The sequence below is a fragment of the Eulemur rufifrons genome, chromosome 18 (genome assembly GCF_041146395.1).
Source record: "Eulemur rufifrons isolate Redbay chromosome 18, OSU_ERuf_1, whole genome shotgun sequence".
Classification (NCBI taxonomy): domain Eukaryota; kingdom Metazoa; phylum Chordata; class Mammalia; order Primates; family Lemuridae; genus Eulemur; species Eulemur rufifrons.
The window spans coordinates 41,441,214-41,513,302 of record NC_091000.1 but is presented as its reverse complement, the minus strand read 5'-3'; the positions used below and the strand labels follow the sequence as shown (position 1 = coordinate 41,513,302).

Sequence of the window (72,089 nt, the reverse complement as noted above, 5' to 3'; positions counted from 1 at the left end):
CAGTATCTTTTAAGTGATACAGTAGTCATTGTCATTAACCTTTTTGGTCATATTATAAGGAGGAAAAAAAACCTTTATTTTTGATCATTGTTCTATCATAAGAAGCACAGCCTGAGTTTTAGTAAAGTGAAAAATATAGGTTTTTGTTTTCATTTTAAAGACTGATTTTTTTTTTCTCTTTGGTTTCAAGAACCCTCTTTGTTTATAGCATGGAAACTTTTATGCTATCAGCATCCTTTGGTTTGCAATTAGACTACTTTGTTGTTTCTGTTTATGGAATAGAATAAAATACAGATAGTTGCGTGGGCTCAAAGGAGACAGTTAAAAAGTAACACATGATTTGTCCTAGCACAATCAGTTTAGGACTGCGAGGGACAAACCTGTAGACCAACTAAGTCAGGGTTTATTGACTTATCACAACGTGGACTGCACATCACAGGAACTGTGGGGTGTTTCATAACACAAAGGAAAAGATAAATACAGGATTTTGAGAACAAGTGGAGTTTAGGTGCAATGTAAATGAAGTAGTGTTTTGATAGGCTCAAAGCAAAGTATTTCTGTTTGTAAAGGGGGTCAACCTCAGTTCTGGACTGTGAAATGGACTTATGGTCCTGTTTCCTTGGAAATGATGTCAAGATAAGATGTTAAATGTTGTGTTCTGAGACCCATTCCTGGGGCTCTGCACAGAAATTGTAAAGCAAGGCTGCTTCACTGGGTCACAGTGACTTACCTTCTCCAAGCAAGAGTGGAATGTTTCATTCTTAATGCAGTAATTTCAAAGAGCAGTGTTTCTGATAGCCTATGATTTCAGAGAATAAAATTTCTCAGTAAGTAAGCAGCAGTCACTCCAAGAATTGGGTTGTTAGGGCATTTTATGGATGCAGTATACATTTGGGAGAAATACTGTTTTCTAATAAATTTCTACCTAGCTTTGTCTGTGGTGCTGATTATTCTGGACTGATGGATAGCCGGGAAATTTTTTTACTTTCTTATTCCAAGTCATTTTTTACTTTCTCAGACTCTATTTCTATAACTTACTATAGTTCAGAATGTTGATGCGTAAGTCACTGTCCCTTCCTGGGTAATTTAAGTCAAGACACATAAATAGTTTGTATTTCGTATTTTTAATTTGTAATATCAGGAGGTTGGACAAAGTCCTCCCCAGCGTACATATGTAAAAGTAGACCACTTTGATTTTTAATGACTGAATTACAGTGCCTCCTGCAGCGTGTTTACCGGACCTCAGTGTCCCACAGTTAGGCTTCGCCAGTTTCCAAAGAGAGGACTCGCAGGTGTTCACACTCCCATGTGACATCTTCACGGCTTTTCTTTCTTGTTCCAGATTGCCTTGGCTGACAAGTACTAGCATCCAAGTTGTCTGGAGAAGACCTCCTGTCGCTGTGACTGGTGGGGCTCGTGGCGGGAGCACCATACTCGTGGGTGTGTCCATAGCTGCAGCTCCCCAAGGAGCAGGGCATAGTTGGATTCTGTAAGAACCTCAGAGGACGTCTCTCCTCACTATGGTGTCGTGGGCCTTGAAGCAGTTCTACTCATGCTCTGTTTTTCAGTAAAGCCCTTCTGCATGACTTCCATGCCTTGTATCCTGCAAGCAATGCTCAAAATTTAAAACAAACAAACAAACAAAATAAATAAAAAGCAAAAGGAAAAAAATTAAAACAATCAAATAATTTTTTTTTTTTTTTTGAGACAGAGTCTCACTGTGTTGCCCAGGCTAGAGTGAGTGCCGTGGCGTCAGCCTAGCTCACAGCAACCTCAAACTCCTGAGCTCAAGCGATCCTCCTGTCTCAGCCTCCCGAGTAGCTGGGACTACAGGCATGCACCACCATGCCCCGCTAATTTTTTCTATATATATTTTTAGCTGTCCATATAATTTCTTTCTATTTTTAGTAGAGATGGGGTCTCGCTCTTGCTCAGGCTGGTCTCGAACTCCTGAGCTCAAACGATCCGCCCACCTCGGCCTCCCAGAGAACAATCAAATAATTTTAAAAAATGAAAAAAGAAATGAAGTCCACAGTCTCAGAGTTCTAGCTCTGATTCTACCTTACACAATGATCAAACCATAACACTTAACGTCAGCCTACAGGTCATTGCAATTTTGTCAAAAACCAAGGACTTGCCTTAAGTTTGTACAGTTAAAGGCTCATCTGTTGAGTTTCTCAAAAAAAAAAAAAAAAAGATTGAGGAAAAAAAGAGGCGGAAGAACCTGTCCAGGTAATTTAAAGTCTCCATCTTTAAAGGTTAAAAAATGATCATATGGTCATAGTATCACATTTAAATAAGGGTTTCTACTTGATTTTATTCATGAAAAAATTTAAAACTCTTGAGTCTAATCTTAGATAGGACATCCTATGGTACAAGTAATCTTGAAAATGTCCTCCAATGAACACGCATAGCCTCTCCTACCTTGCTTGTTAGCAAGGCCATGTGACTGTCTTCAGTGGTGTGCCCGAGTCAGAGTATTCACAGGGTGAGAGGCAGCATGTTATCTGTCATAGAAGGAAGAGGAGAAAGGTCATGAGGGTGCTGAGGATTGTTGATGAGATCCAGCAAGGGCCCTAAGAGAGGTGGAGGAGGAGTAAGTGAGGAAAGAAAGGTACTGATGGTAAAGATTTCTAAAGAAAGCCTTCTTGATGGTGTAGAATAACACTAACCCTAATTAATAATTATTGAGCATTTACTAGGGGCAGGCACTGCAAGAAGACTCTCATCTGCATTATCTTGTGCAATCTTTAGAACAACTTGGTGAGTTACATGCTATTAATTATTTCCATTTTATGGACGAGGATACTGAGGCTGAAAGAGTAACTTGCTCAGATCCATGTGGCTAATAAGTAGTGCTAGCCCTTAAACCAAAATCTCTCTGATTTCAGTGCTTGTGTTATTAATTCTTAATGTACTTTTCTAAATATTGTGAAATATGTGCCTTATTCTGACCTCTTTAAATAAATTTGAAGTGCACATGCAAGTAAAGCTCTGAAGCAGGTAAAAAACTGTAACATGTCTATGTGTCTTTACGTGCCTGTTCAAAAATTCTCTAAGCCTGTTTCATCTAGTGCCAATCAACTATACCTTGACATTTTTGTTTCCGATTTCTGAGTGCCCCCATGTTCACTCTGTTCCCACCATCTTCGACTTTTCAGGTGGCTGTCCCATTTTCAAACTTAACATCCTGATTTCTCCCTTTAAGATCTCACATGGATATTATTCAATTTCATGAACCGAAGTCACCAATAAGAGACAGATGAGTTGCCAAATAATTGCAAGAAAAAGACCCAATATACTTAAAAAAATCAGTTACAAGCTATGAATATGATATGGGAAGTTTATCAGTGAAAACACAATAAAAATTTGACACACATGAGGGTCAAAAATTTAACACAGGCAACAAATCCAATATAAGATAAAATGTAGTTCCTTTAGTATTGTCATAATTGATTTGTTCTTTCTCTATACCTATTGGTAAGAAGAAAAAACATTAACTTAGATTTGAAGCTTATTCTAATCTGTTAATTTAAGCAGAAGCTTTATCTAATACTAATTCTGCCTCAGCAAAAATAAAAACAACACAAACGGTGCTCAGTTCATCAAACAGGCTTCAATCGCCCAAATATCTCCTCCAGGTGGTGTCCCTGAGTATGGGGGAAGGGATGTGGCTTACAGGACGTTATGAACACAGATGAGTCAGCATCCTAAGATGCTAGATAGTGTGTCCTACGAATCCTCTAGTTCTCAGGACAATGTACCATCTAATTTCTGTCTTTCCTGTTGGCATTGATGGCTAATGTGTAACTCTTGCCTTTTGCTCCCATTACTTCGTGGAAACTGTCAAAATCACCATTGACAGCTGTGTTGCTAAATCCAATGGCTAATTCTCTGTCATTACTTATGTGACCCTTCAGCAGCATCTGTCACAGTTGATTTCTCCCTTCCCTTTGAAGTTTTATGCATGGCTTCCAGAACACCACATTATCCTGGGTTTTTTGCTCTACTGTGAAAGCTCCTTGGATGGTTCCTCCTTTTATTCCTAACATCTTAATTTTGGAATTCCCAGAGCGCTCTTCTGAAATCCAGTCCCACATTCCTAATACCTTATCTGATATCTCCCCTTGGACATCTGAGAGAGAACTCAAATTTACCCCAAACTTGCCCTACACATACTCTTCCCCTTCTTGGTTAACGGCAGCTGCATTATTCCAGATGCTCAGACCAAAAATCTTGGGGTCCTGAGGCTCTGCTAGTCCATAGCCTTGTCTCTTGCCCAGTAGGGGAGAAACATAGATCAGGAATTTTTGCTCCTAAGATCTTGTCTCTGTGATTCAAAACCCTTTCTCTTAATGCACAGTGTCCACTCTACCATAGTGCATCATTATTTTATTTTAAAGTGTGCAAAACTGTTTTGAAAACTGCAGACCTAGCTAACCTTGTGGCTAAAACTATATATAGAATTTGAAGCTTATAATCTCAGATAACCTGTTTCATTAAAATTAATTAAATGCATAAATTGTCTCTTGTAGACTTGAGCAATAATTTCAACTGGCCACATGTCCTTGGCCTCCTTTTAACCCTCCATGGGGTCTCAAATTGAGCATGTTTAAAACACCATCCTCCTATAAGGGACTCCTACAGCTATGTTTGCCCTTCTGAGAAAAGGACCGCTATTCTTCTTGGCCTTGTTTCTCTCCCTGCTCTTTGTGGCTTCCTTGAGCCTTGCCATTTTCTTACCTGAGCCCACCCCACTGACCCCATTTGATTGGTTCAGGGATGTCAGCCTGGCCCAAGCTAAGCCAATTGTAGTATTTTAAACCTAGTTACAACTAAGTGATCCATTATGTGACGGAAGGTGGGTCAATTACAATCCTTCCTTAGAATATTTGAACTTGGTAGCACGAGACTAGAAGGCAGTTCCTCTTTAGAGATAAATCCTATCAGACGTAAAAGTAGGGAGCTGTTTGTAGCCACATTTCCAACTATGTGAAGGAAACAGTCTGCAGTGAGAGAGAATGAGCCCAACACACAGAGAAGTACAGATGAAAGGTAGAGGATGAGACTCTGGCCATGTTCCAGTCCCTGGATCTAGTTTTTCCTGGGGTCCAGGTGGCCAGCCTTTCAGTAGGTGTCAATGAAGAATCTCGTACTTTATGTTATGGAGACCTATTGCTAACTAGCCTAAAGGGGGAAAAATTAATTTATTTTCTTATATGGTCAGGAGGGATATCAAAGTTGCTAACATAATCAAAGAAATAGCTATTTCTTTGTAACCAGGCCTCCATTTATATCTGTAACATTTCAGAACTGCTAGTTTTCTCTTTTTATTCACCTCCCACTTCTGCTTGTCTTAGCTTTTGAATTAGTCTGAACTGGACTTCATGCATTTAGGCTTTTTCTAGGGTGTTTTGGGAGAGAGCTCCAAGCTGCTCTAGTCTTTCATCCTTCCTAAATGATGACCCCAAGGCTCTAGGGGGAAAGTCCCTCCTAGCTTTAATGGAAAAGTCTAATGAACACCTCTGAACCAACCACTCTGGCCCAAAGCATGGGCTAAGTGTGGCCAGACCCAGCTGAGATGCCACTTCTACGTCCACGGGTAGCTTAGGCAGAGCTGTACTGAAAATGCAAGAAGTGGAGGGTGCTGTTAAGACAGAGGATATTACAATACATTCTGAGGAGACATTATACTAACCAGTATCCACTATACCATTTTTTGTTGTTGTTGGTTTAATCCTTTCTTGTATTCCATGCAGCAATAAAAATATTTCTTGCCTAAGCCAGTTGAGTTGTTTTCTCTCATTTGCAATAAAGATTCTTGATGAATACACACTTTCCCATCTCTCCTCTTCTTCTTAGATTCTTATCTCCCTGAATGACACTGTTTACTGAATCACCCGAGTTGGAAACGTGGTAATCCTCCTCAATTTCTCCCTACCTCTCCCTTTCCATATTCTCAATTTCTGCCTGCTTCCTCCTCTCCATGTCCAATCAGATATCCTGCAATGTCAGTCCCAACTCTGACATAGCTCTACAGCCATCCCTATTGTCACAGCCATCAACCACGTCCTCATTATCTTTTGCCCCATATGCATCCTTAATTACTTTTCTTACTTTCAGTCTTGCTTCTTTTCAATCTATCTTCCACCCTACAGTAAAAGTAAAATCGTCATGTCATTTCCTTGAATAATATTTCCTCCTGGCACCCATTGCCTTTAGAATAAAGTTAGAATTTCCTGGTGATGTGTGCAGGACCCCGGGGGAGCTTTTGCTAAGGACGCCTAGCTTGTGTCTTGGTGTTTAGGTCTCAGCATCAGTTCTCCTCCATGATCCTGTTTACTTCACTGCTGTGTCATCTTTGTCCTATTGCTTCAATCACTGCTGTTCTCACCCTAAACTCTAATCATAATTAGGTGTCCTTTATTTGCTCTGGGGACTCCTTGATATCTTGATTTCTTCTGCTTTTAGTATTTACCAGATTCCCAAACCTTGTGTTATCTATAAATCATTTATGGAGCTTTTAAGAAGCACACATTTCCTGGACCCGACCCAGACACACTACATTAGAAACATTTTTTTAAATTGCCTCCCAGAGGTTCAGAAACACATGATTTGAGGAAGTAGTCACTTGGCAAACACTGTGCCTGATTGTCTCTCCCACTGTCTGATATTGGTGCTCTCTGATGTTTCTTCTCTTTACTGTTGGATTCCTTCTTCTACCCACCCCTGAGACTTCTGATTGGCTGACCTGACTTGGAAGTGTCTCAGATTTACATCCTAGTCATCTCTGCTCTAAACCCTTGTGCCATCAACCCAGAATCAGCTATTTCAACCATTTCACTCCCCTATAGTTATGCAGCCCCTGTGTTATTCTAGCTCTTTGAATTTATTCTATTTTTGCTTTATCTTCTACAATTCAATCTCTAGTTCAAGCCTAAATTATTTTTCCCAGCTACTTTGGTTATAGCTCCAACTATAAATTCTCCTCCTCACTCAGAAGCCCTGAACCACCATTGCTGGATGTTCACTGGTGCTTTCAAATTACCGTAGGGCTCCTGTCGGTGGCATGCTACAGCTGCGCACAGACTGTGTGCATCTCTTCCAAAGTCCACATGCAATAAAATCGCGTTGGTTGTGTGAAATGGCTATGGTATGAATATTTACACCACAGAAATCAGCAAATGCTATTTTTTTCCTGGAGGACTGGTTGCTAAGCATTTACCAGCATGTCACTGGCACCAGTGGAAGACCAAGCAGTGGGAGCCCTGGAGCCAGCCTGGAGTTCCTGATATGACCCCTGCAGGTAAGAAGTGCACACCATGGACTGATACTAGCTGACAGCAAAGGTGGACTGAGGGTAGTTAGTGGTCTCTAGACCTTAAAAATCCCGAAACTAAGCTACTATGTCTGCTCCAAATCTGCTCTACTCCTGCACTGGTCCATCTCAGTTAATGGCAATGAACTTCACTGAGAACTTGCACGAGTCATTTAGGCAATCTGTGCATCAAGTCCCTCATCTGTAAAATGGGCATGCTAATAGCATCTATCTCACCAGATTGTTTGAGGATTCAATGAGTTGTGATTGGTGAAGTGCTTAGAATAATAAATGGCACAATAATGATTTCCTGAAATACTGCATGTTTAAATAGTTGCTCAGGCCAAAGCACTTCGGGTCAGCCTTGCCTCCATCCTTTCTCTCATACCCCCTATCCAATCTGTCGGGAAATCCTCTTCCCTTCGACGTCAAAATATATACGTGGAGCTGCCCTCATTTTACTACTTCCACTGTGACTACCTGGACCAAGCCTCCACCGTGTCATTCTGAATTATTTTAACGGTTTTCCTGCTTTCATTCTTGCCCCCTCTGCAGTCTGTTCCTAACATAACAGCCAGAATGATCCTTTTTGATCATTCTTAGCCCATCTCCTTTCCTGAGCTGAAACCCCTCCAATGGCTCCCTATTTCCCTAAAATAAAAGCCAAAGTCCTTATGACAGCTTATAAGGCCTTGGTCCAGCTCTGAGCTCTCCTCTGACATCATCTACGACACTTCCCCACTCAATTCTGCCTGGTTCTCCTAGCCATTCTGTAAGGGAGTGTGTGAAGGGAGTGTAGTAGGATTGTCAAAGCAGGACTGGGTGAGAAAGCAGGAATGGGCCTACTGAGGGCAATGTGGGCGGGGGTAGAGGGTACGGCTTACGAGGTACAGATCAAAAAGTCAGGCTCAGTTGGAGTAGGAGCAGTTCAGGAATTTTGTCCAAAACAAAACAGGTACGAACAAGATCTGTACCCAGCTACTTGGAAATTGGCCTAGTATGAAGAAGGAAAGAAAACAGCTCCAACAAGTGCCCTGCAAAGAACCTGGCAACCTCAAATACCCCTGAGTCATAAAAATGGGCCTGGCTTTGTGGTCTGGCTTTGTTATAGAGTTATTCGGTGTTAGGCAGCCTGTGCATGCTTTGACAGAAAAAATAATATTTCCAAACCTAGTGGTATGTCGAACCAACTCCATTAACAATATTGACCTGCTTTTTTCCTAGAAAAATGATGGGATGGCTTGCTATAACTGAAAGTTCCTTGGGAACAGCTGGGATGTGGGTATGATGAGGGCCAGGGTTAATGCAGCAAAGAACAAAACAGAAGCCAGGGCACTTGGGAGAATCAGCATTGATCTAACTCATGGATAGTCTTCCTTTTTATTCAGAGACAGAGAGGGCATAGACCAAGAGCAGACATACTGAGTTTCATCTTTAGAATATAGTCTTGACAGGCCAGGATTATAAACCAAAGAAGCAGATAGCAAACTATAAAGCAAAACCCAAACTAGCCTTTTGTTTGCCCAGTTTAAAACATTACACTAAGAAAAAGACCCTGCAGCACAGCAAAAGCTACGGGGTAGGATCCTGACTGTTGTCTTATAACCTAGCCTCAGCTTTTGCCTCTTCCCTATTGCTGATACTGATCTCAGTTTATTGACCCTGTTCCAGTGTGTACACGTACCTTTCTGGCTTTGTTTCCCATGTATTAGCTCATTGTTATTTGCCTGTTCCTAAGATTCAATACAGCTTTTATGATTTCTTGGCTGTGGCTCTTCTACTCATTTATACCTGCTGTGCTTAGGAGAGGTATGTGTTGGTACAGTTCATCCCAGTATTATTAATATAATCTTCCGCCATCCCCACTCCCTGGTCCCTTTGTCACCTGTTGTCTGTCCTATCGTGGCTTCTTCCCAATCGTGTCCTTGGGTTAATCCAGCTCACCCTCAGAGATACAGGCTACTCTGTGCAAACATCTCATGACATGATAGAAACTTCCATCATTGCACATTCAGCCACCAAACAAAATATCCTAGCATGCTGACAAGGTCAAAGTTTGGTCTTACCCTATGAAAATTTGTTCTAGGTGAGAGTTTAGGACCTGTTCAATGATGAGACCCTCCTGTGAATCGCTTTGGTAAAGGCCCAAAGAGGGCGATAAAAAATTTGGTGATGAAGCATTTGCACCCGTATGTAGTTGACGCTGTTGGCTTCCCACAGCTCCCCACATAGCCAGTGTCCTCTTCCCCCAGCTGCTGAGAGTGCAGACGCTAAGGCTTAGACCAGCAACTTTCTCCAAAGAATCTCCCTTTGCTGACAAGAGCTGCCTTATCCAGAGATGCTTGAGAAGTTACTCTCTCCTCCCATCGTTTTATGGATTAGATTTCAAATCCAGTTTTTGTGCAGGGTGGGGTTGGGGGAAAGGAGGCTTCTTCTCATTTAGTCACCATACATGGTTCTCTGAGAAAGGCTACTCATCTGTGACTTTGTGCTGTGTGAGTGGTGCCAATTAAAATTATCCTCCCTCTCATCTTTAAATAAAATCTACCTTGTGACTTCACATTTTTAGCCAATTCAAGCATTAAAACCTTTCTCCTGCACTGATTAGGGCATTATTTCCAGCGGAAAGCTCTGATACATCTTTTTGGACAAGCTGTCAAACCCATGCTTCATCAAATATGCCTTGCCCCAGTAATGACTTGCATCTTTTTCAGGCAATAGATCTTCAGACTTATAAAATACAGGTACGAGGTAGTATGTTAGTCCCTCTCATCAAATTGCATTGATGTGAGGCTCCAGAAAGAGGCAGTGGATTCTGTTTCCATGGCAACTGCTTCACTGCTCAAGGGGAAAACAGGACAGCAATTGAAGTCTGTGTTAATGGCAGCTCTAAAAATAATCGGCAATGTGTTGAAATCAAGTGAAAGACCCAGGAAGCGATAGATAAAAATTATAGCCATGCCGAGTGGGATTGAAAAATAAGGTACTGTGGAAATATTATTACAGCTATAATGTGATTTAAGAATCACAAAAATGGTTGATGACAAATATATTTTTGGGGAGAATCAATTATTCTTTTGTTTATTCATTTAGGTGATTATTGAATACCGATTATATACCAGCCGTGGGGCAGGATCTAAAGATGTAGAGATGAGTCAGTAGTGTCTCTATCATCTTTGATATCATGGTTTTATGACAAGAAAATTCACCATGATTGTAATGGACATTTTGTTTACCTACCCAACATTCATTCTAACCATTTCCCACTGTGTAGCAGCCAGGAGAATAAGGAATTGTGTGGTCTTGATTCCACAGCAAGGTCCAGAGACAATTCAAAATCATTTACTACAGTTATTGGTTCAGCAGTGAGCATGTGACCAAAGTACAAACTTATATCACACTTCACCTCTAGTGAGTGGCTTCTGCACAAAGCTCAGAAGTGTTTGGTGAGGCCAGGTGTGGTAGTTTACACCTATAATCCCAGCTCTTTGGGAGGCTGAGGTGGGAGCATTGTTTGACCCCAGGAGTTCGAGACCAGCCTGAACAAAAGTGAGATGCCTATAATCCCAGCTACTGGAGAGGCTGAGGCAGGAGGATAACTTGAGCCTGGGAGTTTGAGGCTGCAGTGAGCTGTGATGATGCCACTGCATTCTAGCTTGGGCAACAGAATGAGAGCCTACCTCAAAACAAACAAACAAAGAAGTGTCTGGTGGTTGTGGAAATGCTTATAATCTTTTTCACCTGGACATGAAAGAAGCATGCAGAGTCTGTTGCTTCAGGCAGCTATGTTGTGATCAGGAGGAAAGTCAGCCTGACAATGAAACCAGCCCTTGGGCAAGGGCAAAGCCAAGGGAATAACAGAGAAATATACCAGACCTGACTGAACTGCACTGAAGCCTACTCTACCTCTGGATGTTCTACTGGTACTAATCAACCACATTTCTTTTTGTGGAACCTTGAGTTGGGTTTTCATGTTTTCTGTTGACTGAAACAAACAAAAAGCATCGAACTAATAACAGATGTCAATGCCATGGAATAAGCGAAATACTGCAAATAAGCAGGGGTAATTATTACATGTGAAAGAATAAATCAGAGGGAGACAGAGGAGCTAACAAGTAACTCAATCTTGAAGAAAGGAGAGCAGGAAAGATCAAGGAGCTCCCTTGATGTTGTGAGGAAGACATCAGCTTTGCTGGCAGCATAGCTCCTCCTGGCCCAACTATCTAGCATTGCTGGTTACTGGCAAAATAGGCCTCTCTTAACCCACTGCTGTGTGCAGAGGCAGATGTATCATGAACCTAAAGAAGCTTAAGCTGCACATTAGCAACTGGGCTGCCCCAGCTCAAAGGTCACTCCCTAAGGCCTGGGGGTGTTTCTGGGTTGCCGGTGGAGTGAGAGTGGGCTATCAGCACCATCCCTACATTCTCCTGGCCTCCAGTAATAACCACTTGTGGACCCAATCAAGTTTCTGGACCTTATCTTTAAACCACAATGAGAATGATATGAACTACTCTTTGAAATATATATATATATATATATATGTGCGTGTGTGCACATATATATATATTTTTTCCATCTCTGCCTGGGAACTAAGAATTAGGCTTCACAGCTATCTAACATTGCAAATCTCAAACATGAAGGGGTGAAGAAATAAGTAAGACCCGGATGAGGTAGACCACCCACTGCAGGAGGGGTGTGTGTGTGTTGGGGCCAGGCACACTCAGCTATATCAAAGGGTTGGAATTCTGAGGACTTGCTCCCAGGCAAAAAGCCATCTAAGCAAGAAACAGAAATTTAGAAGCGGCAAAATCCAATGACTAAGGTGTGAAATGGAAGGAAATTTTCTAAACTTTAAATAATAAAAAATAAATCGCAAAAAACTATATTAAAGACTATTTTTCTATTGTCTCTAGGCAAGTATTAAAAAATTATTGCCACATAAAGAACTTATTGAGGAGTAGCCAGCCAAAGAGGGAAGGATAAATATTATAGAGCTGTATCAGGAGTTAATTGAAAAATACTAATAGTAATCTGTTAAATTTTTGAATTTGTGATGTTTATGGTATTTGCCAACTTTTAAAAATTTATAACTTGTTTTTATGTTTTTTTCTGAGTAAATATTCACTTGAATGTCTAATTTTGTATTCATTTACTTAAAGAGGGTCCTCCAAACTGTATACATTGTCAGACCTACAATACCTGAATCTGTCACTTGTCTGTATGACCAGGCTATTCTCAGCCCTCCTCAGATGAGTGGGTTCGAACTAGAGCTTATTTCTCTCTAGCATCTTCCTGCAGTCTATTAGAAGTAGGAACATGATCAAGTTCCTGCCTATTCTTCTGTTTGCTAAAATCTCAGGCTTGGTAGGCACGTTGTCTGAATCCTAACATGCCACAGGCAGTGGTTTAACTGCCTTGTTAGTGCACGTATCAGTTTCCTGGAGCTGCCGTAACAAATTACCACGAGGGGAGTGGCTTAAAACAACAGAGATGTATTGTGTCACAGTTCTGGAGCCTAAAAGTCTGAAATCAAGGTGCCAGTGGGGCTATGTTGTTGGCGAAGGCTCTAAGGAAGAATCCTTCCTCAGTTCTTCCTAGCTTCTGGTGGCTCCTGCAATTACTGGCATTCCTTGATTTATAGCTACATCACTCCAGTCTCTGCCTCCGCATTCACATGGCCTTCCCCCTCGTGTCTCTGTGTGTCCTCTCCTCTTCTTATAAGGATGCCAGCCATTCACTGAATTTAGGACCCACTCTGCTCCAGTATAACCTCATCCTAACTTAATTACATCTGAAAAGGCCCTGTTTCCAATTAAGGTCACATTCTGAAGTTCCAGGTGGACATGATTTCTTAGGGGGCATTATGCAAAATATTATTCTATCCAACATAAGAGGGATATTATATTCCCAGATGGGGAAGGGGTGATTCTTTTTGTCCCCATCTCATCCTGATTCAGCCAGTTCCACATTTTAGGATCTATAATTGATGCTCCTCGACTTATGGTGGGCTACATCCCAACAAACCCATCATAAGTAGAAAATATAAGTTTAAAATGCAATCAATACACCTAACCTACTGAACATCATAGCTTAGCCTAGCCCACCTTAAATGTGCTCAGAACACTTACATTAGCCTACAGTTGGACAAAATCATCTAACACAAAATCTATTTTATTATAAAGTGTTGAATATCTCATGTAATGTATTGACAACGACGAACACAGTAGAGTACAGTACTGGTTGTTTACCTTCCTGATCAAGTGGTCGGCTGGAGCTGTGGCTCGCTGCCACTGCCCAGAATCTCGAGAGAGTGTCGTACTGTGTCTCGCTAGCCTGAGAAAAGATCAAAACTCAAAGTATGGTTTCTACTGAATGTGTATAGTTTTTGTACCATCATAAAGTTGAAAAGTTTTAAGTCATAGCATTGTAAGTGGTTGACGATTGTAAAAATGTCTGCATCATTCAAAAATATTTGAATGACAAGTGATTGAAACTATTTGAGTTTGTTAGGCAAAAGGGTAAATTTATTGGCTCACATTAATTATGGAAAGGGCAGAGAAGATGGAACATGGAACTAGGTGCTTTAACCTATGTCATTCTCTTTCTTCTTCTCCCGTGCTTCCTTCTGAATACTGGCCTCATTTTCTCAAGCTGGGTGAATTGATGGCCACTATCAGTTTCTGGGATCATAAACTCACGATTTCAGGATTAGAGAATAAACATTCTTAATTTAAATGTCCTGGAATGTCTAATATTCCAAGCTTGAGTAAAGTGACCAACCCTAGAGTAAATGCTGTCTAAACAGCGAGATCTATTATATTTGCCATAGCTCAGCCATGTATTCGTCCTCACATACAGGAGTGTGATGGGGTCTGTTTCTAGAATAAAGAAGGAAAGGTGTGAGGTAGACATCTACAATCAATAAATTATAGTTCTTTTCTCCATTCTTTCCTGTATTCTCTCCCCTTTCACAGAGCACAAAGATGTAGATTAGTAAATGCATGAATCACAAAGCAAATCATTGCTAAGACTAATGATGAAGGTGAAAGAACAGTGATTTTGTGGTCTTAGTTGCAGTGCTCAAGTGCCATTTTTTAAAAATTGGATTTAAAAAACACTCTGTACTTGAAAAGCTCAGTGACTTATCTCTGTTCTACCTCTAATATCATATGATCTTGAAAAAGTGACTGACCTAACATTATTCTTTCTCACTGTTAGTATGTTTGGCAATATGAAAGTCAGCAAGAAACATTTAAAAAATCATTTAGGAAAATCCATCTTTAAAATGATTGATTTATACATACGATAATGCTGCTGACATTATAAAATTAAATGAGAGAGAAAGTCCTGTAGAATGACAATATCACTTAATTAGAATTAGAGAGTTCAAATTCTGTCTGTGCCTTGTCTGATTTTTCTTAGGTTGTTAATATTTACTTGTACAACACTCAAGCTGCTTCCTTTATAAAATCAGTGGGTTGTGTTTAGTTTATCGCTCAGATCTCTTCCAGTTCTAAGATTCCATATAAAATAAACTGCACCTCAGTATCTAAATTTTATGTCATTTCCTTTTTATAAAATAGAACTGTGTTTATCCTTCTTGGAGTTTGTAGCATTTCTTGAATCTGAAAGATTCTTGGCCTTTTTCTCTTCAAATATTGTTTTCGTCTCATTTTTTCTCTCCTTTCTGTTCCTCAGATAAACCTTTTCACCATGTCCGATAAGTCTCTCACGCTCTTTTCTGTATACTTCATCCTCTTAACTGTCTGTGTGTCAGTTTGGATATTTTCTTCTGACCTACCTTTCAGTTTATAAATTCTCTTTTCAGCTATATATATTTTGGTTTTTAGTAAGTGAACTTTGAGGTATTTATTGGTAGTTTTCTTTGTACATATCTTGTATTGAGTTTGATAATTTTCTTTAATATTTATATTGATGTCCTTTATCAATTTGAAAATTTTCTGTCATTGTCTTTATAAATATTGTTTCTACCACATTGTATTTGTCTTTTCTTCTGGACATCCAATTACACATGTTTGATTTTTAACTGTGTTCAATGCATATCTTAAATTCTCCATTTTGATTTTTTCCCATTTATTTTTCTCTCTGATAGTTGGTTTTTATATTTTCTCGGAACTTGTTTTTGATTTCACAAACCTTGTATTCTGTTTTGTCCTATCTGCCTTTAAACTCAAACAAACAATTTTTTTTTTAACAAACAATTTTTAATTACAGATTTTTTAAGTTTTTCAGATTAAGAATGTCTATTTAATTTTTTAATAGGTTCCAATTTTCTGTTGAAATTTTCCCTCTCCTCACCTTTTCTGTTCATCTTTTGCTTTATTTTCTTTGATATATTAATCCTAGTACTTTAAAGTCTGAGTCACCTGTGGATGTCTCTCTCTCTCTCTTTCTCTCTCCCTTCCTTTAAATCATTATTTCTATTTTATAGGTAGGAAAACTAAAAAATGTCATGAAAAATGAAATTCATTGTACAATGCATAATATATAGTCAAAGATCTTGAAAGAGAATTGGTATCTTAACTAGCATTTCTCATCTTTAAATCAATAAACATTAGCCCTCTTTAGAAGAGGTAAAAAAAAATCACCCATTTTAAATACACTGAAAATAAATATCACTAAACACCATTAAATGATGAATAGCTCTAAAATCTCTCTAACCTCTTTGCATTTGTTAACTAGCACTTTAGAGTAAAAATAATTATGGCTTTTGTTATGGCTCCATATTTCTTTAAAATGTTGAGTATTCTGCAATTACACAGGCCATTAAAAAGTAGTGACTAAAATAGATTCCCAATTCTGGGAATAGATAAGAACTAATTCCATTTGGTTTTAAACAGAATTTTATTGTAATCATCAAGCTAAAGGCATAGCAAAAAATGCCATCACTAGAAGATTGCCTCAGTCCACCTACTGTTCACCATTTAATCAGACACTATTTAATCCCAGTAGAAAGTCTAAGGAGTTCATGGATCCACCTCCTAAGCATATCAGGAAGTGCTATACACTGGATAGTTAGAGAAATGGCAGTAGAGCATCTTATTTAAACTTTTGGGATAACAAAACAATACTTCTTTTTTTTTCTTGTTTTGGTAACAAGATCTTTAATATTTGTGGCATACTATAATATTCAAAGATTAAAATAAGCAAGAGAACACCACAATACACTTGAAATAAGACTGTGCTATAACTTTCACAGGCAGTTTCAAGCAGGACTAGAACAACCCTCATTGTTCATTAGGACAACTTCATATAAATCAGTTTAGAAATAAGCTGCACTTTTACAAACGGGTCTTACCTTCCTTACAACAAACATTTTATTCTTTCAATAGTCATGTGGATACTATAAAAATACCAATTATTCATCCCTACTGAATGAAATGTCTTGCCCTCCTTCATGATTTCTTCAATGTTTTTTTTTTTTAAGCGGACAAACGACATTCTAAAAAGTCTGAACCTTCTAAGTACGGCTAATCTGGTAAAAATTAGAGTGGTCCTTCAGTTAATAATGTGATTGGAAGCCATCCTTCTCTCCCTCTGAATGAATTAATAAGATTCAAACAAAATATGTGTAAGTCAGAGAGCAGGGCAAAGTTTTCGTATTTCATGGAACTTTAAATAAGTTTATGTCATAGAATGGTGGGGGTGCCAGCCAAATATCTCCAGATAGCAAACCATCAATTGCCTTCATGGAGAGAGGACCACTGGCAGCCCCCCCGACCTGGGCCATGTTCGGGGGAGCATGCAGGCAGGCGGGGCCTGCTCATGCAGCCCGTGCAAAAGTCCTTTTGGTAGAGGCGGCCTCCGGGCCATGAACATGACGCAGGGACTCTTGAAGCACGGGGCCTGGAGGGCCGTGTGCAGCTGGGGTGTGCGCGCAGCACAGGAAGTAACGCAGAGCTCATGCTCCAGGCTCGGGCTCCCACTGCCGTAGGAGCAGCAGCACCTAATGTTCCCACGAAAAGTGTTGCTTCGTGTACCCGTTATAAAGCATGTCAGTGAATTACCTTGATCCAGTGAAGACTTAGTTTTAAGCTTTGTTATGCCTGACCTATTTCAATTTTGTTACTTGTAGGATGTAATCATTAATCTTAGGGAGTTCCTTTTCCCAAATCCTGGGCCTGGGTTTAGCAAGTCCCTTCTACCTTGAATTCTTATAACTCCCCAGTGCCATTCAGCTGCTGAAATCTCTGCTCAGCATTTGAGCTGTTTGCTGTTTTCTGCTACATTTCCTGAAGGCTCACCTTGTACAGGTGTAACAGAGATAAAGGTCTGGAAAGGGGGAAAATGTATTTACAAATTGTCTCTTTAAAATCCCTCACTCTTTTTTGGGAATTGAAACTTGCATTCCTACCCCAGGCCAGTAATCAAAGGGGCAGAAAAATGTTCTTTGTTTTCTAGTATCTTAAACCACAGGAGATGGCTCAACAATTATCCGGACAAAGGTCACGAACATCTTCTCTGGACATAAGGTCCACCAAAACCACCAGCTGAAGTTAAACAACAATAGCCTGAAGCCATGTCCAACTGCCAAAAACCCCCTTTAAAAACCCTAGACTTCTGCTTAAAGGTGGGATCATGGTTCTTTAAGACAAGAGTCTGTCATCCTCCTCATTTGCCAGCAAATTAATAAACTTCTCTTTCTTTTTTCTCAAACCATTTGTCCTTGTTCTTCCTTGTCACTGATTTAGCCTCAGGGACAAGTGTGAACTTGTGGTAACACATGGATAGCTCAGAAGGTAACCAACAATTTGAGGGAAATATGGATGCAGATTTTTGGGCACTCTCTCAGGTTCCTTTCTCTTTAATGGTTTGCTCTTCAAATGCCAGCTCCTCTGGCATCTCTAAACTCTGTCTTTGTTCCCTAGGACCTATGAGACTCCTGATTTCTTTCTGGAGTTCTTTCACCTTACCACAATTTGGAAACTGCTTTCAAAATTCTGAGGTTAATGTGAAATATATCTTTTGTGCTTCCCTTTCTCAAGGATTTCAGCTGCTCAGTGTTACTTGTGAAGGCTCTCCAATGCCTTCAGAAGATTATTTATATGTTCTTTTCCCAACTTTTAAAGTAATTTTTGGTAGAAGATTTAGTTCAATATAATGTTGTTGAATCTAGGGCCTAACATTTTATCCACTGAATTTTAATTTGAACAATTTTATCATTTCTAAATGTTATTTTTCATTTCTTTTAAAAATGTACCCAATCATTTTTAATTCTTTCTTTTTGCATATTCACTTTGTCTTCCTTTAAACAGTTGTATATATACATATTTATTTTGGATTCTGATAATTCTAAAGGTTATTGCTCTCTCTCTCTCTCTCTCTCTGTTTTTTTTTCTTCATATGCTTTTGATTTCTTATATTCACCTCATATAACCTGATTTCAATTTGTGGAAGTTTTAAATTTGGGAATTTTCATTTTTAGGAAACTTGTAAACAATAGATTATGTAAATTTTTCCTTGTTTATTCTGGGTCTAGGTTCAGAGTAAGAGAGTCTTTGAGTGTTTCTATCCTGACATACTGCTTGAAGCAGAAAGTTATATATTTTAATTTTGAATTGTGTTCCCTGGAAAACTTCAAAAGTAATAAAAATGTTTAGTGATGAACTTAGATTCATTCACCAAGCTTCTCAGACACAAGTTTTAGCTGCAGAAATTCCAAGCTTATCTTATTAAACTTTTTTTTATTTATTTAAAAAAATTATATTTTAGAGGGAAAGCTATCCACCTGTTCGCTGAAATTCAATTAATTGTAAAGGATCTTATTTTTCTTACTTAAGGAGGAGAATGTCTTTTTTTTCAGGATTCAATAAATGAATAAGTAAAAATAAGCTTTTGGTTCAGTTTGAAACTTGTGACAGATTGGCAGCTAAATTATTTATCAAGTACAATCAATTATCTATAAAACTACCCACATCAATCCAGTTCTATTACTTGGCAGATGACAAATTTCGCATAATTAGAATTGACATATTTGAGGTTGTATGTAGGCATGATATACTTAATTATAGTGAGACAAGATACAATGGGAAGACTTGAGATCTGAAACTAGACATTTCTGTTAGGCGTCGGCAGGTTCTAAGGATGGTCAATGGGGACAAATGTGGTTAATAGGATAGACTATGTTTTATTTAAAAAGGAGACCAGTCTAGAAGGTGGGATCCTATAAGTCCCTTGATTACTAGGCCACTGTATATCATTTCCACTGCTAACTCCAAAGTGACCTGACAGTGCCAATCACATAGTAGTTGCTCCAAAAATATTTTAAACGAAAGCAATAAAAGAATAATAGTGGAGTCTAAAGATACTACAACAAATACCTTAGTCCCTGATAAGCCATTACAAGTTTCTGCATAATAAGGAGATACTCCCAGGAGAACTGCCTGCTAAATGGATCCAATAATTGAGTGACCTGTCTCTTGATCAATGTATAAATGAGTATGACCAACTCTGAATCTCTTTTTGGCCACAATAAATGAACATTTCTAAGGTCTATTTTTCACTATCATAGTACCCTAATAATGACAAAGCTAACATTCTCTTTTGTTGTTGTTATGGTAAGGGCTTTCATGTATTAATTCACGTAATCCTCATGCCAACCCTAGGAGATAGGTACTATTATAAAGAATACTATTCAACTATTATACTACTATTGTCACCAATCATTATTTTTCTGGTAATATTTCCAGAGGCCTAACCAGCCTGGAGGTATCGAATCACCCGAAACAAAATTCTTAAAGTGTGATTCACACTTTATACCTTTTATGACAAATGCCCCTAATTTTCAATTACATTGCCAAGGACCCACCTTATTATTAATACATAGCCTTGCATAGGTTACCATAGACTAGTTCTCAATTTCAAAGGCAAAAATGACCAAAGATTTGAATACAAAGTAGGATGTAGAATATATTCCTAATTATCTTTTAAGTCCCTTGTTAAGTATAGAAGGAGATAATGAAGCAAATTCTGGATAATTTGCTGCATTAGTAACTTGGTAAGACTGACAACTATTTCTTGAACCTGAAATCTTATGTTGATCAGTGAGTTTTACCATCAGCATCTTCTTATGGTCTCTTTATAGAGTGATTAGCCCTTAGTACCATCCTTGCAAGAAAAGCAGAGCAAGCGAGAGAGCAATTACTCCTCATAGTACGTCAAGCACTGTTTTAAATGCTTTATATATAATGTGTAATTTAATTACTAGAACCACCCTGTGAACTAGATATAACAATCCCAATTTTACAGATGGGGAAACTGAGCAAAATTAAATATCTTGTCAAAACACCTAGCTAAGAATTCTTTGTTTAGAAATTTCTAAACTCAATTAAATGCAGATTTGTTGTCATAAATTATAGTGTTTTGCTGTTTCTATGTTGCAAGCAATTGGTGCGAAGATAAAACAAGGAGTTGCCTCTGAGCTGCTGATTATCTCAGTCAAGGATGGCTTCATTCCCCAAAGAACTGCAGTATAATATGTATTCTTAACAAAAACATTGGTCAGTTCCTGTTTAAAAATAATTGGAGTGTGTTTTATTTAGAGAAATGGCATGTTCATGCTTATAAAAATATTTAATTTTCTTCTCTGTGTTATACTCCTTTGTATCTTTCCATCTTTTTTATTTCAAAACCCATTCCAGGCTTCTAACCAAAAGCTTTTAGGCTTATAATTTTTGGCTATGCTACACATTACATGACCATGGGAACCTGATGACTGCCTTTAGGAAAACAGTGTGATTTTACTATAAAAGGCGTCTTTATGGATGCATGACTGGTCATGGCCTGTAGGGGACTGATTTCTTCTGGCAATTTTCCGAAGACAGTCCTTCCACACCCAGCCATGAGTGTGTTTGGTTTTCATTCCATGGGCTGTCAATTGTAGCCTCTCTCAAATTCCTTCTTTTCCCAGTATCTACGTGCTGTGAACTGGCTTTGAGAAAAGGGGACTCGCCTTTCTCTGGGGTGCTGGGTAGGTGAGGGTGGGTGGCTGGCAGGGTATGTGATAAGAACACATTCTGTCTTTTCCAATCCAATGGATACAATGTCAGGAAAGAAATGGAACTCTCATAAAGAGGGAAAGAAAGGTAGAGAACAACCTTAGATAAATTGCACATGTTGCTTCGAGTCTTTTCACAACTGTTTACTTTCCCATCCTTCCTCATTTGGCATCTTCCTGTCTTTCTCCTGACCTGCCCTATTCTTCCGGGGGTTTCTCATCTAGGGCAACGCTTCTCAAACTTTTGATTGCCCAGAGGGCTTGTTACAATACAGGCTGCAGAGCTTCTCCTCTGGAGTTTCTAATTTGGCAGGTCTGGGATGGGTTAGGAGGATTTCCATTTCTAACAAGTTCCCCGGTGCAGCTGATGCTGCTGATCCAGGGCCACCCTTTGAGAACCACCGGTTTAGGGAATGTGCTTTATCATCTTAATATTTTCATTCATGCATTCATTCATTCAATCAATCAGTATTTATTGAGACATTACTGAGCCAGGCAGTGCTGTACACAACACATACTCCCCACAGAGCCCAGCTTTAGTGACTGGCGCTTAGTAGGTCTTTAATAAATTTTAAACTGCTCTGCAACCTACATTTCCCCAAGTCTCACCAGCCCATGGGTACTAAGCATTGTTTGGTGGGAATGACTCAAACTGCATTGACTTTTTCCCTCTCCCGCATAAATCAAGACCTCTAACGCCTTTCCAAAAAGCACTCAGTTGTGTCTCCGGGATGCCTGGGCTAGTCATTCATATGCTTATAGTGCAGTCAATTCTAGTTACCACATGCAAGCCTCTCTCAGGGATGTTTTCTCTCTGAGCAGCTACTTAAGGGCAATTCACTGCTGCATCTGCTGCTGTTGCTGCCTCCTAGGGGAACTATGAGGCCCACACCCGGGGAGATGCCCACCAGTGCTCCAGAAGTTGCCAATACCTGAGGGGTGATGGAGAGAACGCGATGCTCCCTGACCCTGCATCACATTTCCTCGCCTGGCAAGTGAAAGGCTGCTGATACCTTGGTAATTTATAGAATAATATATGAAAATACCTGCATCAGTGCTGTCTTGTAGTTCTTCTTTCCTGGTGCCTGAATCTATGGGGCTGGAGAGATGGGTGCAGGTGGATGGGCAGCGTAGGTGATATTAACACATTCTGTCTTTTCCAATCCAGTTTCTCTATCAATTCATAAAATACATGTGAGTAGTTACACACCCCAACAACTTATCAGATATGGCACACATGTCTGAATTACAGTGGGTGACACAACTCAGTCTCAAAACTTTCAGCTGTAAATGAAGAAAGGATTCCAAATTTCTCTCTACCTTCTTCTCCTGCACTTTTAAAAGTGTTTATTTGTAATCCCAATGCATTTCTAACGTTCTAAATTTAATCTAGTGCAGCCGGGGGGCCTACTTTCCTTTAAATGTACTCTGCAGCTTATTGTCTTTCACATAAACTATACCTTAGGTGAGGAGAGAAGAGATAATTTGTAGCTCTGCACTAGTTTCCTGCAAGGACCCCAAGGACTGAGGTAGCTTTATCCAATATTTGCTCCTCTATAAAGGCAGAAAACTGCTGCCTGGCTTGTTCTACCTAAGCTAAGAATGACCTAGGGCCAGCATGTCTGTACCGGTCTCTCCTCTAAGTGTGTGGCCTGGGGGGAGGGGCGGGGGACAGAGTATTGACGCTTTCAGTGCCCACTTCTGACATAGAGCAGCTTAGTTGTCTAGATTGTCAGGGGGCTTTTTGAAGAAACTCAGGGTAGCCTCTAATTTACCTACTTCTTTTTTTTTTTTTATTTTTTTTTTATTTTTTTTTTTTTGTTGAGACAGAGTCTCACTTTGTTGCCCAGGCTAGAGTGAGTGCCGTGGCGTCAGCTTAGCTCACAGCAACCTCAAACTCCTGGGCTTAAGCGATCCTACTGCCTCAGCCTCCCGAGTAGCTGGGACTACAGGCATGCGCCACTATGCCCGGCTAATTTTTTCTATATAGATTTTTTTAGGTGTCCATATAATGTCTTTCTATTTTTAGTAGAGACGGGGTCTCGCTCAGGCTGGTCTCGAACTCCTGACCTTGAGCAATCCACCCGCCTCGGCCTCCCAGAGTGCTAGGATTACAGGCGTGAGCCACCGCGCCCGGCCTACCTACTTCTTTTACTCCATGAATTACTGGGTTTTTGAACTATAAAACAAATGTTAATTATTCTAACATGCATAAATCATCTAATTATTAAGCAATGGAATAGCAACCTTATGAATATTTATCATTGCAAACATGTCAAATTGGCTATCATATATTTTATCTGTTTACAATATTATGGTCTGTTCAGGCAAACATTGCTCAGTTTCTGGTGATGTGGCAGAACCAGCCCAACACAAACACAACTTTAAAAAATGGAACAAACATTCTTACGGAAATGAAGCAAAATGGATTATTGTTGGAGATTTACATACTAGGAAAATACAGGGGTGCTCATGTTGCTTTTAACTAGGTATTATAGTAGATACAGGAGAGAACAGGCATTTCATCTCCTGGAAATAGGACTATTTGGGGCTCTCTTGGCCATACACAAGAGGGTAAGCTGTGTCACTCACTGTTACTTCATAAATTTGTAAGACTGGCTGAAGAGACAGGTGATTTTTTCCAAAAGAGCTTCTTCTGCAAATAGATGTAGTGCATAGGTCAACAGGAAAGATGCTCTTAGGGGTGAGCAGTCAAGTGTCAGATAAAAGTGCATATATTTCTATAAAACATAACACAGTAAATGTATTAGTAACTTCTTTCGCATACAGTTTAAAAGACAGATAAAACATAGAGCACTAGTTAAAGAACTATAAACTCCTTGCTGCCAAATAAACACTTTTATGAAAAATTTTTTTGGTAGCAGGACAGGACAGCTTGGCACTGTCCAGGCCTGGTGTTAAAATGGACAACAAAAGTATTAGCAAATTCCATGATAAGGAAGATAGAGGTTGTACCCAAGAATCTAAGCTAAAGCCAGGATTCCAGTTCTAGAAGGGCTATGGGTCCTAGAGGTCAGGAGGGCAGGGAGCAAGGGACAAAGGAGTGGAAGGGTCTGGGCAGCACAGAGCAGGAGCAAGGTGTCCATCTGTAGGTCTGCAATCTGTGCAACAAGCATGGGTCAACAACAGCAAGGAAAAGCCTAATACTTAGTTTTTCAGAGGCTGGATCCTTATATAACATATTTTTCCCTTTCCAAAGGGCTCCTAGGAGTTGGGCGAGCTGCTACATAGTCACAGCAAGTGACACACTTGAGTGGGGTACATGACAGTGCTGTGGGTGGGAAATTCGGGGCCCTATTCTCTGTCTAATCTGGTCCTGGAGCTGTCCCAGGCTGAAGGCAAAACAGCCTTTACCACGCTGGGACCTTACAGTGGGAAGCCTCGAAGGATTTGCAGATTATTTCACTGTCAGCAAAACCTAAGACTTATCATTTAACTGTTAAAAGGTGTTAATTTGCTTCTAGAACTAGCCATTTAACTCCTACAACAGTGAATCATAACCCTCCACGTTAGAAGTTTCTAAAACTCTGCATCCCCAGGCTCCATGCCAGATCAATTAAATTAGGATGTCTGGGAAGGTGGATGGGGCCCCGGCATTCACAGAGCTTTAAAATGTTTGGTGATTTTGTTGTTCTTTAATTTTTAAATTTAATTTTTAATGGACTAAAGTAATACGAATTCTTCATTGTAAATAAAAACAGATGTAAAGAAATCATTACTGTCCTACTCTTCTTCTATATAGATTTATGACATATGCAGGTGTAAAGAATATAAAATGAATACCTGTTTACCCACCACCTTTTTAAATTTCCTTGAAGGATAAGATATATATAATATGGAAAAGTACACGGATCACAAATGTATAGTCAATGAATTATTTCAAAATGAACACGCTTTTGTAAATGCCATCCAAATGAAGAAACAGAACACTGCTGTGACCTCTGTTCCCGCTCACATTGCTTCTCTGTCACTGCTCTTTCCCCCTCCAGAAAGGTATAAAAAGGTCCCCAGGTAATTCTAATGGGCCATACTGTTGTCTTATTGTCTACTTTTTCACTTTGTTTTCTTCATAGATTATTTTTTAGTGGAGAGAAAACATTTTAGGCATGAGGATTATTGGTCTCTGGGGTCTGATAATATTAATGATAATAACGAATATTTTGAGTTCTATATGTGCACTCACAGGTTATATTGTAAGTGATAAGTGAATGTTGTATTGTGGCAACAAATTTTTAAACCATCATTCATTCAAGGAATTTAGCTTTATTTTTCAACAGCGACCATGAGCAATCGATGGCAATGGCTTCCACGTTCCAAAATGAGGGAAGTGGGCTGCAGCACTGGGGGAGCCTGTGATTGTTGGGACAAAGGATGGTGACTGTGTCCATCGGACCAGTGTGGGCCAATACACACAGGCCCAAGTGAGAAAGCCAGCCTGCTGGTCATCCTAAATGCTGTCAGAGAGAATGGCTTGAGGAGCCGAGGAACAGCTGCTAGGTTCCAAGGGACTGAGGGGCCATCAACAGCCAGGCAGAGAGATGCTTCGGTAGTGGGTCTCTGAAGTGACAGCAAAATGCTCATCAGAGGGTCAGTTTTACACACCTGCCAAGCCCAAGGAGCTTATAAAGCAATTCGCAACACTATCAACGGAGTAGCAAGACTATTTCTGTTACTACCACTTCTCTCTCTCCACTACCCTTTACCCCTGGCATAGCCAAGCCAGACTCAAAGTGGGGTGAATGGGTGGGTGGGTGGTTGAGGAATAGAAGTTCTAGAAAGAAAAAAAAGAAAAAAAGAATCCTGGATGGATCTCCTCGCTCCCCTTTCAGTAGATTTTGGCTATGTTTTCTGAGGGGCAGCTAGCTTCTGGAGATATTCAGGAAATTTTTTTTTAAAGGAAATTGAAAACATTTTGACTATAATATAGAATCAGACATTTTAATTAGTTTATGTGTATGTATGTGTGTGTGTATCTATGACCAACAATGACTAGAGAACTTTTTGAAAGATCTAAGTATGACTAGAAAAGTCATGGGGCCTGCCTGAATTTTTATCCGAGGAAGTTGAAAAGAGCTACCAGGCTGCAGAACAGCTTTGAACGGGCAGGGAAAGGGAATGATTAAAATTGTTTTCTGATTACATCCCATGTTTGTCTACTATAATGGTTACACCAATACATTAGCTACACCAATAATTCAATGTTCTGGTCCTCAATTCTACCATGATAGCCTTGCTGTGGCGCAATGGTGACTCTCTGCCTGGGCCTGGGCTGGGGAAAGGAGCCAGAGGTTCTGTAAGTTATTTAAGGGGATGAAAACAAGCACATTGCCAGATATTTGAAATTCTCATTCCATCACAGGAAACTGATAGGGTAAGTGCCAGTATTATTCCTCTCTTACAGGTGGGGGAAACTGAGGTATAGTCAAGATTACTTGCCACAGTGGACCACACCTAAGAGGTGAATGAGGAGAACTCAAAGCCAGGCTTTCTTTCTCTGACCATCATACTCTGCAGCCTCCACTAATCCCTACTGTGGCTATAAGAGGAGACAATGTATTGATTGGTCTTTTTTTCTAATAAAGGGACATTTTCAGAATGGAGGTGGGGGGTAATTAAATTTACTAACTCACACAACTCTTATGGACTTCTTAGGTAGTTCTCTACTAAAAAAGTTGTTTTAAAAACGCTAGAGGAGGCTTCTGCTAATTATAACTTTGCCTCTGCCAAAGACTTAATTTTAATTTTTAAAGAGCCAGGTCAGTTATTCTTTTGACTATGAGAAAATAGTAAGATGGTTATAAAAGGGAGCTCTGCCATGGTTTCCTTTCAAGAGGCTCACACTTACGATCTAGAAAGCAACTGTGCTTATAGAAGTGTGTCCTTTGAGTTTTGGAGCACAAAGAAAATTACTCTGATGCCTGAATCCTCACGAAATTTAGTCAAAACCTCCAGGTACTTCTAGAGTACAGTCAGTACTGGGATTTCTCCTTCTCTTTCCTTCATGTTGCAGAACTTTTAAAGAGGAAGAAAGGATTGAGTACTGAAATAACAGTCCTATTATACTTTTTGGCATTTTACCACTTGGAAGTTTATTCTGTCCTATATATATTTTAATTCCTTGCTCTTTTTTGCATTGTAAAATGTAGTATTTTTAGGATTATAAATCATACGCTAATCTCTTACTCACTTCTCAGTATCATGTTTTTTCCCAGTGGGGAAAAAAAATCCCTGCCCTCTTTCTGCCTTCTTGCCTTTTGGTTCTATTTGCCATAGAAGCAAATAGAATAAGCCTAAGTGAGACCCCAAGGTCATCAGTTCCTGCCTTTGTGCTTAGACATGCAAAGTACCTAGGCCAATCACTAACCTGTGTTTTAAAAAACCTCCAATCAGAGAGAATCCACAACTTCTTTTTGAGAACTGTTGCACGGTGCAACTGCACACTATAAATGTCTTTCCCTATCTATGTGCACCCTTATCTCACTGTTCTATTTTTCCCCTCATTTGTATTAACCCGTTCTTACCTTTTTTCCTGAACTTTTAGGCCTTCTCAGAACTGGTGAGAGACAAATGTTACTCTGTAAACTGCCAAGATGTTAAGGTGAGTAGTTCCTGGGAACGCTGGTGCTGTAGCCCCGAACTAGGTATGATAGACACTCCAGGGGTGATGGCATTCCTGATATTACAAGTTATTTATTCGGCTGCTGCTGCTGCTCCTCCAAGCTAAGCAAACACTCTCAATCCTTTTTAACTTCATGTGACTGACATTTCTGAGTCTGTTTGCAAACGGGACACTAGAGGGCTCCCAGGGGTTAAAAATAAGTGGAAAGTTATTTGAATGAAAACTGATTCTGCACGGCATTTTTTTTTTCAGAATTTAAAATTAAAGTTTATTTTTTTAACTTTTTTTTTTTAAAAAACCTTATATATCTTAAAACTGTGCAGTAGCCAGTTTACAAGTAACCATTTTGCTCTGCAATCGGTAGTTTTCAAGGGAGCTTTAAAGCTGAACTGAAATGTTTGAAATGTGGAACACTCTTGACCATGAAATATGTTCTACTTACATGCCTCAGCCTTTAAAAGTTCTTTGCATTAGAGTCAGGGATTACATTCTTCCTGGAGCCAAGCATGGGGCCAGCTGTGTAAGTAAGGTTGCCTATGAGTTTCTTCTTTTTCTTTTTAATAGTGAAAAAAATAGAGTTAGAGAGGCTTTTATTTTCTTTCAGCTGACTTTGGTAGAAAAAAAAAAGGAATAAAAAGCAGTCGGATTTGTGTTGTTTGTGTGTGTGTGTGGGACTGAATAAATGTAACTGCTTCCAAGATATATGGACTTTTATGGCTTTATATTATCCTAACACTTAATATAAGATAATGGAATACAAAAAGAAAAATTTGTACCATTTAATTAAGAGGATATGTTTCTGAATTCGAATGTTAATACTTCGTGATTCTGCCCAATTAGTTAATGTAGGACTTTTAAAGATAAATATGGGATATTATAGATTTTTAAAAACCATCTATTGCTTGTCTTATTTCTGAATTTCAAAAGGGAAAAGCCCAGGTTTGTCACATTTTAATGCTTTTGCTTCAGAATCAACTTAAATGACTCTAGCTACAAGTTATAAAATATTCTTGGATTTTTGTGGCTTGTTTTCACTACTTTAAACTGAATATCAAATCTATACATCTGTCTTATTTCCATTTTTTAAGTTTGGTTTTATTTTTTTAACATTTAGTAATGATATTTATGAAAGGAAAGGGTTACTTTTTTCTTTACTCTTGTAGAGGAACTGAAATGGTTTGAGATTGTGACTCAGTTAACTCTGTTTCCATTCATTCCCAGAAACAAGCCACATTTCTCCTTGGGGAGGCTGCTAGTTTAAAAGGTTTGTTGTGGCGAGTGTCAGCGTTCCCAGCTCCATCCCCAACCTTTTCTTTCCACCTCTGCCCACGGAAGACCAGTTAGATACCGAAGCAGACACAGCGGCTGAAGTCAGGAAACCATGCATCATGTCAGCAGGAACCAACTGCAAACTTTAAACTCTGTTCAACATGTGGATGCGGCAGAGAAATGACCTGTCCAGACAAGCCAGGGCAACTCATAAACTGGTTCATCTGCTCCCTGTGCATCCCGCGGGCACGTAAACTCTGGAGCAGCCGGCGTCCGAGGACCCGGAGGAACCTTCTGCTGGGCACGGCCTGCGCCATCTACCTGGGCTTCCTGGTGAGCCAGGTGGGGAGGTCCTCTATCCAACATGGACAGGCAGCGGAAAAGGGGCCACACGGCAGCCGTGACACCGCCGAGGTACCCTTCCCTGAGATACCTCTGGATGGTACCCTGGCCCCTCCCGAGTCCCAGGGCAACGGGACCACCCTGCAGCCCAATGTGGTGTACATTACCTTACGCTCCAAGCGCAGCAAGCCTGCCAATATCCGAGGCACCGTGAAACCGAAGCGCAGGAAAAAGTATGCAGTGGCCTCTGCTGCCCCAAGACAGGCGGCCTTGGTTGGACCATCCCTTCAGCCCCAGGAAGCTGCAAGGGCAGCTAATGCTGCAGTGCCTGGGTTCGCCCAGGGAGGAAACCTGGCCAAGGTGGGAGAGCGACCCTGGAGGTTGGTGTGGGGTCCCGGAGTGCGCGCTGGGGGCTCAGACTTCCTGCAGCCCAAGGCCAAGGAGAGCAACATTAGGATCTATAGCGAGAGCGCCCCCTCCTGGCTGAGCAAAGATGACATCCGAAAAATGAGGCTCTTGGCAGACAGCGAAGTGGCAGGCCTCGGGCAGGTGTCCTCTAAGAGCGGTGCCCGCCTGCTGGTGCTGGAGGGGAGCGCCCCTGGCTCTGCGCCCCGATGCGGCCCCAGCCCCTGTGGGCTACTCAAGCAGCCTCTGGACACGAGTGAGGTGTTTGCCTTCCACCTGGACAGGATCCTGGGGCTCAACAGGACCCTGCCGTCTGTGAGCAGAAAATCAGAGTTCATCCAAGGTAACAGATTCACAGGCTTTGTTATTTGCAGCTGTTGGGAATTCGGGTTCATTTTCTCTTTTCTCTTACTTTCTTTTTCTAAATCATTTTCCTCCACCCACGTTTCACATTTGGACAGCAGCAGCACTAGAGTGTCTTTCCATACGCTTGGCATTCTTTATTTTCCCAGCCTGGGAGGATATGCGAGTTCCAGGGAAACGCTGTCTTGGACGTACAAGAGTAAGCCCATGCTGTGTAATCTTTGCTCTCCGTTTCCCTCGGACTTCCCAGTGGCTTATTAAATCTAATTAAAGCCAACGGCGATTTACATGATGAGGAGAGGAAGTTGGGTGGAGGCGAAGAACTTGCTGACAGGCATGCTGTTAACTAGTCACTATGAGAGGAAATAGAATTTCATTCTTTGGAAGTTTTTAAAAGTAAGGGGGAAGTAGGTTATCTTTATTGAGCAGATGGAATCGTTTTGAGAGGCCCAGAGCTAGACTGTGTTAGATTCAACCTCTTGTATTTTGTTTGTTTGTTTGTTTTTAATAATGCATTTAACCACTTCATTTAGCAAATAAAGGGAACGAGGTAAAGAGAGGTGATTTGTTCAGTATGTGTTCTAACTGGCCACAACTATGGCTCACTGAGCCTGATTTCCAAGATTCTCTTCTTGGATGGCAAACGTTTTGGCAGATTCTAGGCTATGTGGCCGGTTACTGCAGTTGCAGGAGAAGGGGTTGGTTTGTGTTCATGCTCGTGCCATAGAAAAGATAGTCTCTGAATATTAAGGTGGTTCTAGGGTTTTAGCACAAAGTACATCGAGTCAGTGGCTTGTGTTTGAATGCAGAAATTACAACTGGCCCAAGAGACTAAAACGTGCCCCAAAGAGATTCTAAACTCAAAAGATACTCCCTTTCTCCCTGTTACCATAAAATTTGGCTTTTCAGTGAGGTTCCCAGGGAGGCTGGAATGGAATGAATTGAAACTCTTGGTAGTGGCTGAAAACCAAATTGCATTTCCAATGTCTTTAGCATTATATTAGTATTATAAATTAGTCTTAGAATGGATACTCCTTGAAGTACCAGTGATTTACATAGAAAAACTGGGCATCCTTTACTTACACTGGTTCATGTCTAAGTGCCCCAGATTCCTGGGTGTGTTTTGATGTCTCAGGTTCACAGAGTAGTCCACCACAGTTGTGCCAGTGTGAGGAAGCCTCTCACACATTCAATCTAATGTTGGTAAAAACTAACTTTTATTGAGTGCTCACTATTTGCTAAGCATCATATTAGTACTAATTGTTTCATATAGTTCATAGATGCATGTGACTCTTACAGTTCTCACAACAATGCTATGAGGTGGGTACTAGTATTATTTCCATTTATTAAATGAGACAATTGAGGTTTATTTAGGCGAAGTAATTGGCCTCAACTCCCACAGCTGGTAAATGGCTAAGCTGGGTTTTGATCGTAGGCCCAACAAACTTCAGAACATAATCTCTTAACCACTGGGTTCAGGTGAACATCTACTTTATTATCCAAACTGGACCACTCTGAGTGAAGGAGGTCCTGCCAGGTGTTGGGGTAACAGGCACACTGCAAGGCTGTGCTGGGCAAAGCAGGGCCCGGGCTCACCCTCCTTATGCTATATTGCCATTCATTTTCATGTCATAAAGGCCCCGGAGAAGAAAAGGTGAACTCTTGAGTATACCCTGAGCAAGGTTCTCTGATGCGTCCTTTGAGCCTTCCCTGGATGCTCTTGGATGGAAGTTGGGAGAATAAAGTTGTGATGAGGAGCCTGGGCTCTGGAGCTGAACTCCCTGGGTTTGAACCTACCAGCCATATGACCTAGAAATGTTGCAATATCTCTTTATGCCTCAGTTTCCCCAGCTGTAAAATGACCAAACTGCTTACCTCATGATGTTGTTTTTGGTTAGTATGTGGAACACACTTAGAACCAGTACTTGGCACAAGGGAAACCTTCAATACACATTGGCCATTATGACTACTACACCAAGCACTTGAACCAAGTTTGTTGAGTTACTCACATGGCTTCCAAGTCTTATATGTCATTTCCTTCTGGGACAGGACTATGACTGAAACCCAGGTCTCTTCACTGTTCAATTAAACTTTTTGTTACCAGGATTCCTCTTAGATATTTAATTCTGTGCTCTGAATTTCCATCGTCTTTTAGAATACAGATTCAATTTGAAGGAGGGGATTATAATCCCAATATGGCCTGGGTATGTCTCTCTCCATTCATATATGGGTGGAGATGGAGCGAAACCAAGAAGGTCATACTGATATGACTCAATGGGGTGAGTTAAATCCCTAAGATTATATCTCAAACAATACCAGGTCTTTCTTTGTTCTCTCTTTGATAACTTCTTGTATTTAGTCATTTAGAATCACAAAGTCAGGCCAGTTTCCTTAGGATCCCATGAAATGATTTACATATAGGTATGAACACTGTACACAATATAATTCTATTCAAACAGATTGTTATCATGATGCAGAGGGTAGACCAGTTCAGGTAGACCATTCTCAGTTTCTCTCTACATCCACCTACTTTTAGTCTTTTCCTCACCTGTGTCTTTCTTCCCCGGATTTCCACAGAAGTGTGTATTTTTTTTCTAGTGTCCTTCTATTCTTCTCTTGGTCAAAGCTTAGCTTTATTCAAATCTCTCTGTCCACTCAAGGAGGTAGCAGATCTTATCTAGATCTTATCTAGTTACCCAGCACCTTTTTCTGGCTCACTTTATGTCATCATATTATATAATATATATTTGTATTATAATTGTTTGATCATCTGTTCATTCCCACTGGTCTTTAGGTCTGTGAAGGCAGAGATATTTCCTGTCTTGTTTATTGTTGCATTTCTGGATCCCAGTGGAGAGTGTGGCACATAGTAGGTGCTAAGTATATATTTTGAGTGAATGTAGGAATGCGTTCTTGATTTTCTTCCCACTAACTCTAAACAACAAATCTATATTGGAAGCCTCCAGCTTCTAATACTCAGGACAAGTACTACCATTTTTAGTCCTAAACCCAGGCTGAGCTTTCTCCTGGCGGATCTTATAAAGAGTTCATTGTGGAGGTAATGAAAAATCGTCCTTGGCAGCCTCTTTATAATGCAAATAATAAGATTTATAGGGCTTACTCTTGTGAGGACCATCAACATGGTCTGTTGGCAACATACTGTAGTGTAATTTGATAATGGGTTTTCTGCAGGAGGAACAATAGGATTTAGTGTATTTAGGTATTTAGGTATATATTTCTCTGATGATCTGGCTTGGTCTAGGAGTAGATCTCTTAATATCAGGGAGAGTAGATAGGCAGAAAATCCTATAAGCAGTCTGCCCTAAATGTTGTTTCTGTTCTCTGACTTTTAATTAATGCTTATGAAAATAAATTTAAGTCTAATACGAAGAAGGTAGCTAGTCTGTATTGCAAATTTAATGTAGATATTTGGATTATCTCAGTTAATCTTTCCAAGAGTCCTGTGTAGTAGACATTTTTTAATCCCAATTTAGAGATGAAAGAAAGGTAAGAAGACTGTTCAAGATCATACAATGAGTTTGTTGTCCAGGAAGAATTCTTGTCTTCTAACTACCAAGTCTTTCTTCTGTTTGTCAATCTGCTTCCCTCAATAAGTCATTTAAGGGGCCCTAAGGTGTATCTTCTTTCTCCATCACCACAGCCTGCTAGTATATTTAGTTATTTAATATAGTGAAACAAATGACTTATATACTGATGGACAGATATAGGCTACGGGAACCTCTTTTGCTCAAGGAGACAAAACAACCTTAACTGTAGCTAAGAGTTATCGAATGTTCCTATATACCAGGCACCATTCTAAGTACTGTGCTTGAATTATTTCATTAAATTCTCATAAAAACTATTTCTACCAGGTACACCCAGGTGTTATAGAGCCTGGGGACTCTATGACAGACATTTAACAGATCTGGATATTGAGGCCCTGAGTAACTAAGTACCTCGCTCAAGGTCATACAAATTCCCTGAATGTAAAATGAATATATGAGATGCAAAGGGAAATGTAAAAGAGAATCAAATACTGTGATCTGAGTGATTTGCATGCCCCTAGCCTCTCAGATGAAGCTCTCTGTTGATTCAGTCCAAAGATAAAGAGTCCCATTTATAAAGCTCATCTTCAGGGTTTTTAAAATTGGTAAAACTGGTGTGGGTGATCCAATCAGCACAGAGCTGCTAGCTCAGCTTAGTCTGGGACAAGTTCCTGGTTGTATAACTTGCTGAGTTCTAGATGATTCTCCTTGAATACAAAACGATACGTGTGAAATTAGTGGACTTACTGGTATTGTACTGTACAACAGACCATTCCCTAACAGATACTACTCCAGAGATAGCCTAGAAAATGAGAAGGGTGTACTTGGGGCAGGGCAGGGCTGTGGTTAGGTGGGAAATGCCTGCAGTGGACCAGAATTCCAAATCTAGCAGTTACCACTGGAGCAGCTTCTCCTCCTGTGTGTCTTTGCAGGAAGTGCAAAAACGAATTGAAATATGACATCAAGGGGCCATTTAAAAAATCCTTTTTTCTAATGAAATCTTTTTCAGTTGTGAGTCTATAAAGAGTCTAGTGTTATGCATCACACAGTGCCTATACCGTATTTGGTGTCTTTTGTCTATAATACCACTTAATTCTACATGGCAGATGTTCCTGTTATTTTAAATAGGGGAATCCTGAAGCTCAGTGAGGTCACAAAATTTGCCCCAAGTCACCTAGCTAATGAGCATTGGAACTGGGGTTTGGACCCAATTCTGTCTGACACTAAAAGCCTCCTCATATTGCTTCTGTTAACCCACCCCACCTCTCAAATACGACTTGCTACATTTATGGGATAGTGACAAAAATGTGCCAGTTTTAGCACAATGGTTTCTGATTTTACCACTATACCAATATTTCTATTTAATTTCTTTTTTCAATTTAATTATATAACATTGATAATATCTTTACTGAAGGGAAGTATTGATACACCACTCTGAACACTACTGTAAGTTTTTTTTTTTTTTAATGCACGTCACAACTCCAGTGCTTACCAGATTTTCTTGTTTACCAAACAATCTTACGTATGTTAAGGTGATTGAACATGTTAGTTTGCTTTCTGCCAATCCATCCTTGCGAGAGTCTCAAATCATTATAAAAGTCGCTAGATACTGTGCAGTGCTGATGCATTTAGATAATTTTTTTAAACAAAATATTTTAAACATTTAAGTAGGATAAGACAAAGCAGATCATGTCCATGTAAAAATCAAGAGCATAAGAAAAGAAAAGCCAGCACCCTCCGTGATCTTTGATTTAGCAGCTTCGCCAAAGCCAACCTCATCTGAACAGTAGCGTGAATGAATCTCAAGGGACACCATTTTGGTAGCATTTAAGCATTGTACTGTTTTTTGTGCCCAGCATGGAAGATGCATTATGTATGCTTTATTTTTAGGATGCTGCTTTATTGCCACGGAGCTGTCAGACTGAATTAAGGTAGCCTAGTTCCAGGAATTCTGTATGTCAAGGCTGCTTAGATGACAAACTGCAGGCACCCCACAAACTTCCATTTAAATTCATTGTAGATCCCAAGTTGCTCACTGTTTTCCGACTCGTATTGCCTCTTCTTATTATAAACTAGGAGAAATATATTGTGTATTTTTCACTCTCTTTTCAAGTCCATGCAAGCAGCACTGTGAGTTCTGGGTAATGGTGCAGTTGCCAAAGCAGAGGGATGGCAGCTTTGCATTCCTATTGTTTCAGGCTCTCAGGTAAGGACAGAGTTATTTTGCAGGGACTGCAAATGACCCTAAGGATAACCCAGACACCCTTACAACTTGGAAACATACTGGCTTCCGAATCCTAGAAATCTTTGACATATCTGCAAACTTTCTTAAAATATTTATTTGGGAGCGTATAGTCATGTTTTATTTTACAAAAGTTGGATTGAAAGCATATTGTGTTTTTTATTAGGAAAACTCTAAGGATGTTTCTTTACCAATCAGATTGAGCTGGTCAGCTTAATACATTCATTCATCAGCGAACAAAAGTTTACCAAGCCTGGCTCTAAGCAGCGCTGTGTTCCAGCATCCCCTTGTTTGCTCACCACATACCTTCCTAGACAGATGGGGAACCGGGCAACCTGCGCTGCTGTGCTTCTGGAACTTGTCCCTCAGCCCCACCACATGGCTGGGATAAAAGGGACAATGAATGGTTGCCACAGTACTCGCAGCATAAAAGATGCATGTGCCTTAACTTCACGGAATCTGTTCCTTTCTATAGGATCACATTTATCTTTTCTTCTTTTAACAAATATTTATTGAACACCTGCTATGTGCCAGCCACTCTTCTAGTCATTGGGGGTGCATCAGTGCACAAAATAGTCAAGAATTAATGCCCTTATGGAGCTGACACTAGTAGGCCATGTGGGAGTTCAGTGGCCGGGAAGAAATCTTGCTGTCACTCATTTCAGGATTCACTCAGCACCTTCCTGAGCTCAAGGCCATGACCTATTCATTGGCACTGAATCCACTGCTGTCTTTGGGGTGGTCTAAGGACCACACAGGTGCAGTTCGACTAGACAGCCCTTTCTACCTCAGTTCATGGGAAAATATTACAGTTTCAGTCCAATTCGGTTATAATCAGTGCAATTCCATGGAGTTTACTTTTCTGTGCAAGGCACTATCCTAGGTACTAGGGCAAAGCAGTGCAGCCTTTAATTCAAATAGCTTTGTGGTTAGGGGTGTGGACTGGCAACATAGACTTCCTCAGTTTGAAGCCTGATCCTGCCACTTGCTAACTTCATGACCCGGGATAAGTTACTTTATACCTTGTTTTTTCATTTGTATCATAAGGATAATGATAATAAAAACGATGATGACAACAGTACTTACTTTAGAGTTATCATGAAAATTGAGTTGATTTGTATAAAATATTTAGAACAGTGCCTAACACATAGTAACACCTTTAAATGTTACCTTTTATTTTCATTCAGTTTCTCAGTTGGTTTAGTTCTTTGTCATATGTTCCTTTAGATTTTCTTAGTGTGTTTATCTAGAGTGATGTCTACTTGAAATAAATAAATGGGCCCCTAAAATGTTCATTCAAAGAAAGTCCTTGGAGTCTATAGTGGATAAAAACGATCTCTCTTATTTGCACAGTGCTAAACACTTTATATTCATTATCTCATTAAATTTCACAACAGCCCCATACATCAGGTATTCTTGTACAGATTTCCCAAGGGAAAACCTGAGGCTCAGAGAATAACATCTGGCCCCTGAAGGCCCACAGGTGGTGTGCCGCAGGGCTGGGATACAGACCTGGGTGCAGAGGACATCAGAACCTCCATCTTCAGAGCTGTGCCTTGCTGCCTCCTGCCGTCTCTTCACTTCTCTCGTTGTTGGTCTTCAACAGTTGCAGCCTGGGGTTTCCCAGTTAAACATACAAGATTGCAACCCACTTTTCCCACTGCCTTGTGGGCTGATTCCTGATGTAGCCGTGATGCCTTAACTGTTCCCCTTCTCACGACAGTGATCTGGGGTCAGAAGGAGAGAGGCAGCAGTGTGTTTGACATTCCGGTTTTCATCATCTCAGTGTCTCATAGAGTTATGGGTACATGGGAATGGATAGTTGAGCACAAGCTGGACAGAATGACAACATGGAAACCTCTTCACATCCCTGGCTCCATTTCTCAAGTTTTTCCTAATCCTTCTCAATTCATTTAGCGTGAGGACAGTGAAATCACAGTTCACTAGGATGTCACACCAACCACATTTTTATTTTAGGTCTATCAACCATTCCTTAGAACCTAAGGGCTATACATGAACATTGGGGGATTCTGAATAATTTGTTCATCAAAATTTTTGAGTGTTTATTTCAGTCTAGACACTGTATCAGGAGGTAGAGATCCACAGAAGACTAAGAAATAGTCCCTGTTCACCAGAGTTCTCTGCTTAGAAGGCAGGAGACAGCTAAGCAAACCCACCTTACAAAAAGGGTATGATAAGAACCTCAATGAAGATATTTTTAGGAGGCCCTGCAGGCACAGGGAGGGAAAATTTAGCCTGGAATATGTATGTAGGGAGGGTGGGTGGTGAAATTATAAAGATTTTTGGAAGAGGTAATGCCAGAACTGGTTTTTAAAAGTCACTGTGGGTGGACTGAGATGGGGCGGGTGTAGAAAGGGTAGAGAGAATAGATGTCTGAAAAATGCGTGAAAGCAGAGTGTGCTCAGGAAAGTACATATAGTTTGGAGAAACGAGAGATTAGAGTTTGAGGGGATGAAGTGAGTTTAGCTGTGGTGAGTGGAGAGCAAGTATGTTTTATGTCATGTAGGGAGCATGGACTTTATCTTGCAGATTATGCAGAATCACTGAAGGGTTTGAAGAAGGGGAGTGATGTAATGGACTTTGCATTGTCAGGAGGTCACCCTAGTCAGGAATTCATGGCTCCTTTAACTGTGTTAATAGACACTAAATCATCCAGGACTGGGTCACCCTGATGTGACCAAGACTTTGTCTGCAAAATGTGATTGTTTGTGGAGCCTGGCACGATGACTACATCATCACCACCCTTTGAAGTCAAATTTGATTCCTATTTTTGTAAATGGAACATTGAAACAGGAAGAGTCTGGGAGTTTCCATTTATATAGTGGAAGTCCAAGGCGGACCTAGAAAGCAGAAGTTCCTGCTGATTAGGCAAAGGTTCAGAACAAAGAAGGACACTTTGTTTTTAAATGAGAACTGCTGATTTAGATTGTTAAGTAGTTTGTGATAGAGAAAGTCACAAGGCATTCTCCTTTCCTGCTTCTTCCTACCTTCACATTTAGCTAACTCTTGAGGAAATAGAGGCATTATTTTAACCCAGTTCAATTAAGAAAACAAACTATGAAATGAAAAACAGTTTTACAAGTAAATGAATACATTTATTTTTTTGTTTGAAAAAAATGTATTCTAAATCACCTAGAAATCTATTTCCTTTTTTATTATTTCATCTTATTTTTAATTGACAAATAATAATTATATATATTTATGGGGTACAATGTGATGTTTTGCTGTACGTTTACAATGTGGAATGATTAGATCAGGCAAATTAGCAAATCCATCATATCACATACTTATCATCTTTTGTGGTGAAAACATTATAAATATACTCTTTTAGCAATTTGGAAATATATAAAATACATATGACGATTATTTATTTAGTCAACATTCTGTGCAATAGATTGCTAAATCTTATTGCTTTTGTCTAACAGAAACTTTGTACCCTTTGATCAACCTTTCCCCATCCAACCCCTTCCCCATCCAACCCCTTCCCCCAGCCTATGGTAACAATCATTCTACTCTCTACTTCTGAGTTCAACTTTTTTAGATTACACCTATAAGTGAGATCACGTGATATTTGTCTTTCTGTGTCTGGCTTATTTTGCTTCACATAATGTCCTCCAGGTTCATCCACGTTGCTACAAATGACAGGATTTCCCCCTTTTTAAAGACTGAATAGTATTCCATTGTGTATATGCACCACATTTTCTTTATCTACTCATCTGACGATGCACACCAGGTTAATTCCATATCTTAGCTATTGTGAATGGTACCGCAATGAACATGGGATTGCAGATATCACTTTCGCATGCTAATTACAATTCCTTTGGAGATACACCCAGAAGTGGGATTACCAGATAGTACGGTAATTCTCTTTTTAGTTTTCTGAGGACCGTTTATATTGTTTTCCATAATGGCTGTATTGATTCAGATTCCCACCAGCTGTGCCATGGGTTCCCTTTTCTCCACACCCTTGACAACACTCGTTATCTTTTGTTTTTTTGATACTAACCTTTCTAACAGGTGTAAGGTGGTATCACATTGTGGTTTTGATTTGCAAAGAAGTCTATTTCTAAGACAAGTCTTTATATCCTGGCTCTTCAGCCCCACCCCCTTGAAAATCATAAAAACCTTACATAGGTTTATTTCTTTTTGCATTAAGGTTTTCTTTCAATGCATCGTTGACAGTTGCAATGAAGCCCAACAGAATGGCTTTTCTATAACAAAGATGCGCCTCCAGTTTAGACTAGTCTTTGTTTTCTTTAATGGGGTTTGTAGAGTTGTTTTTAATGAAGGGCTCTGAGTTGGATTGTCACTTCCTTTTTGTCTTATTCACAAGGAGTCTTGGAACATGGCCCGTGCAATAGAAAGAACTTTGATTTCAGAGCTCAGGATGTTTTTTCTTATTTTTTCTCAGTGACAAATGCATACAGGCATTTACAACATCACCCAACATGCTTAGCATTCACCCATAGCTCAACAAAACCAGTCAGCCAGTGTTCAAAGTGAAGGGCATTTAATAAATCTAGACAAAGGAGATTGTGTATAGCATTCATTCTTAGTGAATTTTCATGTTCATCTTCTCAGAAGAATGTCTTCTTGTGCTTTTGAATAAAAAATGACTTGGGAGAACTTAAAAATTCAGATTACAGAAAAAAGCGTTACTGGCAAGTCTCATTTTTTTAGGACAGCTATATAACCTTTAATTCACATGAACACCCACATATCTTTTAAAACCTGCTTTCTCGCCACTCTGACAGAATTTTATCTCTTCACTGTTAAGATTTCTCTAGAGAGTACAGTACTGCATCATTTTTGACAAACCTGAAATGCGAAGAGATAAATGCCCCTCATCTTTGAAACACTTCAGGGTAAGTTGCTCTAACCAGTTTCCTGTTTTCAGAGGCTATTTTTCTGTCATCCTTTCAGATCTATCCAAGTTCATTTAATTCTTTTAAAAGCCATATTTTATAAAAAGTGGAGTTCTCCTTACTGTAGTACTTATTGCTCTGAGATCTGGAGTCAGACTGACTGCTATTGTTATCTGCGAGGGCCGCACGCTCATACATAGCAAGAAGACCTGGACTTAGAAATGAACCACAGCCATCCAAGACCCAGTCTGAGTATTATTGCTCACCTGCTTCTTGTTCTCTGCAAATCCCCTTTCTTGAGATGACCTGATTTCTGCCAGGGCAGGAAAAAATGTCTTTATGTGATAGTCAGCATTCAAAATATTTTGCGGAGGGGAAATGGGTGGATATGGAGAAAAATGCAGGATATTCACTGAAAACCAATTCTTTTTATCAGCTGAATATTCCCTTAGGCAGTTTGAGAATACCTTGTTAATTACTAGTATAGAAGATGTATCATTCTCCCAAAATTTGATGATCTAAAGTAGAGAAATGATAAAGTAAATACAGTACACTCATACACTAGATTAGAGGTTAACATACAGCTTGCAGGCTGAAAAATGGCCCCCAGCCTGTTTTTATTTTGTGACCTAAAAATGGTTTCTACAATTTTAAATGGTTGAAAAAAACAAAAGATTAATGATATTACTATGACACTTGAAAATCATAAGAAATTCAATTTCAGTGTTTATGGTAAAATGTTATTGAAATAGTTATGACCCATTGTTTATATATTGTCTACTTTTGTGCCACAAGAGAGCTGAGCAGTTGCATAGTTGAGTAGCTGCAATGGAGATCATCTAGCCCTCAAAGCCTGAAATATTTACTCTCTGCCCTTTATAAAGTTTGCTGACTGCTGGACAAGATTATTGCATCACAATTAAAGTGGTACTATTTAAAATATTTAATTGTAAGAGAAATACTTATGACATAATGTTTAGTGAAATATTTATGACTAACTGTATATACAAGAAGATCTCAAATAGTTCTTTTCTTTGCATAATTTTTGCCTCTTTCCCCTGGTAGAAATGTAAGCTCCACAAAAGCAAAAAAATCGACATTTATTTATGTATTTAGCTTTAGGTTCTGGAACAGTGCTTAGCATATAGTAGATGCTCAAGGAACAACAAAGGTCAGTTAAGATGGATGAAGTATATGATTGTATAATGTATATATAAGATCATAGTCATATCAAAACCTTTCTGGGGCATGTGTATATGTTAAGCAGCAAGCTGAGAATTTTAAATGCATGATCTCGTTTAATCCTAACAAAGATTAAGAAGCTACATTATTGCCCTCATATTGCAGAAGAGGAAAGGAAGGTTTAGAGAGGTTACCTGACTTGTCTAGCATTACAAAGCTAAGAAGTAACATGACCAGAATTCAAAAGGTCTTTTGGGTTCCAGAGTCTGAGCTCTAAACATAAGCTATATTCCTTTTTTTTTTTTTTCAATTGCTAAAAGCAATTTACATACTCAGGTGAGAAAGAAAGGGATAGGAAGATACTGGAGGTAAATATACAAATAACAGAACCAATTACTGGGATATGAGATTATAGATGATTTTTGTTTTCTTGGCTATATATTTTTATGTTTTTCCACATTTCATAAAATGGGTAGATTTACTTTTAATTACTTTTCCAATAGGAAACAAATGTTTCTAAGGGGGGAACAGCCCAGCAGGTTTCAATTGTTTATGTAGATCACTTCCTCCTTCCTCTGAGGGCCTTGAATTGCTGGGGAAGCTGCCGTCCCTCTGTCCATCTGTGTATTGATTTGTGTTGTTGAAGTTAAGTATTAAATTTCAAGTCTCTTTAAATACTTCCTACCCCTGAGCATGCAAGTGCTATTTGTGTACGTAAAACATTGGTCCAAAGACACTGATAGATAGAGCTTCTTGGTGTTTATCTTTAGATGTCTGAAGTACACATGTCTTTGAAAGCTGTGTTGTGTTTTCTATTTGTCTTCAATTACACTGGTCCAGCCTGTCTTCCATGCATGATAGATTGCTTTTACCTGAATTTTATTTATTTATTTTTAAATTGACATAGGATTTGGCATATACACATTTAAAATGATCTTCTATCTAAGAAGATAATTAAGTCCCAGCAGCCCCAAGTCATTTAGTAAAGTAAAAAGAAATGAGAGAGATAATGTTACAAATGAAGTTCTTTAGTTATGGCTCATGGTTTTTTTTTCTGTTTCTTTTCTTAATTGCGTGGCATATTTCCATAATCCAAAGGACTTTTTGTATGCCCTGGCCTAAATTGCAAGGCTAAAGGGAGAAAGGTTTTTCTTTTGAACAAAACTGGAATGCAAGTGATTAGAATGATTACGTGACTGTTATTAAAATTATTGAGGTTAGTATAACACCAGATTCAAGACTGTTAGAGAAGAGGATAGTTTCCTGTATTAAAGGCTGGGGATAAGAATTCTACAACAAGGCAAGCAAGCAAGGTGGCAAAATAAAAAGTTTCCAGCGAACAATGAATAAACTTATAGATTGAGAACATCTGAAGCTATTTAAAAGGGGATTTAAAAATTCCTGTGACATGTCTAAACATTCCAGTCATAATTTCAGAGGCCTCTGTTGTTCAGGCCTGTTAAGAATGAGTTAAGTGGGCTTTTTTCAGATCTTTGTAAGGTAGTCACTTTTTTCAAGAGCATCATTCTGATTTTTGAGTCATAAACAAAGTTTCTCAACACCATCTCTTTGTGACTTTATTTGGCAGAAATGAAGGTTTGGGAGTGATGCTGTTGGTTTTAAACTTGAAGTGTTGTTTAATGTGTGCCCTGATCATGGTCTTCGTTGTTTATGATGACTTCACTGGGCTCATCGCTCTTAACACAGTTTAGCAATGAAAGAAGTTGCCTTTCTAAACTACCAAGAGTGAGACAACAGCAATTTGAATGACAGCTTTTTAAAAAAATCATCTGTGCACATGCAGTTGAAGAACTGACATTTGCTTAAGTACACTTTGTAAGGTTATGTGTGAATAAATGATCCATTATCAAGAGCACTGTTGTGCTTGCACAGTTTCTATTGGAAAAGGAAAAAAAAAAACCCTCTTGCTTCTTTTTTCCTTCTTTGGAGATTATAGTGATTGGTGTGAACCATACAATTTCACTTTCAAATTTGCGACTTCTAAAAATTCTTTTTCTTCCTGACATCATAATGTGGCCTCAGAAAATCAGACAGTTGTTATTACAAATAGAGAGCAGCTCCACTCAGACATTGAATAGACAATTATAAATGTCTGGATTCTTTCCCTTTTTGTGGTGGCTGCTTTTAGATGTGGAATAAAACCACATTAACCAGAGGACGTTGTTATTGGTGGTTAGTAGCCTATTCTCCCCACATCTATAAAGTATCTTGTTTAAAAAACTTTTTTGATTGTCTAACAATAACTTGCTGCTTTATAAGACTTTTAACAGGAAGCACTGAGGTATGAAAGTATTAAAACTTCAGAAGACAAAGGGATCATAAACACCATCTAATCAAACTCTCCCATTTGACAGGTGAGAGAGTCAGGCTGTGAAAGAATGAATGACCTGCCCAAGGCACACACCTAGTCAACAGCGTGCTGAAAGTGTTTGTTTTTCTGATTCCATAGATGGCCGCCCATGTCCCATCATTCTCTGGGATGCATCTTTATCTCCAGCAAGTAATGACACCCATTCTTCTGTTAAGCTCACCTGGGGAACTTACCAGCAGTTGCTGAAACAGAAGTGCTGGCAGAATGGCCGAGTACCCAAACCTGAATGGGGGTGTACTGAAATACATCACCATGAGTGGTCCAAGATGGCACTCTTTGATTTTTTGTTACAGGTAAGTTTATCACATCAAGTAAGTGGTTATCTAAGACTGACACTGAGTTACATTGGCCTGACACTAAGGAATTTTCGGCACCTGTAATTTTTATGAAGCCCTAGTTTAAGTTCTATAATGCTGTATTTGGTAAGTGTAGTATCCACATTATAACATTTTATCGTGAACTCCTGGCCCCAAGCAATCCTCCTATCTCACCCTCCCAAAGTGCTGAGATTACAGGCATGAGCCACTGTGCCCTTCTTACATTTTATATTCTTCTGGGAAATAATCATAAATGTCCTCCAGCATTTTTATTAGTTTCTAAAGAAGTAATTTGCTGGTCATCCTATAATAGTCATACTGATCATAGCTACGATTTATTGAGCTATAGGGGATTATCTTAACCCATTTGGGAGCAGAGAAACTGAGGCTTGGTGAGGTTAAGTATCTACAGCTAAAACCTAGACCTGGGACTTCCTAGGATCCGTTGGTGGTAAAAGTTTGTCTTTTTATCATTCCACACTGTGTTTTGCCTTGGCCATATAGTTTATAGCCACCATTTCCCTTATTTTCTTTCCAGTAATGTATTGCAAATTTTTTCATTAAGATTCAACATTGGATAAAATAAATATTGACCATTTACATAATTGATCCCTGATTTTATAAGTTTTTTATAACTCTTTTCTCTTTTTAATAAAGATCTCATGACTCTCTCAGCTTCCTCATTCTAATTACTGCCTGTCCCTTCCGCTACTTTAGAAAAACTAGTTTTCTATTGTTGTATTGTTAATTAGTATCTTGGGGGAAATTTAGGACTGCCTTAGGACATTTGCAAAACATTCTCCTTTGGTTAGTTCCTTTTTGTGTGTGTGTGACTAGGAGGAAGAAACTGGAGAGGGACAAAAATGTAGGAAGAAAACCAGTCTAGTACAGAGTCACAGTCTAGGGAACAGGAACTTTGATGAAGGAGGAAGGATCTCTGGTGTCAGTGGCGCAGGACCACCAGGGAGGACTGGGCTGGAGAGCAAGCTGTTTATTAATAGTTTGACCAGGGGGCAGTCCACAGTCACCAAATATTGCCTCCTTAAAAAAGAGTGTTGAAGAATCCAGCTATGAGGCTCAAGCTGGCTTTAAGCATTGTATGTGCATTATTTCATTATTCCATTTAACTTACATACTATCTCTGTGAGGTATTCACCCTTTCTTCATTTTACAGGTAGGAAAACTGAGGCATAGGGAGGTTTTTATCAAGAACTATGATGAGTCTGAAACTTTACTTTACTTGGAAGCTAACAGATTTGTCTGCCACAGATTGATAGATGCTAGCAGAAGACACAAGACTCCCAGGTCAAAGACAAATGACTTTGTTACTCCTGATCAGCAGGCAGCATGAGCTTTATGCTCCTTTGCCCTTCAGGTTCCATTGGGTGATACAGAGTGGCCCTGGTGAAGCTTCAGATAGTGTGTTTGTGTCACTGCTGAGGAACCCTGGGCTTAGGATACCGCCAATCTTATAAGAGGCTACTAGAAAACCTGCCTGACTTTTTCTTTGGAAGAATACGTTATCTTTATTATCTTTGTCAGGAAATAAATCTATCCTCCACCTCAGAGGGAGACACTCTCTGTATTGCCCAAAGCTGTTTTCTATACTAACATCCTTAAAAATAAATGCAGAACAAAACCTGATATAAGATGTGCAGAAATGCCATGAAGAATTGTCTCTCAACAATTATCTAACTTGTTCAGTGTTACATAGTAACACTAGTAAGTTCCTAAACAGAAATACCTACAAATCTGGCTAACTGTGGATTCCATATTTTTAACCATTGTTGTATAAAAACTACCAAATTATCCTGGGGTTAATGAAACAAGTTAGTATGATAAAATTTAATAGTCATATAATGGAGAATGAATGAAGGTAGCTAGGGTTAAGTAGGTGAAGGTACTCACTATGAGGTCAGGTGTTTATGAAATGGTTAGCATACATGCTGACATCCCTGAGAACGATGACTAGAGGGATGATGGAAAGGAAATCTATGAACCTGGTAGTGAAATCTATGAGACAGCAATGACCTTGAGGCTTGAAGCTGATGGACATAAGAGCTAGCCTATAATGAATAGAGGGCAAACTCTTAAGCTGTCTAATGACATACATATGCTTTAATTCTGGAACTCTCAGCTAAATCCCTTCCTACCCTACTGTCTTTATCATTCTCCTTTCTGTTGAGGAAAGTTCCAACTGTCATTCAATAAAGACATATTTATGCAACAACTGCTGTGTGTTATACTGCAGAAAAGAACCACAAGAGTAGCAAAGTAGTATAAGATGATTATCTCTACCGCCCTACTTCTAGTCATTTTTTTTTAACTACTTAGTTGGGAAAATACAGTGTATAAAACAAAAGATAGATCCATGTAAGAATGGGTGGCTGAAGTAATATTAACAAAAGTTATAATTGTTATTAAGTCAAAAAAGGGAGAGCACTTTGCCATAAAATAGCTTGTGAAGGAGGAAGAATTTGAGTAGAATTGCAAGCTGCCAAAGATAGAGAGGATGGGTAAGAGCACGAGGAAGAATAAGGGGTTGGTGATGTTCATATGACCTTTAGGGCATCCTAAATATACCGTTTGAAGCAGAGTTCATTTAGGGGACTAGTGATGCTTCCTGACTCTGAGAGATATTTTGGAACATAGAGGAAGAGAGCTGTTTCCACAAGAATATGTTTTTTACTTTGTAACTTTCTACTGTTCAGTACCCTGACTGAGCAAGAAAAAAATTCCAGCTGAGCCACAGTCTCCCTCTGAGCAGCTTTTATCATTATTGTGCACATTGTCTGTGGTCTTGAGGACACATCTGGGCATGTGAAATCACTATTAGTAGTTTTTGACAAAGATAAATATTTCAAATCTTTAAAATAATAATATGAATAATCTAACATTCATAGAACACTTGCTTGTGCCAGGCACTATTCTATGCACTTTGATATTAAACATTAAGATATTAGCTAATTTAATATTTCTAGCAACTCTTAGAAGTAATTACTATTATTCCTGTTTTAGAGATGAGGAAACCAGGGCATAGAGATATTAAGTAATTCGGCCAGGGTCACACAGCTAATTTGCAATAAAGACTGGAGTCAAACTCAGGAGTTCTAGCTTATATAAGAGTCAAACTTCTAAGCAATATTGCCTCCTATCCATTATATGGGGGAGTGGGAATCCAATTTTCTAAGCCAAACTTTGGAAGTAATCTAGGTGCTTCTGTGATATTTATCCCACATCCATACTGAGACAAAATCCTTGATATCTCTTACTTCCATCTTCTTTTAGATATAGCCTGTTGCTCTTGTGTTCATTTAGACGATGTCGTTTCTCACCTGGATGACTCCCTCCAGTCTACTCAAACTGTATGAGCCAAGATCACTTTTGGCTTAGGATAGTGAGCAGCAGACTGCTAGTACTTCTGCAGGGACAGGTTCTATTGGTAGGTCAATTTTTGTGGTCTCCTCTGCTGCTTCCTCTGCATGAAGTGGAATGGTCTTCCTCCTTCTTGATAGTCCGTAAGGCTGAAGCCTCTCCAGATTTTACTGGTACTTGATTGGAATTCCTGATTTTGGCTCTGGTTAAAACATAAATCTGAAAGTCAAAAGTTAATTTGATTGTTAGAAGTCAATTTGATTAGTATTTACAAAAGTACATTGAATTATATATACAAGGATTTTTTTTAAAGTCAGAATATATGCTTTATTTAAATGGTGTTAAGGAATGTATTGGATTAATTTTGTGAACAATCTTAGAAAAGTTATGCCTGAAGCAACCTAAAACCACTTGCTCTAAGATGCCAAAGCAAGGGCAAGGGAATACAGAACCCAGTTGTTAATTTTCTGTACACAGCATTCTTTTTGTTTCACCCAGTTAACAAATCTACATTCACAAAGGCTATGCCATTTTACAGGGTCTGTAAAATGTGATAGAGACACAAGTAATCTTTTATTCTTGAAGCGTGGGGGTATAAACTGCCTAGACAGAAATTCACCTCCATTAGGATGACTAAGAGAAGTATTCTAGAGAGTGCTTGAGTTTCCAAGATTTGGTCAAATTTCTCTCAAAAGATTATACAAAATAAATATAAAGTAGTAGGAGCAAATTTAGGGTGTAGAAAACTTGCTCTTTGACCCAAGAGACATTATAGTGTAATGGTAGGAGCTAAGATTCCGGAGACAGCCTGCTAAATTTGAATCCCACCTCTGCTGCTAGTAATTTTTTAACCTTGAGAAGTTGCTTAAACCTCTCTCTGCTTTGGTTTCACATCTGTAAAATAGGAATAATAATAGTGTATAGATAGAGAACTATTGAGAAGACTAAATATTTTTACATAAAAAAAGCATTTAGAATAATACCTGGTATATAGTAGGTGCTCAATAAGTATTATTAATTAAACAATGAATCATCCAGAAATAAGAGTAGAGGTAAATAAGAATTAAATAAACTATTTTATAATTATTTTTATTCATTAAATCATAGGTAATTATCAAATAATTTCTTTTTTTTATACTCTTATGGACTTTCATACTTATAGGTCTTAGCCTATTAAGTTTTAATTATTTTTGACTAATCTGTCCCCTTCAATAAACTATGAGTTTCACACAGGCAAGTTCCTGTCTTATTCAACTTTGTAACCTTTCTATTAGCAGTAGAGTGTCTGGAAATGTCACAGTTATTCAGGGCATTTTTTTTTTTGATCAAAGAAAACTACCTAGTTCTATTAAAATATTGAATTCAAATTTTCAAATTAAAAATGTTAAAAGTGAAAGAAATAAAAGTGTAATTGCAATACAGATATACTTAGTTTTGTTAACGGAAGAGAGAAGTTTAGAAAATCAAGGAGTCAAACGAATAGAAAATATTTAATATTTTACTGTTTGATCAAATCCTTCATGCACTCACATTTTCTAAGAATAACTGTTTATTCAATGAGAAATTAAAGGGAGTTTACATAGCGAGGGACCAACAAAGATGTGTCTTGGGAGGTATCTGCTACCACTGTCAACAAAAGTTACACATATTTCTTTCCACTCGAATTTAACAGACTTTTTTGAGTTTTTATCTGTTCCAGACACTGAGCAGGTTTAGTGCACGTGATAAAAAGACAAATGAGACTGTCTCCCTGACCTCAAGAGTTACACTATCTGGTAGAAAAGACAAGTAAACATAGCAGAATATATCAGGTCAAAATTGAATTAAGTTTAAAATCCTATAGGAAGAAATAAAGTGCTGTTAATTTTTATTGGAAGTTAGAGAATGTGGACAGAGAATGTAACATATAATCTAGAATGGAAGAGCCTGCAGAAATGAGGTGAGTACAAGAGACAGGAAGACAGTTTAAGAGAGAGGGATCTTAGCAGAGGGCTGAAGGTGTGAAAAAGTTCATTGAGTAGGACAAATGATGGTTACAGAAACTTCCTGTTCCCTGAAGGTGGTTCTCTCTCAGATGGCTGTGAGCAGTAAACTTATGTTCATAAATTCAACAAGCAATAGCAATATAAATTGGTACGCCTTGCCCCTTAGAACTGTCTCTTTCCAATGAACTCTCGCTTTCTAATTCTTAGCTGCTTTCTACAGAATAACTTCCTAAATCTTATGAATTAGATTAAGAGGTGTTCATCTTTGCCCTGCTCCTGCTTTTGATTCTGTGCATTTTTTTCCCCCACCAAATGGTCTGATAAAAATAAAAGTAAAAAATTCCAATCAACTATTATCTAAACAAGAGGGAACTTATTACTGTTCACTAAAAGATGTTTGTTTCTGCAGGAACAGTCTATGTGCTTGGCAAAGAAAGATTCCAAGTTTGACCCCCTTGATAAATTACGAGGGTCACCCAAGCGTCCCCTCCTGCTCATTGCTCAAGGGTCTTGCCCTCAGCTTTCAGAGGCCAGTGAGGAAAAAAAAAAACTCACAGGCAGGTGGTCTGACAGGAAAAGGCAGAATGCTGCAGGGTCCCAGACATTGGGATTTCAAATAGTTTGGGTTGGTTTTATTGTTTTGCAGAATAAGAATACTGCCAATCTAAATTCCCTCTAGCCATGGTAAGTTCAAGCAAGCAAATGAAATCATTTCTTATTTAGTTGCTAGCGAACAAAGAGCGATGTTGTAGTTGGATACTGTCTTGGCTTCAAGTAGCAAAGAAAATCTGGGATTACTTTTGGAAGTTTTGGTTAGCACGCTGCATTGGCTGGGATCTAGGTAGCAGATTGCCAAGGTCCAGAGGCTTTAGAGAACAATATATTTCTGCTTTTTGCTGTTTATTGAGGCATCTTCCCAATTTCTTTTTTTAAAATTTTTTATTGATACATAATTGTACATATTCATGGAGTACATGTTATATTTTAATACAAGCATAGAACATACAATGATCAAATCAGGGTAATTGGGACATGATTCACCTGAAACATTTATCATTGCTTTATGTTGGGAACATTTGAAAACTTCTAGCTATTCTGAAATATAATAAATTATTGTTAACTATAGTTGCCCTATTGCACTATTGAACACTAGAACTTTTTCTAGTGTTGGGAAGGAGTAATGAAGAGGTGTTGGTGAAGGGGTGATTCTGTTAAACAGAAGGAAAAAGTTCTAGTGTTCAATAGTGCAATAGGGCCAGTTTCTTTTTATGGAGAGAAACGGAGTGGCTTATGTGGTTGCAAGGAGTCACTTACTAAGGTAAAGCATATAAGGAGTGTGTAATTTTAGGTGTTAAAAATGTCAAACTCCAAATTGTTGCAGGTATGGACATGCTAGGCACTGAAATGTATTGTGGTTACTAGAACCTTAATTGTATAAAACTAAGTTTGCCCTTTGTCATAAATGAAATTCAAAAGCCTAACTCTGAAATAGCTTCTACTATGCATATTTTCATAGATTGTCACTAGGAGAAATTATTTTGGTATTGATGATGCTACTTAAGATAATTAATGATGCTACTTAATAACATAATGACATTATCTTACTTAAAGATGCCTCAGAAGATTTTCCAAATTTTCTTGCAACATTACAATTTTATTCCTCTGAATAGTGCTTGCAATAAATGAGCAAATTAGCCAGAAAACTTGGTATTTATTGGGCATCCACTATGTGTTTATTGCTTTATATATTTAGGTGTGTAGAGACAGAGGAAGTGACTTGAAGTACATATACAGATCTACTTATGATATCAAGGAACACAGAGATTTTTGCACAGAAATGGATGTAAATGAATGACTAAACCATGCCAAGAAAACATTTTTATTAAAGAAAGATTTGGGTTATTTTAACATTAGTCCCAAGGGGATTTGACTCATATTTTTATTTTACTCAATTATTTCATTATACTAAGTTTAATTTATGACACTTTAGTTTTAAATAAATGGTTACATTTGATGAGAGAGCACAAAAGGATATCATTTCTATGTATGTGTAGCTAAATAATAATTTACTTTAAATAGCAAGTGGTTATTTCATCATCTCAAACTTGATGTCTAGAAGCAAATTTGTTACCTCATCCCCTAATGGTTTGCTCTCTTGACTTACTTATTTTTATTCATGACATTACTATTTTTAAAATCTGCCAGGTTTGAAATTTTTGTGACATCTTTTAATCTTCCTTTGCTTAGTGCCTCGTATCCAAGTAGCAGCAAACTTTGACAGCTCCTCAGAATTACTCCCTTCACTTTCTCCTTTTCGTTCCTATTACTGTTACCTTAATCAGACTTTCGTCAATATAGGTCAAGATGCCGTAAGAGACTTATTAATTGATCTCTGTGTCATTAGTTTTTCCAAACTGCCAATTAATGTGGAAATCATTGCTGAATTTATCTTTCCTATTTCCCTTTTAACCATATTCCCTCCTGCAAAAAAAAAAAAAAAAACAAAAAACCTCTAAAGACAGCCATTTGATTGGAAAATAAATTTTAAATGGTTTAGTGCATTAAAAATTATTATTATGAAAATATTAAACATGTACAAAAGTAGACAGGCTATTACAATGAACCTTCATGTACTTGTCACCCAACTTCTACAATTATCAGCTTAAATAAGACCAGTGTTAACATCCATCCCTACCTACTTCCCATGCCCACAGTAATTTGAAGAAAACCAGTACCATCGTATTATTTCATCTGTAAATATTTCAGTATGTGTCACTAGAAAATAAAACACATAAGCAAGTGACTATTACTACACCCAAATGAAAATTTAGTGATAATTCCAGTCAAATATATAGTCATGGTCAAATTTTAATTGTTTCATAAACGCTATTTATATAATTTAGTTTATTTATTTGACTCAGGATTCAAATAACACCTACACCTTGCAATTGATTAGTATGTCTTTTAATCTATAAACTCCACCTCTATGGTTTTTTTTCTCTTTCAATTTACTTGTTGAAGAAACCAGATCATTTGTTTCGTAGAGTTGACACTCTGGATTTTGCTGGTTGTACTTCTGTTGTGCCGTTTTTGTCCTTCTGTTGTCTATATTCCATATCCATTGGCGTTGAATTTAGAGACTTGGTCATACTTACATTTAATTTATTTTGTGAAGACTTCTGTATAGACAGTGGTATGTTCTTTTTTGAGGAGACATGTAGTATCTGTTTAGCCCTACTTTTTGTGATATTAGCAGCTACTCATGGTCACATTGGTCCACCCACTCACTAGGCATTGAAAAATGGTGATATTATAATTCTATCATTACTTCTTCATTTATTAGTTGGAATACTTCTTTAAATAGAAATTTATCTTCATCATCTCTTTGGTTATCCAGTGGTACAGTTTATACAGAAAAAAAAATTAACATTGTTTTTAGGAAACACCATAACTTGAACTTCTTTTCCACTTTTATCTGTCATCATTTCCTGATTGTGTATGTGTGTGTGTGTGTGTGTGTGTATTTGTGTGTGTTGTAGTTTGGTCTATCTGCTATCAATTGAACATGACCCACACTCTCATTCATGGTCTATTCACCATTGCAACACTGCTCCTACTCTTCCCCATCTAATAGGTAGCCTGCCCATCCTCAAAGTTTAGCTCAAATACCCTCTCTGGAAAAATTTCTGGTACTAACTTAACCAGACTAAGCTTCCTCTATTTTCTGAACATCTAATAGAATTTTTAAAAGCTTTTAGTGTGTTAAATTCATAGAGAAACGACACAGAATAATGTTTCTGTAAAACAGATTTGGGGGCAAATCCCAGCTTGTTTAATACTGAAGAATTCACAACCTTTGTAAGCTTTAATTTCTTAATTCTTTTAATGGGAGAATGATTTTACCTTGCTTGCATATTGTGAGAAAAACATAAAATAATACACGTGCAGTATTTATCGTAGGATCTGGAAGATATCAAGTACTCAATAGATTGGCACAATCATCATCTAGAACCACCCAATTTATAAGAAATTGAATTTGTTATAAGTATTTATATCTATACATAGCTATAACTTTCTGAATCCCTAAATACTGAAAACCTTTAGTGGTAGGGATCATGTAGGACTTTCTTTGAATTTTCTAGTGTGTAGCTGCTCATAATAGCAGTTGGCGCTGTAAGAAACCACAAGATCATGTAAGGCCAGTTTCCATGGACCTGCCATTCAGTCAGATTGGGACAGGTGTTGTTATTTGTAATTAAGTAAGAGGAACTGCAGAGATACTTTCTGATGTGTTTGTTCACTGCAAGATTCTAAGCCCAGAGAATTTGGGAAACTAGTTAGAATTTCATTCTCAGATTCCATTTCTCAAGGTCTCTAATACTTTCACTGAGTCATTAAAAAAAATCCCAACGCTCAAAGACTAACATAACAAATATCGCATTTCTGTCTTCTAGAATTATCCTGTCAATATTTTTTGGGGCATATTTGCTTTTGGTCTTTAGAGATATAAAAATAAGTTGATGTTCCCTTTGACCATTCCTCATGCCCCCTTCTTGCACTTTCTAGCCAGAGGTAATCACTCTTGTGAAATTAGTATGCATCCGCCCAGACTTTTAAAAAATCATTTTGCATGCATATATATGCATATATACATACATATATATGCATATATATATAGGCCTATGCATCATAAGTAGATATCTGTGTTTTTTAAAACTTTCTAATGTGAATGAAATTGACCATCTGCATTTTTTCTGCAGGTTACTACCCCTGTATTTTAATAATTAGAGAGGAGCAAGGTCTAGCTAGGCTGTAGTTTTGTGATGCCAGAAATAGAAATAGAGTGTGGTGGGAGGTGGATTTTAGAGAGAGTCTATTCCCAAGAACATATATCTATAAGGCAGAAGCCAAGAAATTTTCCCTAGGTTGAAACCAGAATCTTAATGTGACAGATGCCACAGAGCCTTTATTTATTGCTTTTGGACATTTTAACATCATATAAAAAGCATAGGTGTTTTATTTAAATAGATTGCTTTATAAACCATTTGTTCTATTTTTTTATGTTAGCATAGCTTGATCCACATATTCAATTCCTCTTTCACTATTCAAGGAACACATCCCTTTTGCATTTGGCAACTCTGTTAGATTTCATCCTTCCAAAGAGAGTCTGATCCAGGAAGTCTGTAAAATCTTCCTCTGCAGAAGTTAACCTTCTAGATTCTGCCTTCCCCCTGAGAAGTTAGGCCTTCCCAAAACCTCAGGGAGATTAGGAAACCAACAGAATTACATGGGCCTATACTTCAAAAGGCAAATAGTTTCACTTTTTATGGCCCTTAAATGGAACCTATTTCTGGTGCTGAAAATTCTCTACAAGAATATGACAGGATGAGAAAGAAAATATAAGAGCAATGACCTATGAATCTCCCTTTGGGCTTTGACATCATTTCTCCAGTGGCGACTTGACTTTTAGCGACCGCATCCTCTCACTTCACAGAATTTAAGCTGTTTATTTGATTTTTCATGAAAGAAACTTTAAAGAAAAACAGTGATCTAGCCACACTGACCCATGTTCATTATAGAGGCATAGCTTATCAGCTACCTGGCCTCTATAACTAGAATGTACTTCTCTGGATACTGGCCACTTCTTTTTCAGAGAAGAAAAAGAAAGTACATATCTCTCAAAGCATATCTTTCCTGTTAAGGAGCATACAGATTCCTCAGATGTCTGCTTCCAACTTGAACGCCTTTAAAACTTTGTATGTTCTTTCCATCTAGTATCTAACATTCATTCTCAGAGATTGCTAGCATTAATTGCTCTAAAGCCTCATCTGTATGAAATGTAGAGTTGGAGATTTGTTGACATAGGTTTTTGATCTTGTATCAGTCTGAAACAAAGGACAAAATGTCTGATTAAGTATGTTATATTCATAACTTCATATTGCTAAGTGACAACCAATGAAGAATTTCTGGATGAATTCTAATTTTATTATTAATCAAAAGCACAGTATATGCTATTTAATTATGTGTCTCTTTTGCTTATTTCCACCCTTGCTGGGAATTTTTTAGACTGTGTTGAAATTGATCAATGTATGGTTAGTATGCTTAAATCAGAAGATTAGTTAGACATATAGCTGGGCTGGAGAGATCAGGGACTTAAGGAAACCCACCTAATGGCATAAATAACCATTAGAGAGTCAAAGATGGTTTAACACATTGCTTGAACTAGCTTTTGGTATTGGTTTCCTCACTAAACCTGTGCCATTGAATCATAGACAGTCTGAAACCAACCTGGACTGGCATATTCTAGGAAAACAGGAGGTCTGAAACCTTTGTATAAGTATACCAAGATGAAAATATAAAAAGGTTGGAAAAATTAACATGATAGTGTTTCCATAGGAACACCTGAGAGGGCAGGCAGATATTCATCAGGTTTTTTTTTTTCTCTCTCTCTCTCTACATATATATGTGTATTTTTATTTAATTTTTTTTAAAATTTCTGATTCATAAATGGCTAAGAAGTGGACTCAGAGAGGATGAAGGGTGAAGTGAGAGCTGATTCAACCAGTGAAAAAGTGGGATAAGGATTCTGTTAGTCTTATGCTCTTCCCAACCATAATCATGTTGTTTATGAACACATGTTAACTAAGAGATATATGGAGCTTCCAAGAAGAATTATTACTGTGGTATGGTCCAATTGAATGGGACTGCTTTGAGCTGTGGTTTTTGTGAGGCTTTCAGGGAGTCCATGAGTCAAAACTATTTTCATAATGTTATGAAATTTGTTGCTTTTGTCACTGTGTTGGTATATGCAGTAGTGGGTGAATATGTTGATACGTTAGCGTGAATCAAGGCAGGCACCAAACCGTAACAGTAGTTGTCATAGTCTTCACTGCCCCTGCAGTCATATGGAATAAATGCCAGATTCACTTAAAAATACCTTTGATGGAACAATAAAAACTATTAGTTTTCTTTAATCTCTGCCTGTAAGTACATATCTTTTTAATATCCTGTCTGGCAAAATGAGAATGTATAAAACACACCTACTGCATCCCACAGTGCAGTGGTTGTCTTGAGGAAAACCATGTATGCAGTTGTTTGAGTTGTGAGCTGAACTAGTTGCTATTTTTATTGAACACCATTTTAACCTGAAAGAACAATCCTACTTCTTTCATTTTCTTTGGAAAGTATAGCAATCTCCTTCAAAATATGTTATTTACGTTAACATACAATAGGTTATTTTTAAATGAATTTAATGTGTATCTATTTAAAAAGTTCTGAGCTCTAAATTTGATACAGTAAATAACTTTCATAAATGAGTACTCCTTGAGTATCCTCAATAATTTTTAAGAGCGTCAAGCGTCTTGAAATCAAAAGTTTGAAAACTACTGTTTTAGGTTCACTTTTCTGAAATAAACCTTTCTTTTGTATAGTACTAGTAACTTCAAAGGTATTACATTTCTATGATTCTAAGATCTGCGATTTTAAGATTTTGAAGTTTTTATAAGACAGTGGGTAGAGGAAAACAGGACTTTTGGTAATTAGCTACCTGCATTATGTTTCAGTAGGTGAGCTGAGTGGAACCAGTATTTATTCTTTCATTTTTTTTTTCCCAACAAACGTTTATTAAGTACTGGTACTGGACAAAGTATGACGTTGGTTGCTGTGGAGGATACACTGTGAGTCATACTTAGAGGCGTTGGGTTGTAATCTCCATGAAAGCAAGAACCTTGTCTTTTCTATCATGGGAAGCATCGTGGTAAGTCAGGAAAAAATCTTTTCAAATCCACATCAGTCACTTGTTTTATCTCCTTAGGCAGGTTACTATACTCTCTGAACTTTTTTTTCATTTGTAATACGGGGAAAAAATGATGCTTACCATTTTGGATTATTTTGATGATTAGAAATTTTATAGTACAAAGTGCTTTAGCAGTATTCTGGAAATTTTTAGCCAGGTTATACAAAGGACTTTATTTTATAGCTATTTACTAATCCAAGGAACATAGAAACAAATATATCTTAGAATAGGAAATTCTGTATGTACACGTACAAATAATTTTTGGAAAAAAGTTTAATTCATAAAAGAAAAATTTGGTTTTAATGACCAGAAAATTATCAGTCCATCAGAATTAATTTGTTTTTTTAAAGAGAACTGATTTCTATAAAAAAAAGTGTTTTTAAATAGCTATTTGGATTTGTTATATTAGGTTCTGTTAACCATAACCAGGATAGTGTTTTAACATAGTCATTCAATTTATCTGTACTTATTTTTGTCAATTTTCTTTTAACAAAATCTGTATTATAGGTAAAAATAAAATTGATAGAAAATCTATATAAATTATAAAAATTAATATGCAAGTTAAGCAAAAGACAAGTTTTCAGTGACAATATTCCTTCAGATATAATGAGCACAGTTTTTAGCTTATTTGTAACTCTACTAAATGATTTTAGATATAATAGTGTTCCACTTCATTGAAGGAAAGCCTTTTAAAATTTTTATTATAGTAAGATTGTATTATTCCCATTTTAAATTTGTTGCTTAATATAAATTCATTCTATTATATTAATCAGAATTTCATAAAATGCAAAAATTGTTGTTTTTCTTAGTCTGCTCTTTTGAAATCTTTACAGGAAGGTGGGTGTGCCTTTGGCAGAGACTATTTTCATGCATCTCTGCTTGTGCAGATTATAGAACATAACTTGTCTTTCTCTAAAAATAGATTGTCACTTGCTTGGTGACTCTCTCCAGAGTCTATGACATAGTGATGTTTGGCTTTTGATACTTATCGTGAGGTACAGTATATGGATTTTAAACACTGCATCTATAGAAATAGATTCAAATATATCATACCATTAAAATATTTTTACTTATACATAAAGAAATAGTACTAAGTATTGTGATTTAGTAATGGGGAAAAAAACTAGAGGCGCTTCCCTGAATTGGTATATATTGATAGTTATTTTTGTTTTTAAATGTAGAATTCTAAAGTAGAGGTGGAGCAGAGCAATGATTGCTGTTTATGCAGGCAGAGCCTATGCCCACTGTTCAATGTATATTTTGCAGACTACTTTTAACATTTCTCATCGTTCATGAGCTGTTCTGCTAGTCACGTTTGTCTGCTCACTAATTTAACAGGCATCTAGTATCATGACAGCACAGAGAAAAAATAAAATCTATTATTTCATGAGGTGAGAGTTCCCAAGTGATACAGGTGCAGGCGGGGAGAACATTGTGGGATTTTGCTTTGGTTAGCTCCCAAAGTAAGAGTCTGTATTAACAAGTACCGTGGGAACTGTGGGATTTGTCTGAGGCTGCTCTTCTCCGTGACCTGGTGACCTTTATACACACAGTAGACCACCCGCATCCAACTCCAGTTCCATTTACACCATAGCACCCATACACTGGTTTACAACAAGACACATTCATGGAGAAGGGTTTTTCAGTGTAAGGTATTATCTGATAAATACCAAAGCCTGAATGTTTTTGTAGCTCTCTGTGTCTGGGGTGGTGCTGATAATGCTAGCAATTCTTACTGTTTTTTTTGCCTTTTTAAAGTAATTAAGGTAATTGTTGACAATGGGACTTTTTTTTGCATGTATCTTATAAACCAAATGAGACGTCCAGTGGGATAACTTGGATTGAAAGGAATCTTTCCTGGAAACTGCTAATTGTGGAAAAGAATTTCCCTTTGTTATTTTTGTCACATTTGTCTATTGTATATTTGTCCAATGCCTATTACATTCATGGCAGTGTGGTGGACTCTCTACAAGATATGAGAATTCATGATTTGTGCTTAGTGAAATTAGACCCACATAAAGAAGCTAAGCAAAAGCAAATGACAAACACAGGCAGTTCCATTGTTTGCCGCTTCTCATTTATATTTTTGTTTTTTGCACTTTATTCATTGTATGATACTTAAAAAAAAAAAATCTATATCCAGATATGCTACCATCATTTTGTTTATTTGTCTCTTCCCAATACAAGATAGTGCTTTGGAGGAGCTCTGTAGATAGCCAAATATTAATATAAAGTGAGTACCAAGTTTCAACAGAGTTCATTCAAAAATAAACATTTATTGGGTGCCTACTATGTGCTAGGCATTGGGTGAATTACTATGGTGGATTGTTAAATTCCACCAATTACATGTTTTATTGCATATTTAAACTTTCTAAAAGCGTAGTTTTTTTTAAAGGTGCAGTTTTTAAGTGGTAAAAAAAATAGTTTGAAAAGAGATGGTGAGAATCTTAAGATACTGACTCACTAAACTAAAAATAGATACAGCTACATACACACCTGTGCATAAACACTCATGCAGACCCATGGAGAGGTATAGGAAAACAGAAGTGGAAAAATATAGAGGTTTATCTAATTTAACTAATAGAATTGAATGAGAACAACATTTGGATAATGGGAATTTTCTTTGTATGTTAGGAAGAATGTCCTCATTTTATTATATTCTCTCTTCAGCTTCCAAGTATATTGCCTTGTTTTCCTTCAGTTTTTGTTCTTTCAGTGTTTCTACCTGATGCCCTACTCCTTTGCTTTCTACCTCTCTTCCAGCTCTACATGAGAACATGATAATGAAACATGTCAGAGTTTTTAGCTTTTCCTGTAGGCACAATACGTTTACACACCTTTTCTCTGACTACCTGCCTTCATGGTCACCTTACTCTAGGCAATGTGACTCATATGTGCTATTCAAAGTGTGATCTGAGGACTCATGCCACTTCCTGTCAGTTCATGATAAGATAAATACAGAATTACACGAAAGCATTTAGAAACTTCAATAGCAATTTGGTAGAGTAATCTTGTCTGCTGAATCTAACAAAACATTTGTCTGGAATTTCCTATATTTAAAAAATTTCATTTCTCTAATAATTTATCATTTTTTTTAACAAAACAATAGCCCACATGGAGAAGCACTGGTCAAATATACTCTTTGCTTCTCTAAAGATGTCTTTGGATTTCTTACCTTCATGCCTTTGCCTGTTTTCCAGCTAATCCTGCCTAGCTCTTAAAACCCGACTGTAATACCCTCTCCTTCATGAGTTTTTCCCTGAACTACTACACTGAACTTCTTTGTATTTCTGATGCAACCCTTAAAACTAATATTTTTTTAATGCAGTATCATTTAACATTCTATGCAGACACACTTGCTGTTTTGCAGTATGGCCTTGGAGATGACACCTGAGAGAGAAAATCAGGATAGAGAAGAGCATGGATCTTAAAGTAATAGATATGTAGTTAGAATCCCGAGTTCTGTCACTGATGACCTGAAGGACCTTGGGGAAGTCAACTAGCCCCATTGTGCCTCAGCTTCCTCATTTATCAAATGGGACTGTGGGAGCACCTATCTCTTAAGGTTACTGTGAGGATTAAATGAAATAATACATGTGAAGTACGAGGCATACAGTTCCTGGCACATACTAACTCAATATATGACTGCTGTGTTTTTCATCATTATTATTATTAGGGACATTATATTATTTATATATATTGATATATAACTTATATATCAATATATCATATATATAAATAAAACATTTTTTATTGCCTTTGTGCAGGTATTGCCTGAAATTGGTTGTTTAATCACATTGTTTTGAGGAAAAAGGAGAGTTGAAGAAACCAACACAATTGCTTGTTAGACCCATTTTGAAGACATAGCTGGAGTGGGTGGTGTGCCTGGGGCAGACAGTCACTGGGATTCTGCGTATTTCTAACGGGTCTTGGAGAGCCAGGACAGTACGGCAGAGGCACCCTTGTTTAGGCGCAGCAAAGCCTGAGTCACTCATAAGGTACTTTTTTCCTATAGGCAAAGCTAACACTACCAAAGGAAAATGGAATTAAAAAAAAAACTTCAGAAGAAGGAAATACATCTAAAAATACCCCACCGACCAAAAAAAAAAAAAAAAAATTGGCTGCCACACCTGGGTTTTTCTGAGTATAATTTTAGTTAGGTAAACACAGAGACGTTGTATTTTCCTAAAGGAGGAAAGAGTGATTTTATGGAAAATGGGGGTTGGCAGTAATCTTCAGACGCAGACCAGTTTTGCAAAAGATTTTCCTTGTTTTAAAGAATGAGAAGATGTGAACTTGGACAAGCCACAGTAAAGATGAGCATTCACAATTGCTTCACTGACAAAATTTATCCCCAATAGCCTTCTTTGTAGGATAATTACCCAAACATATAGACGTGTAGATGTGAACTGCCGTGCTTAATCACGCAATAGTTAAATGAAGTGATTATTTTAATGTGTGCACTAAACAAGTATATTAAAACTGTATTATGGATTCATAGCTATGAAGGATATACTTTATTAGGCTTTAAAAATAGATAAGCTGTCTTAAAAGGAAGCAGAAATATGTTCAATATACAACTAAATTAACTGCCAAACAAAATGGCACTGAATTTAAGGGCGTGGGTTATGGTTTTGTGGCCACATTATTTTTGGTATATTGAATGTGAATTCAAAAGGAAGGCCATAAACAAAACTCTAAGAAGAGCTAGAGAACATGAATTAAGAGGTACATAAGCCCTTGCTAGACAAGGGCAATAATAAAAAAACATAATTTACTATAGTTGGAAGATAAGGAAAACAAGATAAAACCCAGGTTATTTAGATTACTTGGGACCTTACAAGCTGATTTTACATCAGTAGGTACACACACACACACACACACACACACACACAGACACATATGCAACATGTGTTAATATACCCACCAAGTACACACATTGATCTTAATAAAATGAGTAGTAATATTTTCTAAAAAGAAGTTGAGCTGAACACAGGCACCCATTTTCAATAATAGCGTCTCTTAAACTTGAATGGCACAACAGTCTGTCAGGGAACTGGTGAAATAATCAGACTGTTGAGTGACTCAAAATTAGATCAGATGAAGCGTTTATAAATATACACTGTAGGAAATAATTTAATGTTGGTAAGGCAATAAAAAGATGACCTAAATCGATCTTTTCCACCTCTAACTTTTAATGCTTTCATGTAGTTTAAAAATAGAAAACTCTAATATTTAGAGAAGTACTGAAAGGACCTAAACTCTAATGAACATGTTATTTAACATTAATATATTTGATATTCAAGGCTTTGCTGTAGAAACAATACAGATGTAGCTATGTGCCTTAATCCTTTCCTTACTACTATGAAATCAACAATGAAGGAAGAACTTAGAGGGTTTGGAGCAGTATTTAAGAAATGGTTGGTAGATTTGTCCTTAAGGATTAAATCTAAACACACATGTCCAATGTAACAGATCTCGATGTTGTAGTCAAAATTAAATAAGATTTAGTTTTTCCCATATGTAAATGTTCATATAACTGGACATAAACATATGATGATGGTGGAAAAATGGTGGTATAGAGATTATTTGAAGATTATTAGCTAATGCATATAAAAAGGGAGATGAGATGAGAAGCAGCTTTTAGAAAAGTTATTTTTCGTATTCTTTCTGACCTTAATTTAAATGACTGGCAATCAGAAGCGGTCACTTTTGTATCACTTGATTTCTCTTATATTCAAAGGCAGTGAAGGTACCATATAAAATGAATGACATTGTTTGAGGAGAAAGGGCTCAATACATTTTTCTAATAGTTTCTAATTTATGTTTTCTTCATTTCATATGCTCTTCCAACTTATAGTGATTTGCTTGGGTTACCCTTGCTCACCTTTGGGAAAACTTCTATGCTTACATCAAACACATGCACATTGACAAGCAGTGGTAACTCACTGGTCCTTGGAGTCAGCCTATGTGACCTTTAGGATAAACCAGGGGTTTGAATTATGGCCCCAGGGACCAGCTGCCTGGAAGTAGTCCTGACAGAGCCCTCCTTAGCTGCTGATTGTTTCTAGACCAGCAGCGTGCCCTCTGAGCTGTGCAAATACTTAGCTGTGTATTCACCATGCCTGCCCCAAGTGACTGGCTTTACAAAAACTTCAAAGAAAACTGGCTTGTGCTAACTTCTCTTACAGTTCTTGCTCTCAAACCATGCTATTGGAGACAAAGTCCACTTACATGCAGCAAACAGGGAGGGAGGCCATTTGCCCAGTTCTTGAAGTCTGCTGTGGTTTAGTAAGGCAAAATTAAATGGCCACTTCATTTTCCTTTGGAAGTTGTGATGATAGGAAGGTGCTGGCCGTGGGCAACATTTGCCTTGGTGCCCAGCTCACTGATGTGATGTAGAAGATGTTCAATAAACGCTTGTTGGATGAGTGAATGAATGATCATTTCAAAGTAGGTGAAATTTTGGGGCTGCTTTTCTGCATCCTTTTCTGAGCAACTGGCCTCCTAGAATAGACGGTTCCATGGGAACTGAAAAAACACAGGAGAAGGAGAAAAAGAATAAAATTCTGTCTGGCCGTCTTTTGAAATGTGTGCATATATACATCTTTGACTAGCCTAAAAACAGTCAACATGATGTATTGGGGGAAAAATCATGAAATTTTGGAGACAAACAGATCTATGTCTAAATCCTAACTTGCTACTTACTAATATTCTGCCAAGGGTAGGTTATTTAACCTCTCTGAGGCTCAGTTTTTCTTCATTTAAAGTGGATAAATTACCCTTTGCCTTGAAAGCTTGTTTTGAGATAAATCACCTCATATAGTGTGTATGTGTGGCTCAACATGAGTAGTAACAGTTTTCATTTTTTTAATATCTCATAGTTGCTTGGGTCAGGGATGGAAAGTGTACAAATATTTTCATTAATCTTTCTACCAACTATGCAAGGTAAAGAGTATCATTCCCATTACCCAGTTAATTAAACTGACAGTCAACAATGTAAAGGAATCTACATAAGGTCACAGAGCTAACAGTTGTGAAAGCAAAGATTTGACTTAAATTTATCTAATTCCTGAGCCCAGGCTTTATTTTACATTGATTAATAAATATTATTTCTTTCCTTGCCCAAAAGAAATGAAATTCTATAATTCTCCTTTTTCTAATTAATCTTGTTACCCTCTTTTATAGGGTGATATCCCTAATCCCCATAACAAACCCCAATAGGCTCATTTTGTTTATTTTACTCTCTTATTCAGAATCTAGCTGTGGCCTTCATATAGGTAGTGTTTTTAGTTTTCATTATTGGATCTCACATCTTTTCAATAGATTTATTCTATGCTATTTCAGGTTAGATTACAGTAATACTGAAATCCAGATAGGTTAGGAGATGCAATAAACTTTTAGTGCCAATGAAGTAACTCAGATTTTCCATAACCAACCCGAGGGAGAAAACAAGATATAGCCTTCTGGCTATGCGAAAGTACAACGGTGTCTCTTCTGTCATGAATGGAGCCAGAGATTCTGTTGGCCATGTGTCTATATGTGATGTCAGTGGGAACTTTGAATATTAAGGGTGGAGATGCCTAACTTGGATGATCTGACTTTGGACCTATTAGCAGAAGCTGGAAATGCTTATAACCATGGCTGAGTCAGAAGGATATGGACCTTGGACTTATTCTGACAGTTGCCTTTAATTAAATGAGCCTGGCCCTCTTAGATTCTGGCAATTCAGCTATTCAGAAAGCACTCGTCTTTGGAAATCTTCTCACTTTTCCAAGTTTTGTTTTTACTCAGCATCTTGGTTTTTTTTTCCCCCCATTTTCAGATTTATAATCGTTTAGATACAAATTGCTGTGGATTCAGACCTCGGAAGGAAGATGCCTGTGTACAGAATGGATTGAGGCCAAAATGCAATGACCAAGATTCTGCAGCTCTGGCACACATTGTCCAGCGAAAGCATGACCCAAGGCACTTGGTCTTTATAGACAATAAAGGTTTCTTTGACAGAAGTGAAGATAATTTAAACTTCAAGTTGTTAGAAGGCATCAAAGAGTAAGTTTTATGATGTAGTAACATCTGCAGGACATCGCATTTATATTAGATAAGTAGTAAGATTCTGACAAAACTCACACCCTACATCTGATTGCTTTAACCCTTGAAAGTAATTTTGAATGTGGGATCTGGGAACGGAGACCCAGAGAAGGGAAACAAACCCAAGTGGAACCAAACCAGAGTGCAGCTATTGCATCTCTATCACCAGCCCATGCCACCTACAAAGCACATTCATTATGCTTCAAATTCATTGTGAAAATTCATGTGGGTTAGGTTGGAAGAACGAGGGGATCTCTGGAATGGGAACTGGCAGAGCAGGGATAAGCAGGTGGCAGAGGCTCCATTATTAGGCACAGGATAGGACGGAGGCGGGGGATCTAATAGACATGCAAATATTGACATGGCAGGATTTCCAAATTCATAATGAACTGGATTGACTTTTATGAATGCAGTAGAAAATGAGAGCCAATCTGGTGAGCAGGGCATAGGATCAAAGGACAGCTGGCTATTTAATTCAGGAGAGAGAATTTTCGAGCATTTGGAAATACTACCAGTAGACATAGATTATGGGGAAAAGTATCTAACACCTGAAAGGGAGGGCTGATGGAAACTAGTTAGGGAGGAAGAAGTATTTCTATATTTAGGGTTGACCAATAGTTCAAGGGAGATCTTAAAAATTTAGAGACATCTGGCAGAGCTCAGAAAGAATGCAGTGTGGACAGAGGGCCACTGTGGAACTAAAGAAGGAATTCTGCACCGCAGAAGTTCGAACACATGGTTGCTAATGGCACTCTTGATCTTACAACTATTTGGAAATAAAGGAAATTAAGACGCTTAGTAATGGCAGAAACCCAGCTATAAAGTGTGAGCTGTTCAACCCCAGCTATGGAACTTGTGGCTAGATTTCAAGCTTTGCCTCTTAGTGGGTGAAGCCATCCTCCATATACTTTCTACCTTAGTCAGAAACCAGATTGACAAAGAAACTGGGGTAGGTTGGAGACTTAAAAATAGAGGGTGCATAAGTAAAATAGCTAATCAGCTGTGCGAAGCTAAGTGACTGCTAGGAAGCACACGAGCAAGTCTAAAATTGAAGTTAGAACCCAGATCTTCCAAATCCAAGTCCAATATATTTTTCTGCAATAACTTGTGGTGTTCATGTTCTGTTACTATTACTCTTGTTAATAATATTCTGGAGCATATTTCATTCTTTTGAAACACCATGACTTAGGTAATATGGATTTTATTTACTTTAACATTAAAAGCAATACCGTTCCCGTGGGAGTTTCATGAGTCCATTTTCATGAGTTTTTGCCATGTCCTGCCCTGTTGATACCTGTTCTTCAAGTATCTTTGTGGACTGAAGGCAGAATATGTAGCAGATTCTTTCTTTTAAATGTCTAAGCAAGGAAATTTTATGTATAGGGCAATTTACATTCCTAAGACATCACTTACTGAGTTGATATTACAGGATCTCCTTAAATCCCTAAATTCCTGCTTAAGGAATGCCTGGGGAATATAGTCCATCCATTTCATACATTCATATAAATATGAACAGTCATTTATTCTTTCAAAGAAGATTTAACTTCAAATGCATTATAAGGAGTAATGAGCTTGAAGTTAAATCTTTTTTGAATATATAATTCACACATTGAAAAGCAAAAATGAAGACTTTGCTAATCCCAGATTTATGCATTGAATATTCCTAGTAATCAACATAATACACAAACAGGTAGTACTTTTGCTTTCCTTTATGAAAAGGATTAGTCACTAAAGAGATCTATGGTTTTAAGTTTCATCTCATATATTCTGCCACAGCTAAATTAGTTGAAGGGCCGTTGAATTTACAAATCATGGATTATTAATACTCCATAGAGCAAAACTGCTACTTAATACTGTAGCCATTACATTGTATAATAATGTCTTTGGGGAACTTAGAGCATCTTATAAGCGTTCTTTAATTCCACACTTACTCAGACTGATTATGCACGTCCAGCTCTGTGGCCACTGGTCTTTCTGCAGCATCAGAGCTGCTGGAGCACCTGGTTCCTCACATTCATGCACCCTGTGTGCCATCCTCACCGTGCTCCATTGACATCTGGGAAAGGTGCTTAGAAGGCCTAAAACTTCTGGCACAGTGTACCCTTCAAACAAGTATATATATTCCTGCCACAGTTTTTAAGGTACAACTGAGTTTATTTGAAAATCACTATTAAACCCCAATATTTTTACTGTGCTCATTAGCATTTAAATGAAAGCTGGAAGAAGCCAAATTGGGCATTTAGCAAAATACTACTTATACTTTTGATCCAGAAAGTTTGCTAAGTTCTTCAGATAATGTATATGCTAGAGTCCTGGCTTTATAATTTCCAATGAAGAGAGGCAAGCTCAATGTACTTTCTTAAGGTAATTCAGCAAGGCCTGTTTTAAAATGGCTCTAGGTTTGCCAGAGAGATATCCATTGTGGAATGCCATGGCTCTAAAACTAGAGTTTTGCTTAATTTATTTGAAAACAGTTTAATAGCTAGTTAAATAAAATGCTCCCAAATCCTCAGAATTCCTGAAGTATGATCCAAAGACAATTCTTTATTTGGGCATTTTTTAATGATTCTTTTCTCAGTTTGGTACACACATTCTGGATTATTTCACATTAAGTTCAGTTGTGTAACTTCTACTGAGGAAGAACCCGTTTTACTGAAATCGTCATCATTTTGCCTGTCAGGTTTTCTTGCATAAAACCTCACCTTAATGCTATTCTACTTGACAGGTTAAAAGGGTTTCCATGAACAAAATGAGTTTAAGATTGAGGAGAGTGTTTCTGCTGGTCTAATAGAATCCTTCCTAATCCTGTGCCTCTCTTACTGCATGGAATGACCTTACGTAAGATGTTAGTATGTCAAGATCTGAATGGTATGGAAAATTCAGTTCACTTGAAACTCATTCTTCCAGCATTTATTATCAAGAGAAGTGTCAGTTTGGCAGTGACTAAAAGGTTTTTGTTCTCAAAGATACCATTTGATAGTGTAATTTATGCCAGATTAATGAAGGACAATCGGGTAAGGGATAATATTCCTAAGCAATTACCAAAAACGAAATATCGTTTTATCTTTTCAGGTTTCCCGAATCTGCAGTTTCTGTTTTGAAGAGCCAGCACTTACGGCAGAAACTCCTTCAGTCTCTGTTTCTTGATAAAGTTTATTGGGAAAGTCAAGGAGGTAGACAAGGAATTGAAAAGCTTATTGATGTAATTGAGCAGAGAGCCAAAATTCTCATCACCTACATCAATGCCCACGGGGCCAAAGTATTACCGATGAATGAATGACAAAAGGATCTGAGTGCTCCATATATTTATGCATTTGTGTTTTTGTTTCTAAATCAAGTCCATCAATGTCAAGTCCTTTTAGGAATGAGGCAGTGTAGATGGACGCATAAAATAAATGAATTTAACCAAGTAGGTATTATGGGCCTGAACACTGTATGCAGACTTAAAAAGATTTTAAAAAACATAACTGCTCAAGAAATATTTGCCTATATTTTTCTCTAGCATCATGTTCTGTGAGTCTCAACATCAGATTACAGAATAGTTCCAATTATTATTCTAGCTAACTTTTAAAAACATTTATCATGTCTTTTAATAGAACAGTGTAAACCAGATATACTGACTCCATTAATAAATCATATATTATGCCATTTGGACTGTTTTGACCAAATATTAATTCTTCTATTGCTGATTATTAAAACAGAGCAGTCCCCACACTGGCCAGAGGCAATTCTACATTAGAAGACTGAGGCACATGGTCTAGGAGAGCATCAGAGCCTACAATACATTTAAATAGAAATGCTGATGTTTTTGCAAAATAATCAGTACCTTTTCTATTATATCCATATATAATCAGCCATTTAAGCAGCAAGAGTCGTATTTTCCATCACGTTTTAGAAATGTATTTTGTTGTCACTATGAAAATCATCCACATCTGACAATTTACATATTGAATAGTTTTGCTCCTTCAATTTCGATCCAATTTATTTCTAGTGCTTAGAAATTAAACAATTCTAAGTTGTGAAGTTGCCTATTTGAAAATGTACTTATAGAGCATCCTTTTTAAATGGATGTTCTTTTGTTAAAAATTTTGTCATTTTTACAAAGAACGTACTATAATTTCTGTATATTTTATTTATAATAGTAGATTTCTTAAAGTTTGTTCTATGTAATTATATTTAATCTGATTTAATTCATATTGCCCAGATATTGAGTGTGTTTAAATATATTGTCTGGCTTATTCCAATATGAGAAATATGAACAAAATAAATTAAAACCTGACTCCGATCAATTGTCCTCAATAAAAGCACATAACTAGAGCTAAAACAGTAAACTTGGACAATATTAAGCCTCAGATAATTCTCCCCAAACTCCCTCTGCCACTTTTTAAATTAGGTTGGAAGGACAATACCCCAGATCATCATGTATGATAGATATTCACCTATAGGTTTCAAATTTAGAACAAATTATCATTACGCTCCTACCCTTACATGCCCTACTCCTTACTTAAAAGCTCACTTAGTGACTTTTTCATTTCCTGAAGATTTAAAAATATAACTTAAGAATGTTTATAATACATTCTATACTGTCTTTTCTCAGTTCTGTTATTGCTAAAGTACAGCACATTTTCTGTGTTCTGATCATGGGTAACTTGGTATCAGTGTGGATGAGAACTATTAATGACATTACAATAGAGGCTAGATTTTAACCAAGAGAACATATTTATAGATTCTAATTTAGAAAAGTGTGTACAGGGCAAAATGTCAAAATAACATGTTACATACAAGAGAAGATGGAGGAGAGAGATCATTTGATCATTTAATTATAACTTTTCTAGGCTCACATTCAACTACTACTTTTAGTATCCTTATTTGCTGCACTTGCCCTTGGACGGCTGATCTTTGGACCATCCTCCTCTTCAACTTCCCTTTGTAGTCCTGAGTGCCTCCCTCTGTTCTCACAAATTTATGGTGCCCGTTGGCTCTCCTGATTTTCCACTTTTACTTGCTCTCTATGGGCTTTTTAATATCTCTTTTTCTCTCATAAATCATCCTCTTAATGAAAATTGGCCTAATAAAAGTTTGGAGATTGGAGTTCTACTTTGACTGAGCCACTGACTTGAAATAACTCTTTTGGCAAGTTGCCCTACACCTTGTCTTATCAAGGTGGCGTATTGACATTTTAACTTGCTTTTTACAAAATTTACCATCTCAATCCAAATTTGTGACACTGATGGTGGGATTTAAAGGCTGTCAGAAGGTAGCTTTAGTTTTGTGTCTCAAGCTACACGGCTTTGGGGGCAGCCCAGTTGTCCCATGTGCGGGTCTTTGTTTATTTGCCTCCAGTTATTCCAAAATGTTTAATAATAAATGAAAGGTCCAGGAACACATGTTTATTTTAGTCACCTTTGCTTTTTAACAATGTATTTTGTTTTGTAACCAATGAATAATTCATGACTGATTATTTTTGACTAATGGATAGCTGAAGGCCAGGCTTTTAATTCTAATAAGTAATGTTCTTTTCTCTTATGGAAACAACGAGAATACTCCGTGCATTTCAAATGCGCTCACGTTATGCTGTGGTTTGGTTCATATAAGCGCAGTGTATGGTTTATTTATAACTTGATAACAAATTTAAAATATAATAATTTACCTTAGCAGACATGCAAAAGCTTAGTCTTGTGTGACTTATTTTCTTTAAGCTAATGATACGAAAATAAATCTGTATCTTTAAAATCTGTAATAAAACATTAGAAATTAAATATGTGTGCCTTTTCTTTTGTAGATGAGTTCATTTTCTTTTGTAGATGTGTTACTTTTCAAAGCTAAGTACAGAAAGATGTTTGCTATCTATGTCTATGAAAAAGGAAACAATTGAACAGTCAAATATTTTGTTGGATTGTGTTTGTGTGTAAATATGTTTGGTAT

The 72,089-nt window shown here is 37.9% G+C and overlaps 1 protein-coding gene across 2 annotated transcripts; it reads left to right on the top strand.

Annotated features, from left to right (window-relative positions):
• Positions 1-27,933: 27,933 nt before the first annotated feature.
• GASK1B (golgi associated kinase 1B) lies at positions 27,934-69,491 on the top strand. 2 transcript variants are annotated; one of them, XM_069493302.1, is made up of 6 exons: positions 27,934-27,954; positions 29,197-30,334; positions 30,453-30,553; positions 44,757-44,894; positions 65,899-66,125; positions 69,237-69,491. In XM_069493302.1, exons 2-6 carry the CDS (start codon positions 29,425-29,427, stop codon positions 69,442-69,444), a joined length of 1,584 nt encoding a protein of 527 aa, XP_069349403.1. In that variant the 5' UTR covers positions 27,934-27,954; positions 29,197-29,424; the 3' UTR covers positions 69,445-69,491. The 2 variants fall into 2 exon arrangements, with proteins under 2 accessions (XP_069349403.1, XP_069349402.1); XM_069493301.1 differs by lacking the exon at positions 30,453-30,553 and having other exon boundaries at positions 44,680-44,894.
• Positions 69,492-72,089: the final 2,598 nt, after the last annotated feature.

Coding starts and splice junctions, on each gene's coding strand:
- GASK1B (XM_069493302.1), top strand. CDS start 29,425: ATGACCTGTCCAGACAAGCCAGGGCAACTCATAAACTGGTTCATCTGC. Junction 30,335..30,452: donor AAAATCAGAGTTCATCCAAG/GTAACAGATTCA, acceptor ACATTTGGACAG/CAGCAGCACTAGAGTGTCTT. Junction 44,895..65,898: donor TCTTTGATTTTTTGTTACAG/GTAAGTTTATCA, acceptor CCCCATTTTCAG/ATTTATAATCGTTTAGATAC.